General features: G+C 38.2%; 1 protein-coding gene and 1 pseudogene across 1 annotated transcript; both read left to right on the top strand.

The window, feature by feature from the left end:
- Positions 1–26,117: 26,117 nt before the first annotated feature.
- On the top strand, positions 26,118–34,857 carry LOC141424266 (vomeronasal type-2 receptor 116-like). Its single transcript, XM_074077823.1, has 6 exons — positions 26,118–26,143; positions 27,652–27,943; positions 28,303–29,109; positions 29,838–30,065; positions 30,949–31,072; positions 33,929–34,857. The coding sequence occupies exons 2-6, from the start codon at positions 27,686–27,688 to the stop codon at positions 34,855–34,857; spliced, it is 2,346 nt and encodes a 781-aa protein (XP_073933924.1). The 5' UTR covers positions 26,118–26,143; positions 27,652–27,685.
- Positions 34,858–39,072: 4,215 nt separating this feature from the next.
- On the top strand, positions 39,073–70,408 carry LOC109680574 (vomeronasal type-2 receptor 116-like; annotated as a pseudogene).
- The last annotated feature ends 1,681 nt before the right edge of the window (positions 70,409–72,089 follow it).

The following is a 72,089-nucleotide window of genomic DNA, read 5'->3' as shown; positions in this document are numbered from 1 at the left end:
GCACTGGAGAAGGGGGAAGGATCAAGGAGCTGCTCTCTTCATGAACTTTTAGTAAACAAAGTCTGCCCCTCCACCAGAGAAAGGAGGAGAAGGCAAGGAGATACTTTCCATGAGAACTGTCAGTTAATAAAGCCTGCAAAAGTAGATGGCTGACAGTAGGCAGTAGGTGAGCCACTGCCTGAAATAGGGCAGATAGTGGTTCACAAAGCTGTCTCCTGACCCAAACACCTGGTGAGACAACAGAGTTACTGCTTAAATACCAACACCAGGACTGAATGCTGAAGGAGTAACACCAGAAATACCAAGACTGAAATTTCATTGTTCCTGAACCTGGGATTTTCTTTTTCTTTTTCTTTTTTTCTCTTTCTCTGTAAGTGCTTGCTTAGTTCACTGTTGCTGAGTACAGCATCTCTCCCTGTTGATGTCTTTGGTTCTCTATTTTTTCCTTTTCTTTCTTTTTCTTCTTTCTCTTTCTGTCTTGATCTCATTACTTTTAATATTGTAAGCTAGATAACACTAAATCACACACAGACAGGGACAGAAAGAAAACCAAGGGGAATGACGGGAAGATGAAAAAGGGATGGATACCCAGTTCCAGACTGCAAAAAAACAAAGACAGACTACCTCAAATAATGCAATGAAGCCCACAAGAACACCATGAAAGAAGAAATCACTGAGAATTTCATGGAGATGTTACTAGAAAATGTCAACCAAAATGTACAGGAGGCACTCAAGAAATTCCAAGACAATACAAATAAAGACTATGAGAAGACAGAAAAACAAATAAGTGAACTCATAGGAGCCCTAAATGAATACCAAAGTGAAACAGAGAACACCATAAGTAGAGAGATAAGTGAATTAAGGATGAAAATAGACAATATTAAAGAGGAAATGACCCATGATATGGAAAACCTCAGAAAAGAAATGAAACAGAAATACAAAACACAATGGAAGTCCACTCCAGCAGACTAGAACAAGGAGAAGACAGAATCTCAGAAGTTGAAGATGAAATGGAAATTAAAGGAAAAACTGAAGAACTATTACAAAAACAGCACAAAACCTGTGAAAGAAATATGCAAGACTCACTCACTCCATCAAAAGATCAAACCTGAGAATCATGGGCATTGAAGAAGGAGAAGAGGTGCAAGCAAAAGGAATTTGTAAAATATTCAATAAAATAATAACAGAAAAATTCCCAAATCTAGAGAAAAGTATGCCCATTCAGGTACAAGAAGCCTCCAGGACACCAAAGAGACTTGACAAAAAAATAACTACCCCATGACATATTATCATTAAAACAGCAAGCACAGAGAATAGAGAAAGAATATTGAAGGCTGTAAGAGAAAAAAAATATCATATAAAGGTAAACTCATCAAAATCACAGCAAATTTCTTATCAGAAATATTAAAAGCAGGAAGATCATACAGTGAGGCATTCTGGGCACTGAACGAATATACCTTTAACCTTAGGATAATCTACCCAGCAAAACTATCATTCAAAATAGTTGGAGCAATAAAAAGCTTCCATGACAAGCAGAAGCTAAAGTGATATATGACCACAAAGCCACCACTACAAAAGATTCTTAAAGAATACTGCACACAAAATATGAAGGAATACAAAACCGTAAAAGAACAGGCAGTACCAAATGACAGAAGAAGGAAAGACAAGAAAGTAGAGAGTAACATCAATTCAGCTGCACACAATCTAACCCTTAAACAACAAAAACAACTAAATGACAGGAATCACCACATACCTATCTATACTAACACTGAATGTTAATGGACTTAACTCCCCCATCATGACACCGTTTGACAAACTGGATTAAAAAGGAAGATCCATCAATCTGTTGCTTTCTGGAGACCCATGTTATCAACAGAAACAAGCACTGGCTTAGGGTGAAAGGCTGGAAGAAGCTTTACCAAGCCAATGCCCATCCCCCCCCAAAACAGGCAGGAGTAGCAATGCTTATCTCAGGCAAAGTAGACTTCAAAGATACATTGGTCAAAAGAGATAAAGAAGGACATCTTATACTAATAAAAGGGGACATACCAAAAGGAAATAATAACTATCAACCTATATGCACCCAATGTCAGTGCACTCAATTCATCATACACACTGTGAAGGACCCAACAAAATATATAAACTCCAATACAGTGGTAGTGGAGACTTTAATACCCCTGGTCACCAATAGATAGGTCATTCAAACAAAAAATCAATAAAGAAATTCTAGAACAAAATTACACCTTAGATAAAATGGACCTAGCCGATGTCTACAGAATATTTCATTCATTTTCTGCACAATATACATTCTTCTCAGCAGCCTTTGGAACTTTCTCCAAAATTGATCCTATCTAGGGCACAAAGCAAACCTCAGCAAATAAAAGGAAAATGAAATAATCCCATGCATTCTATCTCATCACAATGCATTAATACTAGAACTCAACAACAAAAACAATAGTAAAAACTTGCAAACAGTTGGAAGCCGAACAACACATTGCTCTATGATCAATAGGTTATTGATGAAATAAAGGAGGAAATTAAAAGTTTCCTGGAAGTTAATGAAAATGAAAACATGGCCTTCCAGAACCGATGGGACACAGCAAAGGCAGTCCTAAGAGGAAAGTTTATAGTCACAAGTACATATATTAAAAGGATAGAAAGACCTCATATCAATGACCTAATGCTACATGTCAAACTCCTAGAAAAGCAAGAACATGCAAAACCCCAAAAAACAGGAGAGAAATAAAGAAAACAGGAGCTGAAATAAATGAAATAGAAACAAACAAACAAGTACAGAGAATCAATGAAACAAAAAGTTCATTCTCTGATTAAATAAACAAGATTGACAGACCCCTGGCAAACCTGACTAAAATGAGGAGAGAAAAACCCAAATCAGTAAAAGCAGGAATGCAAAAGAGGCGATAACAGCAAACACCATGGAAATCCAGGAAATCATCAGAAAACACTTTGAGAACCTATATTCTAATAAATTAGAAAAATCTTAAAGAAATGGACAGATTTCCAGATACTTATGATCATCCAAAATTGAACCAAGAGGACATTAATCACCTGAATAGAGCTATAACACAAAATGAAATTGAAGCAGCAATAGTCTCCCAAAAAAGAAAAGTTCAGGATTTGATGGAGTGTCTGCTGAATTCTATCAGTCCTTTAAAGAGGAACTAATACCAACCCTCTTTAAACTGTTCCCCAAAATAGAATGGGAAAGAAAACTGCCTAACTCATTCTATGAAACCAGTATGACACTCATCCCAAAACCAGACAAAGACATGTCCAAAAAGGAGAAGTATAAGCCAATCTCCTTAATGAACATCGACACAAAAATCATCAATAAAATAATGGCAAACCAAATTCAACAACACATCAGAAAGGTCATTCACCTCGACCAAGTCGGCTTTATGCCAGGAATGCAGGGGTGGTTCAACATATTCAAATCTGTAACTGTAATAGAGCACATTAATAAAAGCAAAGACAGAAACCACTTGCTCATCTCAATACATGCAGAAAAATCCTTCGACAAGATCCAACACCACTTCATGATAAATGCTCTAAGAAAACTTGGAACAGAAGGAAAATACCTCAACATTGTAAAGGCTATATATGACAAACCTATAGTCAACATTATACTTGATGGTGAAAAACTGAAACCATTTCCCATAAAATCAGGAATGAGACAAGGGTGCCCACTATCCCCACTCCTATTCAACATAGTTCTGTAATCTCTAGCCAGATCAATGAGGCAAGAAGAAGAAATAAATGGAATATAAATAGGTAAAGGAACTGTCAAAATATCCCTCTTTGCAGATGATATGATCTTATTCCTTAAAGACTTAAAAAACTCTACCCCAAAATTTCTAGACACCATAAACAGCTACAGCAAGGTGGCAGGATACAAAATCAACTTACAGAAATCATTAGCTGTCCTATACACCAGTAGTGAACAAACTGAGAGAGAATACATGGAAACAATTCCACTTACAACAGCCTCAAAAAAATCAAACACTTAGGAGTAAACTTAACAAAGGATGTGAATAGCCTCTACAAGGAGAACTACAACTCCCTGAAGAAAGAGATCAAGGAAGACTACAGAAAGTGGAGAGATCTCCCATGCTCGTGGATTGTTAGAATCAACATAGTAAAAATGGCTATACTCCCCAAAGTAATCTACATGTTTAATTCAATTCCCATGAAAATCCCAATGACATTCCTCACTGAGATTGAGAAATCTACCCTAAAATTCATTTGGAAACACAAGAGACCACAAATAGCCAAGGCAATACTCAGTAAAAAGAGCAATGCTGGAGGTATCACAATACCAGACTTCATAGTATATTACAAAGCAATAGCAATAAAAACAGCTTGGTATTGGCACAAAAACAGACATGAAGACCAGTGGAACAGAATAGTTGACCTGGATATGAGTCCACACACCTATGCCCATCTTTATTTTGAGAAAGGCGCTAAAATGACTCAATGGAGAAATGACTGCCTCTTCAACAAATGTAGTTGGGAAAGAGGTTATCTGTCTGCAAAATACTGAAGCTCGATCTGTGTTTATCACTCTGTACTTGTATCAACTCAAAATGGATCAAGGACTCAACATCAGACTCAAAATTCTAAAGTTGGTACAGGAAAAGCAGGAAACACTCTGGAACTTATAGGTATAGGCAAGGACTTCCTCAATAGGACCCCAGCAGCTCAGCAACTAAGAGAAAGAATGGACAAATGGGACTTCATAAAATTAAAAAGCTTCTGCACAACAGAAGACATGGTCTCTAAACTGAAGAGATCACCCACAGAGTGGGAGAAAATATTTTCCAGCTATACATCAGACAAAGGACTGATAACCAGAATATACAGGGAGCTCAAGAAACTAAACTCTCTCAAAATTAATGAACCAATAAAGAAATGAGCAAGTGAACTAAACAGAAATTTCTCAAAAGAAGAAAGTCAAATGGCCAAAAAACACATGAAAAAATGCTCACCATCTCTAGGTATAAAAGAAACGCAAATCAAAACCACACTAACATTCCACCTACCCCTGTTAGAATAGTCATCATTAAAAACAGCACTAATAACAGGTGTTAGTGAGGATGTGGGGTAAAATGGACCCTCGTCCACTGCTGCTGGGAATGCAAACCAGTGTAACCACTCTCAAAAAAACATTTGGAGGCTTCTTAAAAATCTAAACATAGATCTGCCGTATGATCCATCAATCCGACTCCGGGGATATACCCAAAGGAATGTGACACAGGTTACTCCAGAGGCACCTGCACACCCATGTTTATTGCAGTGCTATTCACAATAGCCAAGTTATGGAAACAACCAAGATGCCCCACTAGAGACAAATGAATTAAGAAAATGTGGTATTTATACACAATGGAATTTTACTCAGTCACGAAGAATAATGAAATCTTATCATTTGCAGTATAAATGGATGGAACTGGAGAACATCATTCTGAGCGAGGCTAGTCAGGCTCAGAAGACCAAAAATTGTATATTCTTCTTCACATGCTGACTTCAGATCTAGGGCAAATACAGCAATGTGGTTGGACTTGGGTCACATGGTAAGGGGAGAGCACCTACGGGAAGTATTGGGATAGCTAAGAAACCCAAAACATGATAGTATTTGATGTCCGCACTGAAGAGGTACTAATACAGAAACCTTAAAGTGACAGAGGTCAATATGAGAAGGGGATCAGGAACCAATGTAAAGAACTGTTAGAGATTAATCAATTTGGGATTTAACACATTTGTACATGGAATCAACACTCGTAATCTCTCTGTATAGCTATCCTTCTCTCAACTGGCAAAAACATTTTGCCTTTCTTATTATTGCTTACACTTTCTCTTCAACAAAATTAGAGATCAGGGCAGAACAGATTCTGCCTGGAAGCAAGTGCGGGGGAGAGTAAGGAGGTGGGAGTAGTGGGGAGAGATGGCCCAAACAATGTATGCACATATGAATAAATGAATGAGAAAAAAGAAAAAAGTTTAGAATTTTCCACAATTTCCCACTCTGAGAAACAACTTTTTGATTGATAGAAGTTAAATATAAGATTCTAGAATTTTCCTTTTAGAAGAACAAATCCTTTATTGTTCAGTATAGGTTTCTATGCTGTTATTCAAAGAACTATGCAACTATTGTTCTTGAGCCACCCAATAACAATATTTGAATGTGGCAGAACATTCCATGTTATGTAAGAACTCTGTGGTTGATATTTCTTGATTGCAACTTGAATCATTTTCTTTTTAGAGGCAGAGCGTGCCTGTCTTTCCAGATATTCAAAGAAGCCCAGATGGGTAGACTGAGGTTCAGGCAGCTCAGGGATAAAGCCAATGTAAAATTCAAAGGGTATGTCACCAGAGGGGCAAACACCAGGCCTGGTGTTCAACTGCCAACGCTGCAAAAAAAAAATCAATAAACCAATGAAATCTACGCAGGGAGTGCAAAGCAGAGTGATCTACATATGGAACATCATACATTTAAGATATTAGGCATAGTAAATACAAACAGTATGTACTCCCTTTTTCACAAACATTACAGCAACAGAGTATTTGTGACAAACTTGATTTCACGTTACTGTATTACTGAAACAGCAAAAGCATACAGCAATGAACTCCCTGCAAATCTTTCCAGGGCTCCATCTAGTGATTAAATAGTGGAAGTAAGTATAGGCTCAGACAAAATATACAAAATGCTTAGAGTTTCTGGAAACACAGGCACAAAGAAAGCCAGCGATGGAAGACTGGAGTAAATACCTAAAACATGAAAGTATTATGAACTTTCAGGAACCTAGGACTTCACCTGAACTCCAAACAAGGTGCCTATAACTGACCAGGAAGTATTTGGAAGGGTAGAAAACTCAGAGTTAAAACAATTGTTTTAAGGAAAAACAATGAACTGGAAGAAAGCCCAGTAATTTCTCAGTACCATACAGAGAAATACAAAGAATAAATTTAAAAGATCAACAATAACTGTGAACTGAAAAATCATGCAGAAAAATTATATGAGCTCAGTGATCAGTTCTTGTCATCTCTTTATAGTTCAAAATTGAATTCTTTGGTCAGCACACCAAATACTTTGATGCTAAACTACAGTCATTGGACAGTCATTCTTGACATGTCTCTGAAAAGGTCATTGCAGACTTTAATTGTTTACACCAGATTCTTATGAATTCATCATGACTGCATCTCTGTACTTAGCTCAAACCACCATCATGTCTCTCCAGCATGTGTCCATCAACATCTTTTGTGAGATCTGTAAAAATACTGTTGTATTTCTCCCATCCATTCTAAATATTTATGGTAAACTACTCTTTCTGAAATATGATTGGAATAGATCAATTTCTTGATAAAGCTTTCTGTCATTCCCTATTACTCTGTGCATAAAAGTAACTGTTCCTATAGGAATTCAAAGAACTAAGTCTCATCCTTCTTTCAAGTCTCATTTCACTTCCACTGTACTTCAGACTGACTTATCTTATTTTCATTTTCGATGCACACCAAGCTCTTTATCACCATGTTCATTACACAAAGTTCAATCAATTGCTTTACTCTTCTCAACATGTTAGCTCACTGTCAGATTTTCTATTCCAGGGAAACTCCCACTGTCCTACAGATCTTGATCAGAATAGGATCAATATGTTATTATATTTTAGGGCCAAACTACTTTCTCTTTCCATGATATTTTGCAAATTGAAATAATAGTTTATGTATAATTTCTTACTGAAAGTGTCGGTCTCATTTCAATTGATAGTCATGACATGAGACTATATTCACAAACATACACTCAGGGACTGTAAGTGTAATTGAGAAAAAAGTCACTCTTTGGCTTGTTGTTTGTTGAGCAAATACATGACTAAGTGCATTTTGATTGCAAGCAAAAGTCAAAATAGCAAGCATAAAATTATTGTATAAGATGCTATGTCTGGGAGATGATCACAATAATCCAAAAGATTGTTTATAATTTTATCATACTAGCATCAATTGGTTGGCTCCATTTCCTCTATGCTTGATCCTGGGTAGGATTGTCACTTTCTTCAGAACAACAGAAGATGATTAACTCAGCATAGATAAAAGAAGACGTCAAGAGTGAAGAAAGTCATAGCTCAGAATGCAAATATACAACTTGATATCTGCATCTACCTTTCACTATTGATTTGGAATTTCCTACGTCAACCTGATTATTGGTGGATTATTGGGAAACACCTGTGTCTGTGGATGTCTCTGCACATGCAATAGGTATGTGGAGACCTGCTTATGTAATACAAGGAATATTAGGGGAATGCATGAACCTTGGGTGTATGAATTTGTCTCTCCTGTGTACTTGAATTGGTGGATGTGATGCCCCATTGACTTTGGTTAAGCCCTGACTGTGCAGAGCCATTTATTACTGATTCACCTTGCGCCTTCCATGGCATCCAATGATGTAATTCATTTTCCACATCCCAAATATCTTTTCTGCACATCTTTTTTAGATGCATACTTCAGAAGAACTCTAAGAAAGGTTAATTCATCCCTGGGGCCTTACCATCTGTGGGCTTGGATGAAATTGTAGCACCTGGGTTGGAAAGGAGGATCCTCAGACTTATTTTCCAACTCATGTTTATCTCATGGATGCAGGACCTCAGATGCAGAACCCCAGGCACAAATATTTCCAGATTCCTCCATGGGAATGGAAGACACTGGGCTGAAAGAAATTGGGGAATTAGAATGGACTTTCCAGTTGACATAAACACATATATACAGAGGCACATAGGAAACAAATATACCTGCCTGACACTGTAGGCTAAGCCTCTACTCAGAATTGTACATTTCTAGACATGTTCCCTTTGATTTTTCTTTTCCTTCTCCTCCAGCTTCCCCTCCATCTCAGTTCATTTTCTAATCGAGACTGCTTTCCTGACCTTAAACACAGTATATACAAAGATGGAGATGTAGTGATTGCAGGGTTTTTCCCTCTTTATTCTTTTGTCAAAGATGACAGACACAATGATCCTGCCATGAAAGGAGTTTCTGCAAAGTAAGTAATGACTTTATATTACATGTTTGTATTTGATTTCTGGATAAATACTGCCAAAGTGATCTGTGAATGCATAGAGCAATGTTGATAATAACCCCTACATGGCCCTTCCTCTTCTACCTTCCAGAAACATCCCTAATTTATTTTGTGGTTTATGGTGTACTTTTCTTTCAACAGGAACAAATATATTCCATTTTTTTCTTTTTCTTTTTTCCCTAATAAGACTGAAATCTATGCATTTGCTCCACCATCTCTGGGACTCCTTCAACCTGGGCTGAAAGCTACCTCAAGAGATCATCGTTAGAAAAGGAATCCAAGTCAATTGCATGTGTTCTGTAGTGAGAGACTAGAACAAGTTCCCTTTCTTGTAGCTCATGGTGTGATAAGATTTCTTTACTCACAAATGTATCTAGTAATGTCCCTACAGAGAAGTTCTGTACTTGTGCCCATGGTCATGAAAACTCTTATGACTGTAGACATCCAGTTACTGTTTCAAATATGATGTGTGTCATGCTGGTATTCTTTGTCAAATCTGGAAATGCAAGCATAGCCAGAAATAAATGATAAACCCTGTGAGATTTTTCCCCTCCAATTTATTACTGCTTCACGTAGACACATATCTGTGCTCAGGTTTTGGCTATGAACAAATGCCAGGTCTGCAGCAGAGGGTCCAATTAATAAATAGTTAAGGCAGAATTCCATGGAATTCTAGCAATGCATTTACAGCCGTATTAGCAGTGAAAACTTGATTGCAAGCAGTGATTCCTTGCATCAGTTTTCAAGTGCTGTTGTAGCGAGTGTTTGGTATCAGCACACATTTGGGAGCAGGGATGATGGGGTAGGAATTTGAGTTTCTTCCCTGCTGTGGAAGGTATCAGAACATCACTCTTATTGTGTGCCTAGATGTTTGTCTGCTTACCTTTGTTTGTATTCAAATTTTTCCCAGGGATACTTTTTTTCTCCCACTATTTTATAAATCATATTTGAGTATAGCTACTTATGCATTTGTCACACATTTAATGTTTTGCTTATAGTAGTCCTTTGCTACTTTAAAATTAGAAAAATTTGAAATCTGTATTCTAGGAATCTGGTCTGACTCTCCTAGACTTAGAGAAGAGAAATGTTAAGTGTGTTACTAGTTGAGTAGAGTAAGGAATATCTTATTCCATGAAGGTGTTGCATTGATACATGGACTATCGCAATTGTATTTTTGCTGTGGGGGTGGGAGGTTGTAGTCAAGTTATATTGGGTATTATAACTTTATGACTTTTTGTATGGTAGCTTGTAGCTCTTCTAACTGAGGAGAATTTGTATTTCATCGTGGTAATGATTTTAAATTCCCTGAGAGCAAGCTAAATTAGTCCGCACTAAATTCCTGCACAAATATATGTCTTCTTTACAGATAATTCGAACTGATCATTGCCTCTAAATTGAACTACTTGGGGGATTCTAACCGAGTTCGTGACATACTCTTGATATGAGTTTCCTTTTAAATGAAAGATTGTGGAAAACGATTCCTCATTCTGTAGGTGTCTCTTCTCTCTGTGATTTTTTCCTTTGCTCTGAAGTAACTTCTCCACTTAATATGATCCTTTTTAATTTTCATTGGATTTCTGTGTTTTAAATGTTTTCCTGAAATTTGTTGTCTAATCCCTTGTTTTGAAATGTTTCCTTATTTTTTTCTAATGGTTTCTTACTTTATGGTGTTGAACTAGAGGGATTCAATTTTGTGTTTATTTTTGTATTAGGTGAGGAATGGGGTCCAGTTTCAAGTATTTAGTTTTCCCCCAGCACTGATTAAATATACTGTCATTTCTTCAAGTATGTGTCATTTTGCCACATACTTGTGAATCAGTTGATTGTAAATGCATGGGATAGTTGAGGCATTTCAATCTTCCATTGGTGTGTGTGTTTGCAATTATGCAAATAACCTGTTTTTTTTCCATACTATTACTTGAACATAGGGCCTACAGTTTCAGTGACTCCACAGCTCTTTCTTTTGTTTATGTGTTTTTTCAAGAAAGAGTCTCATGAACTGCTTTCCAGAGCTGAGTCAAACTGAGTACTAGTGATTTCTACCTCCTGAGTAGCTAGGATCACAGGCCTGAGCCTGTTATTGCTTATACTCTCTCTACAACAAAATTAGAAATAAGGGCAAAATAGTTTCTGCTGGGTATTGGGGGGAAGAGGGAGGGGGCGGAGTGGGTGGTAAGGGAGGGGGTGGGGGCAGTGGGGAGAAATGAACCAACCCTTGTATGCACATATGAATAATAAAAGAAAAATGAAAAAAAAAACTAAAAAAAAAAAAGAAGAAATTCAAGTGGCCAAAAAACACATGAAAAAATGTTCACCTTCTCTAGCAATAAAGGAAATGCAAATTAAAACCACACTAAGATTCCACCTCACCCCTGTTAGAATAGCCATCATTAGCAACACCACCAACAACTGGTGGGAATGTACACTAGTACGACCACTCTGGAAAAAAATTTGGAGGCTACTTAAAAAGCTAAACATTGAGCTACCATTTGATCCAGCAATACCACTCTTGGGGATATACCCAAAAGACTGTGACACAGGTTACTCCAGAGGCACCTGCACACCCATGTTTACTGTGGCACTATTCACAACAGCCAAGTTATGGAAACAGCCAAGATGCCCCACTACTGACGAATGGATCAAGAAAATGTGGTGTTTATACACAATGGAATTTTATGCAGCCATGAAGAAGAATGAAATGTTATCATTCGCTGGTAAATGGATGGAATTGGAGAACATCATTCTGAGTGAGGTTAGCCTGGCCCAAAAGACCAAAAATCGTATGTTCTCCCTCATATGTGGACATAAGATTAAGGACAAACACAACAAGGGGATTGAACTTTGATCACAAGATAAAAGCGAGAGCACACGAGGGAGAGGTGAGTATAGGTAAGACACCTAAAAAATTAGCTAGCATTTGTTGCCCTCAACGCAGAGAAACTAAAGCAGATACCTTAAAAGCAACTGAGGCCAATAGGAGAAGGGGACCAGGAACTAGAGAAAAGGTTAGATCAAGAAGAATTAACCTAGAACGTAACACACATGCACAGGAAATTAATGTGAGTCAACTCCCTGTATAGCTATCCTTATCTCAACCAGCAAAAACCCTTGTTCCTTCCTATTATTGCTTATACTCTCTCTACAACAAAATTAGAGATAAGGGCAAAATAGTTTCTGCCAGGTATCAAGGGGTTTGGGGGGAGAGGGAGGGGCGGAGTGGGTGGTAAGGGAGGTGGTGGGGGCATGAGGGAGAAATGACCCAAGCATTGTATGTACATATGAATAAAAAAAATGATTATGGTATAGCAAAAAAAAAAAAACAAACAAACAAAAAAAAGAAAGAGTCTCATGAACTGCTTTCCAGAGCTGAGTCAAACTGAGTACTAGTGATTTCTGCCTCCTGAGTAGCTAGGATCACAGGCCTGAGCCTCTGCTGCCTGGCTGTCATGCAGTTTCATCCCCAAAATTTTACATTAATTCATGGAATCTGGTAGTGCATTCTCAGTGTTCATCTTTTGTTCAAAAAATGGGCAGAATTCACTGAATTCTTGGGCTTCCAGGAATTCAGTGAAGTTTGTGAACTTTTTGCGATTGTTTTGCTACTACTTTGAATAATGTCAGATTTTTCATCTTTTACATATTTTCTTGATGTTATTGTGTAACTGATGCATAAAAAGTAAATTATACTTATTTAACGGGTACCATGTTATGTTTCAGTACATATAAATATTTCATACAATTTATGTTAGAGTAAAGATTATTTATCTTCAAAAACTTCCAACACTTCTTTAAGATGAAACTTACAAAAGCATTTGTGGTAAGTTTGTGGAATATCATTAATTTTGAAGACATTACCACGAATCTATAAATCACTTATGTAGATGGATATTTTCACATCTTTGAGCAACTTTTCCTTTGAACAAGTTCTATTAATAAAACTTGTTCATAAACATTGAAATCTATAATTTTTAAAAAATAATTTGTTGTTCCTGGGTAAGGTTTTCTGGTTGGTAAGGAGCCAGTTATATTGTACTTATGTCTATTGCTACCGTATTCCTATTTCCCCCTCAGGCTTTATGTGATTGTTTCTTCTTTGAGTAATTGGCAATTGAATATTTTCTCTTTGTTTGGCTATGGTACCTCAGTATTGATTGTGCAACCTCTCTGTCTATATATATTCTATATATATTCATTTGAATTTCCAGGTGAACACACTCATTTTCTGCAAAATAATGTGACCTACTTCTTACTTTTCATTCTTTCTTTACTACTAGTTTATTGTATATATAATAGACTAAGAAATTCTAGAAGGATATTAAATTCTGGTGTTATGTTAATGATAGTCTTTATTCTACTGCATGCTGTCTTTTGGCACTATGACTGTGTACTATATTTTTGAGTCAGTTTGAATGTAGCATTGCTAGTTTTGCTTCTCAAATGTTTTGTTGATTACTATTTGTAATTTTTAGACAATTTTTGTGTCTATGTTTCAAGGATATTTTTGTATTATTTCCTTTTTTGTTTTGTCCTTTTCTGGTTTTGTTATCAGGTTAACACTGTATTGGTAGGATGTATTCAGGTCATTCTTTCCTTTTCAATTTACAAGATAGTTTGAGAACCCTTGGTGTTCTTTCTTTTGTTTAAGTTCTGGGAGAATTTAGCAGTGAATCAATCTAGTCCAGGGTGTTACTTTGTTGGGAAGTTCTGTTAACACATCATATCATTGCACAGTGTAAATCTGTTTGGGTTTTTTAGATTCTATTCTATCAATTAGTTTGGTCTCACATGCCTAGAAATTTATCCATTTTGTCAATTTTCAAATTCATTTTAATACACCTTTCAAAATATCCCTTATTGGTCCTCTGGATTTCAGTGGTATCCAAAATTCGAATATCCACTTTTTCACATTTCATTTTATTTACTAGATTCTTCTCTCTCTTTTATGGGGGTGATAAGAATGAGTAAGGGATTGTCAATCTTGTTTATCTTGTAAAGTTCCAACTTTTTTCATTGATTATTTATATTGTTATTTTATATTCCACTTCATTACTTTCACATCTCTTTATTTCCCACTTATTCAACTTGGAGTTTTGTACTTTATGAAATTCACCATCTGTGATTCTTCCTTCATTCTCATTTGATTGTATATTCTTCTCATGGGATTTAGTCTTTCCCTGACTCTATTGATTTTGACCATATTTCTTCTTCATCTGTGAGTGGGATTCCTGTGAGTGTCTTCTGCAATATTGGCTTAGTGAACATGACAGATTTCTTTATTTATGGCTATGTGAATATGATAAAATCATAATGCTATTTGAAATTCAAGATATTTCTTTTCTACATTTTATCATTATTTTTAATAGGTTTATATGGAGTTTCAATGTGACATTTCCATATAAGTGGAAGAGGGGTGCTTGCCTTGGTATTCCGTCTCCAAGCATATCATAATTTAATCAGACTAGCCTCCTTATTACTTTTCCTTGTCCTTTATCCATTACCCTTTATTGTTCAGCAGTTTTCAGGGTGTGTTTCATTGTGTCTTTTTCCTACACAGATGCAAAATATTTTAATATTATTCATGCTCTATCATTCTCTTCTCCTTTCCCTCCTCCCTAGTGCCTTCTAACACTCCCACATTTGAATGATGCTATATGTATATTGAATATACATAGTGCTTGCTAGTATTTGTATTTGGACCTATGTTCCATGTGTTAGAGAAAACATGTGACCTGTATCTTTCTGAATGTGGCTTACTTTGCATAACATTATGCTCTCCAGTTCCATCCATTTACCTGCACAAAAATGTCTTATTCTTTTGTATGACTGAAAAATATCCATGCTGTGTAAATACCACATTTTCTTAATCCTTTCCTCAGATGTAGAGAACTGGAGTTGTTTCCATAGCTTGGCCATTGTGAATAACACTGCATTAAACATGGGTGCGCAAGTGTGTTTATTGTATCCTGATATACAATCATTTGAATATATGCCCACGAGTGGTATTGCTGGATCTTATGATAGTTCTCTTATTAGTTTATTGAGTTACCTCCACACTGCTTTCTGCATGGTTGCACTAATTTAGTACAACCAAGGAACAGTTTACATTTTCTTTTCACATTCCCATTCTCACCAACATTTGTTGTTTTGTGTTCTTGATGATAGCCATTCTAAGAGGAGTGAGGCAAATTCTTTTTTTTTTATTCATGTGTGCATACAATGTTTGGGTCATGTCTCCCCCCTTCCCCTACCCCCCTCTTACCCACCCGATCCACTCCCTCTACCCCCACATACCCACAGAAACTATTTTGCCCTTATCTCTAATTTTGTTGAAGAGAGTGTATAAGGAATAATAGGGAGGACCAAGGGTTTTTGCTGGTTGAGATAAGGATAGCTATACAGGGCATTGACTCACATTGATTTCCTGTGCGTGGGTGTTACCTTCTAGGTTAATTCTTTTTGATCTAACCTTTTCTCTAGTACTTGTTCCCCTTTTCCTATTGGCCTCAGTTGCTTTAAGGTATCTGCTTTAGTTTCTCTGCGTTAAGGGCAACAAATGCTAGCTAGTTTTTTAGGTGTCTTACCTATCCTCACCCCTTCCTTGTGTGCTCTCGCTTATATCATGTGCTCATAGTCCAATCCCCTTGTTGTGTTTGCCCTTGATCTAATGTCCGCATATGAGGGAGAACATACGATTTTTGGTCTTTTGAGCCAGGCTAACCTCACTCAGAATGATGTTCTCCAATTCCATCCATTTACCAGCGAATGATAACATTTCGTTCTTCTTCATGGCTGCATAAAAATCCATTGTGTATAAATACCACATTTTCTTAATCCATTCTTCAGTACTGGGACATCTTGGCTGTTTCCATAACTTGGCTATTGTGAATAGTACTGCAATAAACATGGGTGTGCAGGTGCCTCTGGAGTAACCTGTGTCACAGTCTTTTGGGTATATCCCCAAAAGTGGTATTGCCGGATCATATGGTAGATTAATGTTTAGCTTTTTAAGTGGCCTCCAAATTTTTTTCCAGAGTGGTTGTACTAGTTTACATTCCCACCAGCAGTGTAAGAGGGTTCCTTTTTTGCCAGCGCTTGGTGTTAATGGTGTTGCTAATGATGGCTATTCTAACAGGGGTGAGGTGGAATCTTAGTGTGGTTTTAATTTGCATTTCCTTTATTGCTAGAGATGCTGAGCATTTTTTCATGTGTTTTTTAGCCATTTGAATTTCTTCTTTTGAGAAAGTTCTGTTTAGTTCACGTGCCCATTTCTTTATTGGTTCAGTAATTTTGGGAGAATTTAGCTTTTTAAGTTCCCTATATATTCTGGTTATCAGTCCTTTGTCTGATGTGTAGGTGGCAAATATTTTCTCCCACTCTGTGGGTGTTCTCTTCAGTTTAGAGACCATTTCTTTTGTTGAGCTGAAGCTTTTTGGTTTTATGAAGTCCCTATTATCTCTGCTATCTCTTAATTGCTGTGCTGCTGGGGTTCCATTGAGAAAGTTCTTACCTATACCTACTAATTCCAGACTATTTCCTACCCTTTCCTGTATCAGCTTTAGAGTTTGAGGTCTGATATTAAGATCCTTGATCTATTTTGAGTTAATATTGGTATATGGTGATATATATGGATCTAGTTTCAGTTTTTTGCAGATTGCTAACCAGTTTTCCCAGCAGTTTTGTTGAAGAGGCTGTCTGTTTTCCATCATATATTTTTAGCACCTTTGTAAAAGACAAGTTGGTTATAGTTGTGTGACTTCATATCCAGGTCCTCTATTCTGTTCCACTGGTCTTCATGTCTGTTTTTGTGCCAGTACCATGCTGTTTTTATTGCTATTGCTTTGTAATATAGTTTGAAGTTGGGTATTGTGATACCTCAAGTATTGTTCTTTTGACTGAGTATTGCCTTGGCTATTTGTGGCCTCTTGTGTTTTATTTTTTTATTTTTCTTTAATTATTCATATGTGCATACAAGGCTTGGTTCATTTCTCCCCCCTGCCCCTACCCCATCCCTTACCACCCACTCCGCCTCCTCCCTATCCCCCCCCCAATACCCAGCAGAAACTATTTTGCCCTTATTTCTAATTTTGTTGTAGAGAGAGTATAAGCAATAACAGGAAGGGACAAGGGTTTTTGCTGGTTGAGATAAGGATAGCTATACAGGGCACTGACTCACATTGATTTCCTGTGAATGTGTGTTACCTTCTAGGTTAATTCTTTTTGATCTAACCTTTTCTTTAGTTCCTGATTCCCTTTTCCTATTGGCCTCAGTTGCTTTTAATGTATCTGCTTTAGATTCTCTGGTTAAGGGCAACAAATGCTAGCTAGTTTTTTAGGTGTCTTACCTATCCTCACCCCTCCCTATTGTGCTCTCGCTTATATCATGTGCTCATAGTCCAATCCCCTTGTTGTGTTTGCCCTTGATCTAATGTCCACGTATGAGGGAGAACATACGATTTTTGGTCTTTTGGGCCAGGCTAACCTCACTAAGAATGATGTTCTCCAATTCCATCCATTTACCAGCGAATGATAACATTTCGTTCTTCTTCATGGCTGCATAAAATTCCATTGTGTATAGATACCACATTTTCTTAATCCATTCATCAGTGGTGGGGCATCTTGGCTGTTTCCATAACTTGGCTATTGTGAATAGTGCCGCAATAAACATGGATGTGCAGGTGCCTCTGGAGTAACAGTCTTTTGGGTATATCCCCAAGAGTGGTATTGCTGGATCAAATGGTAGATCGATGTCCAGCTTTTTAAGTAGCCTCCAAATTTTTTTCCAGAGTGGTTGTACTAGTCTACATTCCCACCAACAGTGTAAGAGGGTTCCTTTTTTCCCGCATCCTCGCCAACACCTGTTGTTGATGGTGTTGCTGATGATGGCTATTCTAACAGGGGTGAGGTGGAATCTTAGTGTGGTTTTAATTTGCATTTCCTTTATTGCTAGAGATGGTGAGCATTTTTTCATGTGTTTTCTGGCCATTTGAATTTCTTCTTTTGAGAAAGTTCTGTTTAGTTCACGTGCCCATTTCTTTATTGGTTCATTAGTTTTGGGAGAATTTAGTTTTTTAAGTTCCCTGTATATTCTGGTTGTCAGTCCTTTGTCTGATGTATAGTTGGCAAATATTTTCTCCCACTCTGTGGGTGTTCTCTTCAGTTTAGAGACCATTTCTTTTGATGAACGGAAGCTTTTTAGTTTTATGAGGTCCCATTTATCTATGCTATCTCTTAGTTGCTGTGCTGCTGGGGTTTCATTGAGAAAGTTCTTACCTATACCTACTAACTCCAGAGTATTTCCCACTCTTTCTTGTATCAACTTAAAAGTTTGGGGTCTGATATTAAGATCCTTGATCCATTTTGAGTTAATCTTGGTATAGGGTGATATACATGGATCTAGTTTCAGTTTTTTGCAGACTGCTAACCAGTTTTCCCAGCAGTTTTTGTTGAAGAGGCTGCTATTTCTCCATCGTAAATTTTTAGCTCCTTTGTCATAGATAAGTTGCTTATAGTTTTATGGCTTCATATCTGGGTCCTCTATTCTGTTCCACTGGTCTTCATGTCTGTTTTTGTGCCAGTACCATGCTGTTTTTATTGTTATTGCTTTGTAATATAGTTTGAAGTCAGGTATTGTGATACCTCCTGCATTGTTCTTTTGACTGAGTATTGCCTTGGCTATTCATGGCCTCTTGTGTTTCCATATAAATTTTACAGTAGATTTTTCAATCTCTTTAATGAATGTCATTGGAATTTTGATAGGAATTGCATTAAACATGTAGATTACTTTTGGGAGTATCAACATTTTTACTATGTTGATTCTACCAATCCATGAGCATGGGAGATTTCTCCACTTTCTATAGTCTTCCTCAATCTCTTTCTTCAGAAGTGTATAGTTTTCCTTGTAGAGGTCTTTCACATCTTTTGTTAGGTTTACACCTAGGTATTTGATTTTATTTGGGGCTACTGTAAATGGAATTGTTTTCATACATTCTTTTTCAGTTTGCTCATTGTTAGTGTATAGAAATGCTAATGATTTTTCTATGTTGCCTCTTGTGTTTACATATAAATTTAGCAGTAGATTTTCAGTCTCTTTAATAAATGTCATTGGAATTTTGATGGGAATTACACTAAACATGTAGATTACTTTTGGGAGTATAGACATTTTTACTATGTTGATTCTACCAATCCATGAGCATGGGTGATCTCTCCACTTTCTATAGCTTTCCTCAATCTCTTTCTTCAGAAGTTTACAGTTTTCCTTGTAGAGGCTGACCACATCCTTTGTTAGGTTTAAACTTAGGTATTTGAATTTTTTTGAGGCTATTGTAAATGGAATTGTTTTCATACATTCTTTCTCAGTTTGTTCATTATTAGTGTATAGAAAAGCTAATGATTTTTCTAAGTGATTTTATTTCCTGCTACCTTGCTATAGCTATTGATGGTGTCTAGGAGCTTTTGAGTAGAGTTTTTTGGGTCTTTAAGGTATAGGATCATGTCATCTGCAAATAGGTATATTTTGACAGTTTCTTTCCTATTTGTATTCCTTTTATTCCTTCTTGCCTAATTGCTCTGGCTAGGAATTCCAGTACTATGTTGAATAGGAGTGGAGATAGTGGGCATGCTTGTCTTGTTCCTGGTTTTAGAGGGAATGGTTTCAGTTTTTCTGCATTAAGTATAATGCTTACTGTAAGTTTGTCATATGTAGCTTTTATAGTGTTGAGGTACTTCCCTTCTAGTTCTAGTTTTCTTAGAGCTTTTATCATGAAATGGTGTTGGATCTTATCAAATGATTTTTCTGCATCTATTGAGATGATGAAGTGGTTTTTGTCTTTGCTTCTGTTAATTTGGTTTATTATGTTTATTGGTTCTTGTATGTTGAACCACCCCTGCATTCCTGAGATGAAGCCTACTAGTTCATGGTGAAAGATCTTTTTGATGTATTGTTGAATTTGGTTTGCCATTATTTTATTGAGGATTTTTGCATCAATGCTCATTAAGGAGTTTGGCTTATAGTTCTCCATTGTGGAGGTGTCTTTGCCTGGTTTTGGGATAAATGTCATATTGGCTTCATAAAATGTGTTAGGCAGTTTTCCTTCCCTTTCTATTTCATGGAACAGGTTAAGGAGGGTTGGTTGGTATCAGTTCTTATTTAAAGCTCTGATAGAATTCAGCAGAGAATCCATCAGGCCGTGGAATTTTCTTTTTGGGGAGCCTCTTAATTGCTGCTTCAGTTTCATTTTGCGTTATACATCTCTTTAGGTGATTAATACCCTCTTGGTTCAGTTTTGTGCAATCATCTGTATCCAGAAATCTGCCCATTTCTTTAAGATTTTCAAATTTATTTGTATATAGGTTCTCAAAGTAGTGTCTGATGATTTCCTGGACTTCCATGGTGTTTGTTGTTGTCTCCCCTTTTGCATTCCTGATTGTACTAATTTGGGATTTTTTCTGTCCTCATTTGAGTCAGGTTTGCCAGGGGTCTGTCGATGTTGTTTATTTTTTCAAAGAACCAAGTTTTTGTTTTATTAATTCTTTGTATTGTCGTTTTGGTTTCTATTTCATTGATTTCAGCTCTTCTTTTTATTACTTCTGTCATTCTATTTGTTTTGGGATTTGCTTGAATCTGTTTTGCCCTTTTGTCCAATTTTGTTGAAGAGAAGAGGTAAGCAATAATAAGAAAGACACTGCATTTTTGCTAGTTGAGATAAGGATAGCTATACAGACAGATTCCTAGCATTGCTTCCATGCACAAGTGTGTTACCACTTGAACTGATTCACCTCTACCTGACCTCTTCACTACTTCCTGGTCACCTTCCCATATTGGCTTCTGTTGCTTTCAGGTTATGTGTTAGTTCTTCTGCAGTGGGGGCATCAAACACTTTCAAGTTTTGGGTTTTTCTACCTATCCCCATTCCTCCTGTATGTGCTCTCCCTTTAGCATGTGATACAAATTCAACATTACTGCCTTTTCCTAGATCTAAGTCCACATAGAGGGAGAACATGCATTTGGTCTTCTGGACCTGGGGTAACCTCGCTAAGAATGATGTTCTTCAGTTCCATCCATTTACTTGTGAATGATAAGATTTCAGTTTTCTTCATGGCTGAGTAAAATTCCATTGTGAAAAAATATCACATTTTCTTAATGCATTTATCAGTAGTGGGGTATCTTGGCTGTTGCCATAACTTGGCTACAGTGAATAGTGCAGCAATAAACATGGATGTGCAGCTGCCTCTGGAATAACTTGAGTCACATTCCTGTGGGTATATCCCTAGGAGTGAGGTTGCTGGATCATATGGCAGATCCATATTTGTTTTTTTAACTAGCCTCCATGTCATTTTCCAGAGTGGTTGTATTAGCTTGTATTCCCATCTTTAGTGTACGAGTGTTACTTTTTACCCACATCCTCACTAACACCTCTTTTGCATTCTCTCCTCTTTTGCATTTCTGATTTTACTGATTAGGGTTTTTTCTCTCCTCATTTTAGTCAGGTTTGCCAGGGGTCTGCCAATCTTGTTTACTTTTTCAAAGAACCAGCCTTTTGTCTCATTTCTTTGTATTTTTTTGTTTGTTTCTATTTCATTAATTTCCGCCATTATTTTTATTATCTCTCTCCTTCTGCTTGTTTTGGATTTTGCATGTTCTTGTTGTTCTAGGAGTTTGAGATGTAGCATTAGGTCATTGATTTTAGAACTTTCTGTCCTTTTAATATATGCCCTCATGGCTATAAACTTTCCTCTTAACACTGCCTTTTCTGTGTCCCATAGGTTCTGGCAGGTCATGTTTTCATTTTCATTAACTTCCAGGAACCTTTCAATTTCCTCAATGACCCATTGATCATAGAGTAATGTGTTGTTCAGCTTCCAATTGTTTGTATCCTTTCTACTGTTGTTTTTGCTGTTGAGTTCTAGTTTTAATGCATTGTGGCCAGATAGAATGCATGGGATTATTTCTATTTTCTTATATTTGCTGAGGCTTGCTTTGTGCCCTAAGATATGATCAGTTTTGGAAAAAGTTCCATGGGCTGCTGAGAAGAACATATAGTGTGTGGAAGTTGGATGAAATATCCTATAGACATCAGCTAAGTCCATTTGAACTGTAGTATGATTTATTTCTAGAATTTCTTTATTGATTTTTTGTTTGGATGACCTATCTATTGGTGATAGGGGGTATTAAAGTCTCCCATTACCACTGTGTTTGAGTCTGTATATGCTTTTAGGTCCTTCAGAGTATGTTTGATGAAATTGGGTACACTGATGTTGGTGCATATAGGTTGATAATTGTTGTTTCCTTTTGGTTTATTTCCCCTTTTATTAGTATGGAGTGTCCTTCTTTATTTTGTTTGATCAATGTAAGTTTGAAGTCTACTTTTTCTGAGATATGTAATGCAACCCCTGCCTGTGATCGGGGACCATAGTCTTGGTAAATCTTCTTCCAGCCTTTCACTCTGAGCCAGTGCTTATTTCTGTGGATGAGGTGGGTCTCCTGAAGGCAGCAGATTGTTGGATCTTCCTTTTTAATCCAGTTTGCCAAACAGTGTCTTTTGATGGGGGAATTAAGTCCATTAACATTCAATGCTAGCATTGATAGGTATGCAGTGATTTCTGTCATTTATTTGTTTTTTTTTTTGTTTAAGGGTTTGATTGTGTGCAGCTGAATCAATGTTACTCTCTGATTCCTTGTCATTTCTTCTCCTGTGGTCTGGTATGGCCTGTCCTCGCATGGCTCTGTTTGCTTTCGTTTTCTGTGTGCCAAATTCCTTGAAGAATCTTTTGTAGTGATGGCTTGGTGGTCATATATTGTTTTAGTTTCTGCTTATCATGGAAGACTTTCATTGCTCCATCTATTTTGAATGATAGTTTTGCTGGGTAGAGTATCCTAGGGTTGGAATCATTTTCATTCAGTGACCGGAATGCCTCATTCCATGCTCTTCTTGTTTTTCAAGTTTCCATTAAGAAATCTGGTGTGATTTTGATGGGTTTACCTTTGTATGTTACCTGTTTTTTCTCTCTTACAGCATTCAATACTCTTTCTCTATTCTCTGTGCTTGTTGTTTTAACAATAATATGTCATGGAGTAGTTCTATTTTGGTCATGTCTGTTTGGTGTCCCGGAGGCTTCCTGTGCCTGAATGAGTATAGTTTGCTCTAAATTTGGGAAATTTTCTGTTATGATTTCATTGAAAATATTACAAATTCCTTTTGCTTACACCTTTTCTCCTTCTTCAATGCCCATGATTCTCAGGTTTGGTCTTTTGATGGAATCAGTGAGTTCTTGCATAATCCTTTCAGAGGCTTTAAGTTGTCTGAGTAATAGTTCTTCCGTTTTTACTTTAATTTCCATTTCATCTTCAAGTTCTGAGCGTCTGTCTTCTGCTTGTTCCAGTCTGCTGGAGCTGCTTTCCATTTTGTTTTGTATTTCTGTTTCTTTTTTTTTTGAGTTTTTCATTATCATGGGTCACTTCCTCTTTAATATGTTAATTATTGTTCTTAATTCATTTATCTCTCTATTTATGGTGTTGTCTGTTTCACTTTGGTATTTATTTAGGGCTCCTATGACTTTATTTATTCATTTTTGTGTCTGCTCATATTCTTTATTTTTGTTGTCTTGGAATTTCTTGAGTGTCTCCTGTATGTTTTGTTTGACCTTGTCTAGTAACATTTCCATGAAATTCTAGTGATTACTTCCAGGATTTCTTCTTTCAGAATATTCTTGTGGGCTTTCTTGTGTTCCTTGGGTTTGTTTGTCTTTGTTTTGTTGGAGTCTGGAACGGGGTATCCGTTTTCTTCAATTCCCTCTGAATCCTGTATTGATTTATTTACGGGGGAAAAAGATTTCCATGTCTTTTTTGTCTTCCCACCACTGCACTTTGTGATGTTTCTGTTCCTGGTCTGTGTGTAATTTAGTATTAGCTAACTTACAACAGTAGACCTAACAAAACAAAGAAAGAAAGAAAAAAAAAAAAAAGAAAAGGAAAGAAAAAGAGAGTACCTAAGAAATCAACTGGGAGAGGTGGTGGACACACAAACAGGGAACAAAATAAACATACAAACACATAAATAAAATTCCAGGTTCAAGAACAATAGAATTTCAGTCTTAGTAATTGTGGCATTACTCTTTCTGCATCCAGTCCTGGTTTTGGTATGTAAGCAGAAGCTCTGTCTAAGTTTTGCCAGGTGGTTAGGGAGACTCACCAGTTTTTTTTCCCCTGTCTTTCAGTGGCAGCTGCTTAGTTAGCTCTACCCACAATGAAGTGTGGCTTGTCCTCAGCTTCAGAGATCAGCTCTGTGGCCCACTAGCCATCCTGCTTTGGAGTTGGGTTTTCACTGTGTTTGTTTACTGGGGGCTTGTTTGTTTGCTTCACACCTTTTCTTTGGGGCAAGGTCAGAGATCCATCCGTGGGCTCTCTGCTGTCAGCTTGTTATGCTGCTTTGCTGACTGTTTTTCAATTTTGAAACGTTGCTTGACTTTGGATGTTACTCACTGGCTCAGGAGATGAGCTTTGTGGATAGCTATCTGCCCTATTTCAGGCAGCGGCTTATCACCTGCCCACTGTTGGCCCTTCTGCCTTTCCAGTCTTTGTTTACTGAATGTTCACATGGAGATAAGCTCCTTGCCCCTCCTCCCTTCTCCGATGTGCTCAGAGAACCCTATCCCCTCTGCTGTGTGTTCCTTTTCAGTTCCTTGTTTCTTCTTCTTCTTTTTTTATTTTGGGGAAGAGTTCAGTCTGTCCAGGGGGCTATGCTGGTTTATCCCAAGGGTAGCTGTGGGCATACCGCGTACCACTCATTTTCTCACCAGTTGTTTTGTGTCTCCAAAGCAGGTTTGGAGCTGCCATCTGAGGTGCAGGAGCCCTCCTGTTTTCTCATTGTAATGTGTTGTAAAGACGCTTTGTACAGGCTGGTGGTCCAGGGTGTCAGAATTTAGATTCTTCTTGGTCAAATACCTTTAAATAATAGCAAATTAACCTAAAAATTATACAAATATAGAAATAAACAAAAATGAGAGACTGGATAGTCATAAGAAATATAGGGGTAAAATACAATAAATATACATACAAATGTATCAGAATGTCATAATTAAACCCCTTCTTTATATATATATATATATATATATATATATGAATATACATACGTATATTTATATGTGTGGATACACAATACACAATAAATACAGTGTGTATTTGTATATATATATTTCCAAGTGAAAATTTCACTATGGTATTTCTTATATAATGTCAGTGTTGATACATTCTGTCATATTTGTTTCCCTAGGGAAATCCTTATTCTTCCTTCATTGCAACGGAGAGCTCTTTGTCTTACAGGTTTTGTTTTTGCTGCTGTTCTTGTTGTTGTTGTTGTTGTCCTTCTTCTTCTTCACTATTGTGAAATTCAACAGCACTGCTGCTTCTATGTTTGTGCTGAAAACCCATCTCAGGGCAGCAGTGTTAAACTTACTTTTATTTGTTACTATGCTTTTGAAGGCTTGAGAATCTTCTCTTTATCTTTCACCTGTGAGAGCTTCATTATACTGTGGCTTCAGGCAGACTTGGTTTTGCTTACTTGTGAATGGTTAATTTTGATACCCTGTACCTTGATATTTGTGTCTTTCTCTATGTTGGGGAGTTTTAACATTATAATTTATTTGAAATAGCTTCCTACATTTTTGTCCTTCTCAACTGGTTCTTGAATTGCAATAGTGCAAATATTTGCTCTTCTATACTTTTTCAAAGAAGCAATAAGCCTTTGTCAACTTCTTCATTATTGTTCTCCTTCAATTGTGTATTTTAAATAGCCTGTCTCTAAGAACATTCATCTTTCTTTTGTTGATCTACCTTGCTATTGTTCTCTTCTATCACATTTTTTGATTTTGCTGAATGTATTTATCAGCTTAAGAAATTCTGTTTAATATTTTTTTATTCTCTCTTTGTTTTTATTAAGTTTTTCAGTAGACTAATGAAATATTTCTCTTGTTTCCTTAAAATGGCTTGTTTAATTCTCTGACTTTTCTCCCCTAACAAATAGTTCCTGATTATACACTGTTGTCTCATCTGGAGAATGAGGTGAGGTCATAATTTCCTAAAAGGTTCGTGATGCTTTCTGACATGGGATACCATTTGGGCTTTCAACTATCACGTATTTACTTACTTCAGTCTTCCTTCCTTTTCTGGCTTCATTTGGGCCTGTGTTTCCAGAAATTCTAAGAGTTTGGTATTTTTTGTCTGAGCCTGTTGTCAATTACACTATTTCTCTGGAAAGGTTTGTAGGGAATGATTTGGTGATATATTATTATTGTATCATTAATGAACAGAAAGAAAAATCCAGTTTGTCACACATAATCTGTTGCTGTATTGAAAATGAAATCCTCAACAATGGAATGCATAGAGAAGTACTATAAACTTATGAACCTCTCCCTGGGGATAGGGTAGGCCCAGATACCTCATCCACAGTTACTAGTCTGAGGTTGTAAACTGTGTGATGCTGTCTGTTTCTGAAACTAATCACTGTGGTTTGACCACTTCCAAGTTTCGCTGTCATTCCTATGGCCACCAAAGCGATCAGGCTGTTACACATAAAAATCCTTTACTCACCAAGACTAACACATCCTGAATTAAAACAAGGCCCACTCTTCTCTTCACTTCCTATTCATGAAGTTGACTTAGACACAAAACTGCTGCCACCAGCCACAGATGATGTGAAATGGAGTAGTAAATGTGCAAGATATGGGCACTACATTTCTTCCAGATGCAGTACATGTATTCTAGAAGCTCTACACTGTAGGGCTGTGTGATTTATATCAGCCCAGTGTTTGAAATCAACACACTAAGAATGAGTTCAAGAATCAAAATTATAATCTTACTATCTGGCTTACCCACTATAAACATTGTCTCACGCCGCATTATGAAGACTGAGTTTGGAGTAGTGGTTGTAAAGAAGACCACTATCCACCTGGGCTGATGTTTATGGATATGTTCAAATCTCAAGGTCACAAGGATCTCAGATAGTGGTTAGGCAAGCAAAAACAAAATTTGTATTCCCAGGGAGTAGGTGAATGTTAAGAAGTTGTGATTTCTTATAATCATATAACAGACTGGGTCAATTTAACAACAAATATACACTTTCACACTTGTGGCACAGATAAAACAAAGCATAAAGCACCACAAATTTGCACTGAGATAACAAAGCATCTCCCCTTCCTTCTCCCTCACTCTCCCTTCCCTCTCCCTCTCCATCTTCCCTCTCCCTGTCCCTCTACAGCCCTTTCACTCTTGCTTTCCCCTTCCTACTCTCCCTACACTTCTCTGTCTCAACCCACTTTCTTTCTCTCTCCCTCTCCCTCTCCCTTCCTTTCCTTGTTCATACAAGGACTTGAATCTCATTTATGGAAGATTGTTTTTTATCACCTCACCTAAACTTATATAAGAGCCTATATTCTTAATGAATACAAATAGACACAGATTATGTGACATCTTATTTTAGAGACACATGTATTGAATGCACAGAAGTCATTGCTTTTGATTTGAACATCTCACATATTTATTGTTCCTAATGGAGAATACAATGGTCTCTATTTAGGCTTTCCTTAAGGAACTACCAGTTTGTACTTGCCATGGATTTTGCCATTGAGGAGATCAACAAGAACCCCCTTCTTCTACAGAACATGTCTCTGGGATTTGATATTTATAATGTCCTACACACTGAATGGAATACCTTAGAGCCACCCTTCATTTGGCTTTTTCTGTCTGACAAAGTTATTCCTAATTACAACTGTAGAAGAGAGAGCAAATCTGTAGCAGCACTTACAGGACCTTCATGGGTAATATCTGCCAATACTGGGACACTGCTGCAGCTCTACAAAATTCCTCAGGTAAGGGTGTGGGTGGGATGGGAATAGATGAAACCATGGCTTCTTTCGTGCAATTGACAGGTGTCAGGAAGAACAAAAGGAGGAGACTCTTTTGATGAAGTTCTCCATTCTTAATGTGAAAGAGTTTGTGGAAGACCCATGTTCCCTTTGGAACACAGAAGAGGGAGAAATTGAAACAGACACTGGGCTTTCTTAGATTTCTGAGACTGACGTATGGTTTTCCAGAGAGTTCTCATAAAGTGTAATGAGCAAGCCTTACTTACTACCTCTTTTCCTCAGGCTTAGTATGTACCAGACCTCAGCTTGTACTTCTTGACTGTTCTCTTTTTCATGTAGCTTCGATTTCCTTCTCCCTTTAGCTTACCTTTGGGTCTTTTGATCCTATCCTGAGTGACCATGACAAGTTCACATCTCTCTATCAGATGGCTCCCAAAGAAACATCTCTGGTCCTTGGCATGATCTCCTTGATGCTTCATTTCAGATGGACCTGGGTGGGGCTCTTCATTTCAGAAGACCACAGAGGTTTTCAGATGCTCTCAGACCTGAGAGAAGAGATGGACAAGCACAGAATCTGTGTAGCCTTTGTGGAAATGATCTCAGTCTCTACAGTGTCCTTTTTCCCAAAAACCTGGTCAAAACATCATCAGATTATAAAATCATCAGCAAATGTTATTATCCTTTATGGTGACAGTGATTTCCTGGAAGTTTTAATGAATACTTTGAGGGAGATTTTAATGACAGGCAAAGTCTGGGTCATGAATTCTCAATGGGATTTTTTAAGAAGTCATAGACATCTCATTTTAGACTCATTCCATGGACAACTCATTTTTTCACACCACCATGGAGACATTTCTGGTTTCAGAAATTTCATCCAGTCAGCTAACCCTTCCAAATATCCAGATGACTTTTACCTGGTTAGTCTATTTTTAGTGTTTTTAAATTGCTCGTTTTCTGAGTCTCAGTGTGGAACTTATAAGAAATGTCCACACAATGCCTCCTTGGACTGGTTGCCTGGGAATCATTTTGAAACAGCCATGAGTGAAGAGAGTTACAATATTTACAATGCTGTGTATGCTGTGGCCCACACCCTTCATGAGATGCTACTTCATCAAATCCAAATGCAAACAGTTGGAAATGGAAAGTGGATGGTGTTTTCCCCTTCTCAGGTAAAGACTTTTTCATTGGAAGGTACATGACATCAGGAACATCTCTTTGTGAACCGATTTCACAGATAAGCTAAGTAGTTTGTGATACATTTCAGAAAGCACAATAGAAAGTATACATTTTTCACTTCCTAGGAGATAACTAGACCTGGGCAGATGTGTACTTGAATACCAGGGTACCATGTGTCAAAAAGAAATGTGTTTTAGTTCCACATCAATGTTTTCTGTTTTAAATGGCTTCAACAACCTACATGGAAAATGTTTTCAATAGGATAAAGCCAGCATTTCACAAACAGTTTCTTAAATAACAAGAAAGAGAATGAGGTCTTCAAGTATCTAAGACCTGCTGGAGGCTGTAGTGGGTATTTTATATCGATGATTTGATTTAATTCCAGTTTAGGTGTTATTGAACCCATTTGATAGTTGACTCTCTAGATTCATTCATAAAATACATACAACTAGGTTTTTCCAGGAAGTTAAAAATGATCAAATTCCCCAGATTCACTCATTATAGTTAAGTGTGACATTGGTGTTTTGTGTTGAAACTGTAATTTTGATCCTCTGATGTGTGTCCAGCATTTGATATCATGATATTTTAGTTCTCTAGCTTTTTCTTTGTACTACATCATTGCTGTAATGCATTACAAACACAATCAGGAGCTTTGCTCAGTTCAGTTTTTCTGTCTCAACCATGGAATCCACTTCACATTAGGATGATGCATTTCTTTTAGCTGCACCTCTTTATGAAGAGCATTCAGTTTAACAACCCTGCAGGAGACCAAGTGATTTTGGATGAGAAAAGGAAATTGGAGGCAGAGTACGACATTCTCAACTTTTGGAATTTTCCAGAAGGTCTTAGACATAAGGTGAAAGTAGGAAAGTTTTCCCCATATGGTCTACATGGTCAACAATTATCTCTACATGAGGATCTGATAGAGTGGAACTCGCGAACTTTAGAGGTGGGTTGGATCAAATCATAAAGTTTTGAATTTCACACATCAGTAAGCAATACTTGTTCAGATTTAATATTCCTTGCTGGGTATTGAGGGGGGGAGAGGAAGGGGGCGGAGTGGGTGGTAAGGGAGGGGGTGGGGGCAGGGGGGAGAAATGAACCAAGCCTTGTATGCACATATGAATAATAAAAGAAAAATGAAAAAAAAAATTTAATATTCCTGATGTTGATTCATGATCCAGCAATGTTCATTTAATAACTTCCATTTTAGAGATTTTTCTTATTAATTCAATCATGGGTGAGAAAGGAACACATTTGTTTACCAACATGTTTCTGTGTTCATATTTTGCAATCCTAAAATACACACAATATCTGTTTTATTTGGCTGTCGCTCACCGTGACAAAATGAATGAGAAAATCATCTTCTAGGGATAAAGCGTTTATTCAGCTAACAGTTGTGAAAGTCTCCATCTTGAACTTGGCCTGGTCCTTTAAGGTCTATGGCAAAGCAGAGCATTATGGTTGTAGCAGGTAGCATAGCTTGTACGCACCTCATGGCAACAGAGGAACGAAGAGAGAGAGAGGATTGGCCCTGGGGTACCAATATCACCTTTAACTGTATACTTGTAATGACCAAATTTCCTCCCACTAGAATCAATGCTTAAAGGATTGATACTTTCTAAAAAAGCAGCAGTCCTGGCTACCAAGACTTTTACACATAAGCCATTGTGTCATATCATGGCCAGAATCTAATAATGTACAAGGAATTTGTAGGATTTTTGTAGAGAAAATTACTATTTCTTACTGATCCAATTCAATAAAACACTGTAATTACTGAAATACTATGGAAATGTCTGAGCAACCACCAATACCTATCTGATTTTCCTCAGAATCCTCACTCTGTTTGCAGTGAGAGTTGTGGTCCTGGATTCAGGAATTCCCCTCAGCAGGGAAAGTCTCCCTGTTGCTTTGATTGCATCCCTTGCCCTGACAATGAGATTTCTAATGGGACAGGTAAGTCTGTGACTTATGAAGGAACTCCCACCCGTCCTAAATAGTTTCCCATATTCCTTGAAGAGGGAAAAGCCCTACAAGTGGAATGCATAGGCAAGATCTTCCTACATCCATTGGCAAGTGAAATGACACAAAGGATCACATTGACCTTTGAAACAGCACAGCCCATATACCATGATTTTCATATTTGATTCATTGCTATATCAATTGTATGCATTACCTTCTCAAGAAAACACCTTCCACCACTTCTCTCTATGCAATTTTCATCTCTGTCATGGAATTTGGGAGAAATATTATGGAAAAATACCTTCCTATTTGTACCTCACAGTGAATACATGGTTCTTGCACATGTCTATTTTCTGAGTGCTTGTCAAAATGCTTGACAAAGACCAAGTGTTCAGAAAATTTTTGTTTGGTTTAAGGGGTAGGATTATGTATATTGTAAGAAACTTTTTAAAACTTCAGTTAGCAGACCTGGGTGCTGGTGGATTACACCTATAATCCTAGCTTCTTGAGAGCTGAGATCAGAGGATTACAGTTCAAGACCAGCCCAAGCAAACAGTGTGTGAGATCCTATAGCAAAAACAACCAGATGAAAATGGATTGGAGCTGTGACCACGTGGTGGAGTGCTTGCTTTATAAGTACAAAACCCTCAGTTTCAACCCCAGCCCCTCCAAAGAAAACAAACCAACACTCCATATGTAAAAAGACATGCAACTAATAATGACATGAACACAAACCAACGTAATAGGTCTACAATGAATACACAGAGACCTACTGGAAAAGTGTCATAAATTTGTACAGAGATACATGAACACTAATATTATGTTAGATGAGTGGGGGAAATGTCAACTAGATTTTTATGCTATGAATTCTTGTAATAATCACAAAACCTGAAAATGTTACCATCTGGCAGAAACCCACAGAAAGTTGGATGGAATGATGTAGAATAGAGATACAAATAGATATTGAACCTTTCAGGATGCCACAGTTAGCATATTACATTTACAATGTCCAGATTTATGTTAAATAATACATGCTAGAAACACTTCTACATCACAGTTTTTCATTTCCTTTATGATTCATATACCTTATTTAAGCAGCATAGTTGCATGATTTCAATTTCACTTTTAAATATATTGAGATTGACAACACAGTGCAGATGCAATTAATTTTCATTTTTAATTCTTTATGACCACAGGATTTAATGTAGGTTCACTCTGTTCAGACAAAGAACTCTCTAAACAATGTCACTATCTTCAAGTTTACATATTAACAAATACTTGTTTACACATATCACAGTTTAAAGAACACTTTAAATAAAGATTATAAATGATGAAAACATGAAAATATTATGAATGGACTTGAGGGGTTGGAATAAATACTCAGGCATAAAATCAGGAATGCCAGACATTGTTTATAACAAGTACTTATCATAATACAAAAAAGGAAAAGCAACCTAAAACAAAGAAACAAGAGAATCAATACAACAAGAAAATATATTTAGTAAATTAACACAACAAAGGAAAATCAAAGTTAAGGGGTATTCTAATATAAATAAATATGATAAAAAATCTTAATAAGACTGTTCACCAAGAAAGAAAAACTTTGTAACAGGACATCATTTGTGAAATTCTGCAGCCCAAGACAATACTTTCAGTAACAGAAATGAACACATAGTTTACGAATTGACTTATTGATTAATTAATTGATTGATTAATGACTCCAGGCTCTAAACCCGAAAACTTGGTCTTGCTAGGCAAGTGCTCTATCACTTGAACTATAGTCCTAGTCTTTTTTTGCTTCAGTTAATTTGTAGACAGATACATGCTTTTTGCCTTGCAGTGTGATCAGCCTAAATTGGGAACACAGGTGCCAACATCACTCCAAGCTTATTTGTTGACATGGGATCTGAGTTTTTCCCCAGGCTGGTCTTGAAATGCAATCCCCCCTGTCTTTACCTCCTGAGTAGCTTGGATTTCAGCCTTGGTCCCGTGCAACAAGCATAAAGATATTTTTCTGAAACAGAACATACAACCTGAATATGTTCATACAGTAGTGTTTTCCACAAAATTGAGGTAAATTGTGAAATTAATCATTGAATTTCCTTTGATGGAATATGCATCTAGTATATATGAATGTATTATATTCTACATAGTAGTTGTAAGTCATAAGTGAATTTTTTAAACAATGACATTTACTATATCTTAATGTATATGCTCCCTAGGCCTAAAAATCATACTTGCTTTGAAAAACTCTTGACATTAACAAAACATGTGTAGAATAATGGCAAATAGACTGGAATTAGTGCAGGTCTAAATAGGATTATGAAAGGACAAACTCATACTAGAAAGACCTTAGTACCCTACAAATAAGTGTATTGATTCAGTGCAAGTGTACTCTAACCTAGAACATGCATATGGTGAAAATTACACTGAGTTGCAGGATGTTGAGACTTCTTCACCCAGTTAAAAAGTGTTATTGATCGCCTCTATTTTCTGGAAATTATTAATTATCTATCTAATAATAAAAGAAAACATAATTCTAAACAAACTTGGGATGGTTGTGAATAAAACATGATATAATTTATAAAGGTTTTATTTGGAGAGCTAGGAATAACTTTAGTGTTTTTTGAGAGTTAGAAAATTGTGCCATGAATATGCTGAATAAGTCAAGGAAGTTAAAGGGACAGGTTTGTGCTATCATAACAAAAATGGGAAGTGTTCAGTTGGAATTATTTGCTGTGTAGAATTCATTTTTATCTAAAGCAACAAAAGAGGAAAAGTTTACCATTGTGCTGGAGGGGAGGCATGAAAACTGAACCTTGACTAATGGTAACCTGTACTCCTCACCAGACATGGATCAGTGTGTGAAGTGTCCAGATCATCAATATGCCAACAGAGACAAAAACCACTGCCTCCAAAAATCTGTGACCTTTCTGGGTTATGAAGATCCCTTGGGTTTGGCTCTGGCCTGCATGGCTCTGATCTTCTCTGTACTCACAGCTGCTGTTCTTGGGGTCTTTATAAAACACCGAGACACTCCCATTGTCAAGGCCAATAACAGGGCTCTCACCTACATCCTGCTCATCTCCCTCACCTTCTGTTTTCTCTGTTCCTTGCTCTTCATTGGCCATCCTAGCATGGCCACCTGCATCCTCCAGCAGACTACATTTGGAATTGTGTTCACAGTGGTTACTTCCACTGTCATGGCCAAAACTCTCACTGTGATTCTGGCATTCAATGTCACATCTCCAGGGAAAAGGATGAGGTGGCTGTTGGTATCAAGGACACCTAACTACCTTATTCCCATCTGCACACTGATCCAACTGACTGCCTGTGGAATCTGGCTTGGAACCTCCCCACCCTTCATTGACACAGACACAAACTCGGAACACAGCCACATCATCATCGTGTGTAACAAGGGATCAGTTGTGGCCTTTTACTGCATCCTGGGATACCTAATTTTCCTGGCTTTTGGGAGCTTCACTGTGGCTTTCCTAGCAAGGAACCTTCCTGACACATTCAATGAAGCCAAGTTCCTGACGTTCAGCATGCTGGTGTTCTGTAGTGTCTGGGTCACCTTCCTCCCTGTCTACCACAGCACCAAGGGAAGGGTCATGGTGGCCGTGGAGGTCTTCTCCATCTTGGCCTCCAGTGCAGGGATCTTAGGCTTCTTCTTTGGTCCCAAGTGCTACATTATTTTGTTAAGGCCAGAGAGAAACACTCTATATGGCTTCAGGAATAAAACCCATTCTATGTACAATGAGGCTTCTGAAGGTTAAATTCATGTGTATATTAAACAAAAATCAAAAATAAAACTAAACCATTCTAGCCATTAGATATGAGATTAAAACTTGTGGTTTACTTCAGTCTACTGAAAACTCATGCTGCTTCTTCTATCAGGATTAGAATTTCTATACGTTGCATTTCTCATTTTCAACATTTGATTGCATTGTGATGTTGTTATTCACTTTGTGTCATTGATTGTGCAATCAACCCTGCAAATACTACTGGCTTATACTTCTAATCTCCACAATGATGTTTTCTGCCTGTTGGTATTTATAGTTACTTTCCTCCATTTTCAGATTATATGAAATTCAGTGTTGCACTGTTTTAGATTCCTTTGATATATTTCATTGATTTTTTTGGCAATAGTGGAAAATTCCAGAAAATTCCTCTACCATGTGAGCAAAACCACCATCCCTTTTTGCATTTCTTATTTTTGAGATAGAGTATTTCTTTTTGCTTGGTCCTCCCCCCTCCCATTTAGTGTGTCTCTGTATAGTGAGGAAACAAGTACCTTCTGCCTCTAAAGGAAAATGCTTCAGGTTCCAATGAAAGTGGAAAGCTCAGCATTCTTCTTTAATGAAATAGTGCCTCATTCAATAAATTGATGTTAGCTTGATTTAGCATATTAGCTCTAATTTAGCAATGCTGAATTAGTTCTGTGAAGTAAGCATTGAGGCATATACTGAGCAAACAGAAATATGATCTTCTACAGGGGAAATACAGTAAAGACCCCCTGGTTTAGAAGATTAGCTCAACTGGAAATTGCTCACTGAGAACCCCGAGTTCCTATATTCTTCTAGGGATACTGGAGCAGTGGCCATGATTCTTCTTTATTAGGGTTTTCTATTTTCCCATGGGTGGTGTTTGTCATGCTTCTGCAGCTAAGCTTTCTTTCCCAGTGTGGAGTTGGGGGCTGGACCCAGTGTCTTGAGCACTGCAGTTGTATATGATTCCTCAGCTACAACCCCCAGTACAGTGATGACAAAACACACCCCAATACATTCATGTCTAGTCTCCCTAAATTTGTGAATACTTCAACTGAAAGTACACAGTAGACTAGTTTCCTCCAGCTAAAAACGTGGCTTCAGGTGTCAAAGCCAGTACTCTTGATCACAATTGTCACTTGGGGCATATGTCTATCACATTCTCCAGACATGGAGCCAAAAGAGTGTGCATTCAAACACACACACACATGCACACACACACACACACACACACACACACACACACACACTGAATGAATAGTTATGGAGGTAAAGAAGTTCCAAATGTATCTACCATCAACAAATTAGAAACCCAGGTGAGCACATGGTACAAAATCCAGTCCAAAAATTCACTCAAGAGCCAAAAGCAAGAGTTGACAAGTCTCTTCAAGGCAATAGCAGGATAAAGACAATGCTGTAACTTATACAGACAGACAAGAACTACATGTTACTTAGTGGTTTAGTTCTACTCTAGCCTTAAACTGCTTAACAAAGCCCACTCCTATTAAAAGGGCCAAGTGCTTTTCTCATTTAGTACTTTGAAATATTCACATCACTCAGAAACAGCCACACTTTGAATAGTGCTTGATCAACTATCTGAGTACTCAGTGGCCCATGCGCATGTCACATAAAATTAACCATCCATCATGAAGCACTTTGTTGTGTTTGTCTATGAATAAAAACTCTTGCCAACCTCAGATTGCTGAAGAAGTGGAGGCAGGTGCTGTGATCATCTTTCACCAATGAGGACAAAGTTCAGTGTCACTGGCTCATTTCATGAAGTCATCAACTAGAGGGAGACATGTGCTCTTATTTCTCTTTTAGAACACACTGGCCCATTCATTAGATTCACTAACCCCTGCCTGAAAAAGTGTTTAATTTGCTCTCTAAACTGCACCAGTTTTAGTTAATTAATTGCAAAATGAATGTTGTAGATGTCATAAGACTTTATCAACAACATTAGATAAATAAATCCTGCTGGAGTAACATTAATTGAAAATGTCATGAAATTCTTTAATAATCCATAAAGAAGCTCTGAGAGAAAGGTGAATCAGAAACCTAAGGCATGCTTGGATTGCTGATGCAGGCTGGGCCAGTGAGGAGGGGTCACTGTTACAACCTACATCAGTCTAATGCCATTGTCCCTCCTCCCCCATATGCCACCTCAGTCACTGCCTGTCAGGGGTGGGAATTTGCTAGTCTCCTTGCCAAGGTCCTGTCCCACACATGTCACCACTTCACTGCAGTGTCTATTACTCTACATCTGGGCACACTAGGCACAGGATGTGGACATGAGTATACACAGGGACATTCACAGCTAAGCAGGGGAGACAGAGCTAGGAGAGTGCCTTTTGGGTCCAAGGCTCGGCTGGGGACACTGACAGTCCCTTCATAACACCTGGCTGGTGTACAGGGCTAGTCAGGTTGTACCATCTTCTCATGGATCTTTTGAACATGCCAAGGTAGGCTTGGAAGCATGGATATAGGTGAGAACCTCTCAATGCTGTCACAACTTATTCCCTCCATGCTGTTCCCACTATACTGTGCCCAACCATTCGAACACTTTTCCTTCTGACTAAACAGACTGCAGTGTCTGGTCACTGACTATGCTGGGACCTGCAGGAGTTGCTGAATGTGGGCCAAGAAGTTGTATTCAAGTCCAGAATCCAAGACTCCAGATGCTCTGCCTTCAGTGGACTCTATGGGATTCCCAGTATGTGGGCAGGGGGTGGAGAATCCTGCAGCAAGGTCTTGCCTGAGTCTACGTCTGCCCTTGTGCTTATCTGTGCATGTGGGTGATGAAAGTGTCCTCTGAGTTAGAGAGTTGGGTCACAGTCCTGTGTCTTGGGGACAAGAAAGACTATGGCTTGTTCAAGTCCAGGGCTTGGATAAGGGAACCAGAAGGGAAGTCATTGTGGAAGTGTTCTCATCCTGTCATATATACTCAACCTCACATGCATGAACACACATGTATGCACACAGACGCATGTATGTTCACCATAGTGGGCTTACTCACTCAAATACACTCATACACACACACTTAGGACAAATATACTCAATACACACACTCGTGCATGTGCGCACTTGTGCATACACACACAACACTCATATGCACATGTACACACACTCTTGCATGTGCTCACCTGTGTAATTGAGACAGGAGCCAAGTGGTATGTGTGAAGATAGGTCGAATGTGTTGCTTCTCTGGGGCACAGCAGTGACGTATACACAAAAGCAAAACTGCACAAAGAGGTGGAGGTGTGCTGAGGGTGACAGGATAATGCAGGCAAAGATAACCAAGGAAGAAGTGAGAATGTGTTTGGGGAGTGCACAATGAGTAGGTCAAGATGGGGTGAAGGTGAGGCTCATTCCCACAGATAAGCCATGCTAATTATGCACATTAATCTCCTGGACAACTCCAGCAAGCCCAGGAATGGGAGCTCAGTATGTCTAAGGTAGTGAGAGTTCTCGCTAGCCCAGAAAGAAACCTGTAGAGGACTATGGAAGTCCTTGTGGATTGGGGTGTCCCTCAGGACCCCTTTCATGAGGGTTTGTGTGGACATGAGTAGCTTCAAACAAAGGGGAGAAAAGCACAAGGGCCCAGCTCTGTGATATCCCAGGCAGACTCCAGGGAAATTTGCTCATGTCCACAGTCTCATCTTGTAGAAGCAGCTTAAAAGTGTGGGTCTGCTGTCTACACAGCACACACATCCAGAAAGTCTGTTTCTACTCTGTGGCCTTGAGAAAGTTGCTGTCACTGTGCCTTGTTTTCTCACCTCTAATATGTAAGTGATAATAATACCTATCTCACCATTATGAGGCGGGTCCAATAGAATAATTTTACCATGAGCTTAGGCTACAGACTGGCTCCCATGGTGCTGTCAAAATGTTTCCTATGGTTATTCATCACTGGCCAGTAGCAGGAGAGGCTGTGAAGCTTAAATGCATGATGGATGAAGGCCACCTGCATTATGTCAGCACATAAAGGTGCTAACAAAGCTCCAATCCTATGCACCCCTCTACTGAAGTAAGGCTTTAGCACAAAGGGAGTGTGGTCACCTCATTGTGGACACCGGAACCAAGGCTCATAACCCTTGCTTCTGAGAAAATCCATGGAAAACAACTGTCTAGGCTGTTGAGCTCTGGGTGTTTCAGTGAAGGGAAGGGGCTTTCTTGTGACACAGCAGGTTAATCTGTGACAGGAGGTATCACCTTACATTAACCATGGGCCCCAAGCCACATGAAAGTAATACAAATCCCTCTCCTCAAAGTGGAACCCGGCTTCCCCCACACACCCACCTTCCCCAGGTCAGCCAGCCATTGGGGTATTCTAAAGATGTAAATGGTTTTATGGAGTTGCCCAACATTCCCTCCATGTTACAAAAAGTAACTGCAGCCCCAAGATAAGGCCCAGTCCACATCACTCCATTTACACCTCACTCACCTGTGCTTGCTCCAGCTGTGCCCCTGCATCAGGTCCTTTGCACTGTCTATTAATTACTTATCTGAACTGATGAGAGAGAGAATAAATCCAGGACTTCCCAGTCAGGCTCAGGTTGCCCCCTCTCCACAGATGGTTCTTAGAGAAAGATCCAAGGCCGAGGGGAACATTAGGTGACCCATATATTGGTGGAACTGAAATTTCAAGTGTTCCATTCCTGCTTTAGTTTTTCCTTTACCTTCAGCTAATGCTTCTAATGCATTTAAATTTCTTTAATCCCTCACATTCTGTAATCAACATTATTCATTGATGGGGAGAAAACTTTAAACTGAGGTTCTTAGTTGATTTGTTGACTTTGTGTTCCCAGAATTTCAATTTGATTTCTGACAGGATGGGTATAACTATTGTATCTTTAAATTCAAGCCCTGCATTGACTTCCTTATTTCCATTGGGTCTTTATTTGTGTTCTCTTGTCATCCACTCATGCATTCATTCTTTCCTTCTTTAACTTTTCTTTTTTAAAAAAAATCACTCATAACCATTTTTAAAAAAAATGTTTGTCTAAGATACCTTCTTCTTCATTATTGTTAGTGTTTCTTTGGAGATACTGAGTTTATGGTGAGTCATGTGGCCTTATTTGTTTCATATTACTTGGGTTTCTGCATTAAGATTTGTACATATAAGCCAAGCTATTTCTGGGAAAACTTTAACACCTGTGGTCTTCATTGAAGTATTCTCAATGTTTACACAGGAGAACGTAGTGACAAGGTTGTGACTTGTTTTCTCCACATAGGTAGCCGTGAATTTGCCCATCTGATAAAAATATTGATCCTGACAGTACTCACATTGAGCTAAACCACTTAGAATGTCTGATAAAATGGTTATCTGACTTCTAGACTGCTTTCACTATAGAAGCTCTCTCTCTTTGGAGTCACTGTTAGCCAGAAGGAGCTTAACCACCTGTCAGTTGAGTAAGATTTTACTTGCTTCACAATGTCCCCAACTTGTGTCTAGGAATAGCTAGGGTTTAAGCTGATCAGTGTCCCAAAATACATTATAGACAGGGATAGTGCACAGAATTACCTACATGCAGAGATTACCTTAGGAACCAAGAAATCTACTTGCTGGTTTCAGTGCTTCCATCCATGTCCAGGAATTCACCTTCTTCTTGGGGTGAGGATATGTACATCATGTGATTTGGAAAAGTGCAAGGCTTTCAGCAGCAGCGACCAACAAACTGGATGGTGTGGATTTTCATAGAAAGCATATATATTTCATGCCCTGCTCAGAAATTCACTTCATTTGGAAGCCCAGGAAGTCATGTGGTTAGGGAAACTTGGGCTTGATGCATTCAGGACCACACGGAATCAACACACTGATCCAGGATGCCCATCCTAAAGGACAACATTAACACAGACATAGCAGAGTCAGTGATTTGTCTCCATATGACCATCATGTTATGGAACTCTCACCCTTCCACAGGTGGTAGAATGTCTGACGACCATACTTTCTGTTCACACAACTCTCTGCAGCTTCAACTTCAGTAAGGGTTCACACCAGACCCTCTCACTCTGCATGCTCCACTCTCATGACCATCTCCCAGTCAAACCTGATGGCATGGATGTTCCAGTGTATTTCCTACTAGTTTGTGGAGTTGCTTCAAAGTTTCCTGACATATTATGGTCTTTGATCCACTGGAGTTGTTTTTGGTACAGGTTGAGAGACAGGGATCTAGTTTCAGCCTTCTATATGTGAAATCCAGACTTACTTGCAGCATTTGTTGAAGAGGGTGTCTTTACCCCATTATGTGTTTTGGGCTATGTCGATTCAAGTGCACTGGCCTTGATGCACAACAGGTGGCCTCAATTTGCTACACATTGCCAGGAGCCTGCCACCACACACAGAAGTGCCCCACAGGCTCCAGGCTTTGCTATTTGCAGGCACCAGGAGGCTTCTCTCCCCACAGAGCATGGAGATCCACACCCCCCACAGTCCCTGATAGCAACAGAACCCTTATTCCCACAACAAAGATTGAAAATGCCAGATATCCTACTGAGGAGAGGTAAGCTAAAATCTTCTACTCTGCATGTGGTACGATAATCCCTGTTTCCCCAGGCACACAGAAACTGAGCACTTCACACTGCATCTCCCTGCAGGAGATTCCCATCTCTCCCTACCAAGAGCTAGAATCCCAGCTCCTCCACTGAGTGGCAATCTGCTACTCTGCTGGTGCTAGGAGGCCTGGCCCCCACAGTGCACTGAGACCTGGCGTTCCCCACTGCACTGCAGGAGAGCCCCTCTGTCCCCATCCAAGAGCAGGAACTCGAACCCCTCAATGATGTGAGAAAAGACGTAATTTGCGACACAACAAAAACCCTGCAATGGGTTACAAATCCAGCATACCCTGCTCTGAGGAACACTACTGAAGCTCCAAGAGACAAAAACTCAAAACCATACTACAGGGGCACATGGGATTAAAATCCTAACCAAAACCAACTCCAGATGTGTACGTCTCAATGCAGAATGAGATAGCAAGACAACCACTCTCCATAAAAAGGCCAGTTCCACCTGCATAGAAGAAGAGCTATCAAAAAATAATTAAAAAAAATAGCAAAACTGGTTAATGACACCAAAGGAACAATACAAAAGTAAACATTTGACCTCAAAGAGAACATGAGAAACCAATTAAATGAACACCAAGAGATTCCAAAAAACAGATGACTTTAATTTAGAAGATTATCCAGGATATGGAAGAGAAAACCAACAAAGATAAGGATACCCTTAAAATTAATCAATACTAAATAAAAAATTCAATAACCCAAACAAAAATCATAACTGGAAGCTTGGAGAACAGAGTGGAGAATGTTGTAAATAGAGTATCAAGAACAGAAGACAAAGTAGAGAATTTAGATCAAACAGTAAAAGATCATGAAAGAATGCTATGAAAATATGAATGGGAGATGCAAGATATCTGTGACACCATGAAAAGGCAAAACCTACAAATCATGGGTATTGAAGAAGGAGAAGAGGATAAAAACTGAAGGCCTTGACAATGTATTCAATAGATTAATAGTTAAAAACTTCCCTAACCTCAAGAAAGAGCGAGTCCCCCAAGTGCAGGATGTTTATAGAGTATCAACCCATCATGACCAAAAAAGAAAGACATGCAGACTGATTATAATCAAAACTGTCAGCACATAGAACAAAGAAAGAATTCTGAAAACTGCAAAAGAGAAAAGACAAGTCACATATGCAGGCAAACCCATTAGAATAACAGCAGATTTCTAAACTCAAACTCTAAATAGAAGAAGGTCATGAAAAGACTTAACTCAGATGTAGAAAGAAAGGAACTGTCAACCTAGACTAGTCTACCCAGCATAACTATCCGTCCTCATTGAAGGACAAACTGAAACCTTTGTCAACAAGGAAAAACTAAATGAATTTGCAACTACCAAGCCAGCCCTACTGAAGATACTTAAAGGACTTTTACATATAGAAGTTGAAAATAGAGTGAGGCAAGTAGACTCAAGAAAGAATAAACACTTTTGAGTAAGCAGACCAACACACAAGGAATAGGTAAAACGAAACAACAAGTAAACAAAATGACTGGAAACAACAGGCACTTCTCAATACTAACACTGAATGTAAATGGCATCAATGCCCCAATCAAAAGACACAGAACAGCAAATTGGATGAAGAAACAACACCTAAGCTTACAAGAGACTCTATCTTAAAAAAAATACTGGCTTAGAGTCAAAGGGTGAAAGAAATTTTTCCAAGCAAATGGACCCCAGAAACAAGCAGATATGAATAGCTCTACTCATATCTGACAAAGTCAACTTCAATCTAAAATCAGTCAGGAGATACAATGAAGGTCACTTCATATTAATGAAAGTAACAATTCATCAAGTGGAAATATTATATACAACAAACACTGGGGCACCCATCTACATTAAAAAAACTCCAATGGCCTTCTGAGCACAGATAGACACTAACACAGTGATAGATACAACAAAAGAAACTCCAGAAAAATTTCTGAACAGCACACTACTGCAAAGCCAATTGTTGACTGAAGAAATAAGGGAAGAAATAAAAATTTCCTAGATTCCAATGAAAGTGAAAATGCTTTCATAATCTGTTGGACACAGAAAAGTTCATGCTACAGAGAAAGCTTATAGCTATACATGCTTACATTTATAAAACACAGAGCTTGCAAATAAACAACTTAATGATGCACCTTAAGCTCCTAGAAAAGTAAGAAAAGACAAACCCAAAACCAGCAGACGGAGAGGAATAATGAACATCAGGGGTGAGAATCTATGAGATGGAAACCAAACAAACTGTACAAGGAACTAATGAACCAAAATCGGTTCTTTAGAAAGATAAACAAGATCGACAAACCCGTAGCCAAGAAGAAAAAATGGAGTGTGGAAGACACCCAAATTAATAAAATCAGAAGTGGAAAAGGGGACATATCCATAATGCTAATGAAATCAGCAGAATCAGCAGAATCATTGAAAACTTCTATTCAATAAACAGGAAAATCTAGATAAAATGGATAAGTTGCTAGATGCATGTAACCAATAAAAATTGAACCAAGAAGATATTAAACACCTAAATAGTCATATTACATGCAATGAAATTGAACAGTTATTGATTCTTCCTACAAAGAAGAGGCAAGTGCATGATGCAGGGAAGGTGAGAAAAAGACAAGGGACAGCTGTGTCTCCCCAGATGGCTCTGGCAGGAGGTGACATATCCAAGCTCATTGATCTCATGCATGGGAGATGTGATGCATATCCAATAGGTATAGTTATCTCTGCAGTGGTGGCTATGTCCCCCTCAACCACATTCATAGTGGGCTCACTCCACAACAAAAGCCACATGGTCAACACCATGGATGGACACTGGGCAACACTCCTTGCTCAGAGCTAAGGGCAGGCAGGACTGGGCACAGGTACCAAGACTGGGTGAGTTTTGCTGTGGATAAAAAGTTCATCCAAGGCCTGCATAGGGGTCTAGGGCTGGTGTTAGGGACTTAATTCTGCTTCTGGGCTATGGGAACTCAGTGAGTTCCTCTAGGAAATTCCTCAACCCAAATGGCTCCCAGGACTCTATTCTTCTGTCTTTATAATGGGACCACTAATGTCAGCTTCACAATGTAACATCCACTGGGCAGCTCCTACTGTGTGACCTTGAGCAGTTTACTCTACCTCTCTGCTGGTCTGTTTCCTCATCTCTAATATGTGAGTGATACTGGTATCTATCTCATCATTATTGGGAAGATTAAGTAAATGAATCCTATCATGATCTTAGACTAGATCCTGGATCCCAGAGGTGCTGTCAAAATGATTCTTGTTATTCATCACTAGACAGTGGCAGGAGAGGCTGTGAAGTGTAAATGCATGATGGATGACTGCCATCTGCACTGTGCAGCACATAGGAGGTGATCAGCAGAGCTCCACTCTCTCTGGTCCCTCTCCTGGATTCAAGCTTGGGCATGAAGTGGTTGTGGCCTCCTCATCCTGGGCACCAGAAATAAGAGTCATAACCTGTGTGTCTGAGAAGGATAATGAAGTCCTCTAGGCCTCTGAGCTCTGGGAGTTTCAGAGAAGGGGAAGGACTTTCTGGGTCACACAGCAGGTTAATCTGGAAGACCAGGTTGCACCCCACATTAACCTCGGTCCTCAGGCACATAGCACTATACAAATAACTCTCCTCAAGCAGAACCCTGGCTCCCACCTCCCACTTCCCACCCACAAAACATCCTGGGGCATTGTGATGATGCAAATTGCATCATGGAATTGCCATGACAACCAACTCCCTCCACATGACAAAATCATGCACTGGAGCTCCAGGTGATATCCACATCACCTCACTCACAACTCACTTTCCTGTGATCGCTGGTATGTCCCTGCCTCAGGTCCTTTGCACATTCTCTTCCCTCTACCTGACTGTGAGAGGAAGAAGAAGGCAGGGATTCCCAGCCATGTGCGGGATGTTGCTTTTCCAAAGGTGATTCTCAGAGAGGGATGGAGGGCTGAGGGGGATATTTGGTGACCTGGACACTGTGTACTCAATTTTTAAATGTACCAGTCATTTCAGGAGCTCTTTGTTTCAGATTTCAATTTGATTTCCATCAGTATTTCTATATAATTACTTTAAATTTATCTTTTGTGTTCTGCATTGACTTTTTTAGTATTGTTGGGTCTTTATTTGTGTTGTCTTGTTATTTATTTTTGCATTCATGCCCTCTTTCACTTCATCAATCATTCTTATAATCATTTGATGAATCCCTTGTCTGTGATTTCTTCCTCTTCGCTCTTCTTTGTGCATGTGAAGGGAGGATAAAGATGGAAGTTCAGAACGTGAATATGGTTGATGTACTGTCCATACAAAATGAGTATAGAATTTTTAAGCTTGCTGAAGCCACCATACAATGGTGACTAGAGAAAAAATCAGAAAAACAAAGGACATGAAACAATTCAGTTTATAATACATACATACGTGGAGAATCACAAGGAAAGTCCCTTTGCAAACATAAATTTCATTTTATCTCATTTACAAAATTGAAGGACAGGAGGGTGGAAAATGACCTTCTTGGGAGTTCGGTACCAGTCGGTGGGGGAGGGTTTAGGGAAAGGCATGAGAGAGTGAATATAGTGCAACCAGTATGTACACATGTATGGAAATTGACAAATGAGACTTGTCAATCTATTTCTAGAATGTGGGGGACAGGGCTTGGAAAACACAATGATGGAGGATGTGAATTCAGGTATGATAAATCTGACATGTTGTGAGAACAATTGTAAATCCACAATGTACACCGAACCCAGAACAGCAGAAAAATAAAAAATAAAATTAAAAACATTCTCTGTCTCAGATTTCCTCTTCTTACTATTGATAGTATTTGTTACTTTGTAGATATGGAGTTTAGGATGAGTCAAATGGTCTGTTTTTCTTTCTTTTTCATATTTCCTGAGTTTCTGCATTAGAATTTGCACCAGAAGCTAGCCCGTTGTTGGGAAGTTTTCATCACCTGTAGTCTTCAGTTGAACTATTCTCAGCGTTCCGGCAGGAGAGTGTAGTGGCAAGATTGAGGCTCTATTTCATAACAGTGGTCTATGGCCTGGCTCGGTACCCAAGAGTTTTCCCACATGCTCAGAACACTGGGACTGACAGGAGTCAGAGTGAGCTAAGCCACCAAGAGTCTCTAGCAAAAGGGTCACTTGTCTGCTATGGACTGCTTTGAGTAGAGAAGTTTCCCCTGTTTGTGTATTTGGAGTCACTGTTAGCCACATGGAGCTTTACAACCTGTCACGTGAGTAGGATCTTCCTTACTTCACAAGGTCCCCAGTTTGTGACCAGGGACAATGTGTGGCTAAACTTATGAGTGCCCACCAAATGAGTTACAGAAGTTGACAGAACACTGAGTTGTCTACATGCAGAGGTGTGCCTGAGGAGCCAAACCAACATACTTGCTGGTTTCAGTGCTTCCATCCATGTGCAGGAGTTCACTTCCTTGTTAGGATAAGGAAGACATAGAAATCATGTGATTGGGAAAATTTTGGGGCTTTCAGCACACCTAGGAACAAACATGGGATTGAATTGATTTCCATAAAGACTCTATGTACTTTCATTCCCTGCCCAGAAATTCACTTCCATTTTGAGCCCATGGATATCATGTGATTTCGGGGATCTGGGTTTGGGCTTTCTGTTCCACCAGAAGCAACATGCAGATCCAGGATGCCCATTCTGAAAGACACAGTTAAGTCAGTCAAAGCAGACTCAGCGAATTGTTTCCTCCTGACCCTCACATGATGGAATTCACACGTTTCCAGAGGTGGAAGAATGTCTAACCACCATGCTTTTTGTTCACAAAGCTCTCTTCTACTTGCCCTTCTCTAATGGTTCACACACACCCTCTCACTCTCAATACCTAACATTCATGACCCTCTCCCACCCAAACATGATGTCAGGGATTCCCAAAACTCACGGAGCGTTGATTCCTCCTTGTTTTCACACCCCCACAGTAGCTAAATCTCAATGGGTCCTCCCTCCAGATGGCATCTTTCCACAGCCCTCCAAGACAAGGGAAGTGAAAAATGTATATCTTTGCCAAGGCTGGCCTTCACCCTGGACAGTCTTAGTCTCACCAAATGCTATGCAAGGGTTCAGACGTAAAGGAAGTGCAGGTATAATTTCCAAATCTACCTTGGGGTTCAGACGAGTAGCAATCTGGCTTCCCTTGTGAATGCATCTTCACCTTCCATCCACACCTAAGGTTGTGGTTGCATCGCATGGCTCTGCATTGCTTTTTTCTTCTCCTTTCTGTTTCTTTGTGGTTTCCATCTCCCCAGTTTCTTCTTTTCTGATGTCCAGTGTTTGTTATTTCTTTCTCTATTCAGATTAAAGCCTGCCCTTACTTATCTGAGTCTTGTCATTCAGGCAGTGAAAACAAAACATGGTTCTAGTCTACCATCTTGCCCCACACCTAATGTCTGATTGTTTTGGACAGTTCTTCTAGGAAGTTATGTGATTATATATGCAATTTTCCTTTTTTGAATTTGTGTATGTCTCTGTATTGACTCTCAAGGATTGTGCATATTTACAAGGTACAAAAAAGTGATACATGCATACAATGCTTAATGACCAAATCAGAGTAATCAGTATTTGCATCTTTTCATCATTTCTTTCTTCTTCATAATTGGGTCCTTTGGTCAGCCTTTTATTAGTTACCCACACAACCTCATCATTTTATGTTGAACTACAGTCATTGGGAATCACTGTTTAAGCATGCCCTGTTAAATTCATGTGCTCTTTTCTTCATTGAGTTGTTGATTCTTTGGAGGTGGTGTTTTTGGGGTCCCTGGATATTCTAGGTATTAGGCCTTTATCAGATGAAGTTGGTAAAGATTTTCTCCCATTCTGTGTCCTGTCTCCTTAGCCTAGTGGTGGTTTCTTTTGCTGTGCAGAAGCTCTTTCGTTTGATGCAGTCCCATTTGTTGGTTGTTTCTCTTAGATACTGAGTCTTTTCAATTCTACTTAGAGTGCCATTCCCTATATCTGTATGTTCCAGTGTATTTCCTACCACTTGCTGGAGTTCTTCAAAGTTTTAGTCCTTATATTAAGGTCTTGGATCCACTTTAAGTTGATTTTGGTACAGGTTGAACGATAGGGATGTATTTTCAGTCTTTTATATGTGGATATCCAGTTTTTACAGCAACATTTGATGAAGAGGCTGTCTACTACCTAGAGTGTTTTGGTATCCATTGTCGAAGATCGGTAAGCTCTAGATGCATGGGTTTATCTCTGGATTATCTATTCTAGTCCATTGGTCTTCTGTGTGTTTTGTGAGAATACCATGCTCTTTTAATGTTAATGTTATGTGATGAGGTGTTTTGTGTTTCCATAAGTTTTTCAGGATTGATTTTTCTATTTCTTTGAAGAATGTCATTGAAATTTGTAGCTATTGCCTTGATGATGTAGATTGTTTTCAGTAGTATGTCATTCCAACAACTTTGATGCTAATCCATGAGCACGGAAGGTCTTTCCACCTTCTGATGTTGTCTTCAATTTTTCTCTCCAGTGGTTTACATTTTTCATTGAAAACTTTTTCTGTTTCTTTTGCTATATTTATTCCAAAGTACTTTATTGTTTTTGAGGCTTTTGTAAATGGGATGTTTGACCTGATTTTTTTCTTAATGTGTCCATTGTCGGTACATAGAAAGGCTACTGATATCTGTATGTTAATTTTGTATCCTCCTACCTTGTCAAAAGCGTTTATGATTTCTAACGGTTTTTGGTAGAATTTTGAGGGACTTTAGGGAGAGTATCATGCCATCGGCAAATAAGGATAGCTGGAATTAAACTTCCCTATTTGAATCCATTTTATATCTTGCTTTTGTCTTATTGCTCTGGCTAGGAATTCCAAATATATATTGAATAGGAGTGGAGAAAGTAGGCATCCTGTCTCATTCTTTACTTTAGCAGGAATGGTTTCAGTTTTTCTCCATTTAGTATAATGTCAGCTATAGGTTTGTCATATACAGCCCTTATAATGTTGAGAAACATTCCTTCCATTCCTAGTTTCTGCAGAGGTTTTGTCATGAAAAGGTCTTGAATTTTATGAAAGGATTTTTCTATATGTATTGATAGGGTCATGTGGAATTTGACTTGCTTCTGTTTATATGCTGTGTTACATCTATAGATTTACATATGTTGAACAATTCTTGTATCCCTGGAATGAAAGCAATTTTGTCATGGTCTGTGATCTTTGTGATGTGTTGCTGAATTCTCTCCACCAGTGTTTTGCTGAGAATCTTTGCATCTGTATTCATTAAAGATATTGGTGTGTAATTCCATTTTTTGTCATATGTTTACTGGGTACCTGAATGAGTGCGATACTGGCTTCCTAGAATGAGTGAGCTAGGGTGATACAGGCGTGCATTTTGTAATGACCAAATCAGAGTAATCAGTGTTTGCATCTTCTCATCATTTCTTTATTCTTCAAAATTGAGTTCTTCGGTCAGTCTTCTAGTAATTACCCCCACACCTAAATGCTGATGTTCAACTGCAGTCATTGGAGAATCATTCTTGACATATCTCTGAAAATGTCATCGCAGACTTTGATTGCTTACACCAGATTCTTATGAATTCATCATGACTGCATGTCTGTACTTAGCCCAGGTCACCATCATGTCTCTCCAGAATGTCTCCATCAACATCTTTTGTGAGTTCTGTGATAATACTTTTGCATATATCCCATCCATTCTAAATATGAATGATAATTGACACTTTCTGTAAAATAATTGGAATAGATCAATTTCTGGGTAAAAATTTCTGTCACTCCCTATTTCTCTGTACATAAAAGTAGCTGTTCCTATGGGCAATTAAGAGAACTTATGTCTCATCCTTCTTTGAAGTCTCATTTCACTTCCAATATACTTCATACTAATTTATCTCATTTTCATTTTCTATGCACATCAAGATCTTTATCACCACATACATTACACAGAGTTCAATCAATTGCTTTGCTCTTCTCAACTTGTTAGTTCACTGCTATATTTTCTATTCCAGGAAAATTCCCCCATTATATTGATCTTGATCAGAATAGGTACAATCTTCTATTCCAAGTTAGGGCAAATATTTTCTCTTTCCCTGATGTATTGCAATTTGAAATAATAGTGCATATGTATAATTTCTTACTAAATGTGTCTGTCTGACTTTAATTGAGAGCCATGACTTGGGACTATATTTGCAAACATATGCTCAGGGACTAAAAGTGTAATTGAGACAAAAAGTCACTCTTTGGCTTGTTGTTTGTTGAGCAAATACATGACTAAGTGCATTTTGATTGCAAGTAAAAGTCAAATGAGCAAGCATAAAATTCTTGTGATTTTATGCAGGATTGTGACTTTCTTCAGAACAACAGAAGATGATTAACTCAGCATAGATAAAAGAAGACATCAATAGTGAAGAAAGTCACAACTCAAAATGCAAATATACAAGTTGATTTCTGCATCTATCTTGCACTACTGATTTGAATTCAAACATCAACCTGATTATTGGTTAATCATTGTGAAACACGTGTCTCTGTTGATGTTTCTGCACGTGCAATACGTATGTGGAGACCTGCCTAAGGAATGCTAGGAATATTAGCATGTTGCCATGGACCTTGGGTGTGTGAAGCTGTCTCTCCTGTGAACTTGAATTGGAGGATGTGATGCTCCATTGGCTTTGGTTAAGCCCTGACAATGCTCGGACCTTAATTACCAATTCACCTTGGTCTTTACATGGCATCCAATGGTGTAATTCATTATCCACATCCCAAATAGCTTCCTTGCAAATTATTTTTTGACATATAGTTCAGAACAACTCTAAGAATGTTTAATTCATCCCTGGGCCTTAACATCTGTGGGCTTGGATGAAATCATAGAACCTGGGTTGGAAAGGAGGATCCTCAGACTTATTTTCCAACTCATGTTTATCTCATGGATGCAGGACCTCAGATGCAGAGTCCAGGGCAGAAATTGTTCCAGATTCCTCCAGGTGAGTGGGAGACACTGGGCTGAAAGAAATTGGGAATGAACATTCCAGTTGACATAAACACATACATACAGAGGCACATAGGAAGCATATATACCTGCCTGACACTGTAGGCTCAGCCTCCACCCAGAATTGTACATTTCTAGACATGTTCCCCTTGATTTTTATTTTCCTTCTCCTCCAGCTTCCCCTCCATCTCAGTTCATTTAGTAATCCAGACTGCTTTCCCAGCCCTAAACCCAGTATATACAAAGCGGGAGATATACTGATTGCAGGGGTTTTCCCGCTTTATTCTTTTGCTTTTGAGGACACAAGCAGTGACCCTGCCCAGCAAGGAATTTCTACAAAGTAAGTTATGGCTTTATGTTCCATTTTTGTATTTGATTTCTGGATGAATCCTGCCATAGACCAATGATGATAGTAAACCCTACGTGGCCCTTCCTCCCCTACCTTCCCAGAAACATCCCGAAGTTATTTTGTGGTTGTGTATTTTTCTTTCAACAGGAACAAGTATATTCTTTTTTTCTTTTTCTGTTTTCCATAACAAGGCTGAAACCTATGCATTTGCTCCACCATCAGTCGAACTCCTCCAGTGAGTCCGAGTCAAAGCTAACACTAAGAGATAATCATAAGAAACACAATCCAAGTGAATGGCATATAGTGTATATTGAGAGACTAGAACAAAATTTCGTTTCTTGTAGCTCAATGGAGTAATAACATGTCTTTACTCATGAATGTATCTAATAATGTCTCTACAGAGAAGTTCTGTACTTGTGCCCATCGTCATGAAAACACTTATGACTGTAGACATCCAGTTACTGTTTCAAATAAGATGTGTGCCATGCTGGGATGCTGTGTCAAATCTGGAAATGCAAGCATAGCCAGAAATAAATGATAAGCCCTGTGAGATTTTTTTCCTCTCCAATTTATTTCTTCTTCACTTGGACACATATCTGTGCTCAGGTTTTGGTATGAACAAACGCCATGTCTGCATCAGAAGGCCTAATTAATACATTGTTAAGGCAGAATTCCATGGAATTCTAGCAGTGTATTTATAGCTCTATTGGAAGTGAAAATATGATTGGAAGCAGTGATTCCTTGCATCTCTTTTCAAGTGCTGTTTGTTGAGTATTACATGTGGTATCTGCACTCATTTGGGAGCAGGGATGATCGGGTAGGAATTTGAGTTTCTCCCCTGCTGTGGAAGGTATTAGTACACAGCTCTTATTGCATGCCTAGATGTTTGTCTGCTTATCTTTGTTAGTCTCCAAATTTTTCCCAGGCATACTTATTTTTTCCCACAATTTTAGAAAACATTTGAATATTGTTACTGATGAATTTGCCACACATTTGACTCTGGTTCGGTTGCTTATAGTAGTCCTTTGCTACTTTAAATTGGAAAAATTTGAAATCTGTTTTCTAGGAGTCTGCTCTGAATCTTCTAAAACTTAGAGAAGAGAAATGTTATGTGTGTTATTAGTTGAATAGAGTAAGAATATCTTATTCTATGAAGGTGTTGCATTGATACATGGACTACTGCAATTGTGTTTTTGCTGTGGAGTAAGGAGGTTGTAGTCAAGTCTAAACTCAACATATTGTCAAATATAACTGTGTAACTTTTAGACTGTAGCTCTTAGCTATTCTAAATGAGGAGAATTTATATCACATTATGGTATGATTTTAAATTCCCTGAGAGCAAACTAAATTAATCTGTACTACATTCGTTGCACAAATATATGTCTTATTTACAGATAATAAAAAAGATTATTGCCTTCAAAATGAATTATTTGGGGGATTCTAAGCAAGTTCGTGATATATTCTGGATATGAATTTCCGTTCAGAAGAAAGTCTGCAGAACATGATCCCTCATTCTGTAGTTTGTCTCTTCTCTGTGCGATTGTTTCTTTTGCTCTGAGGAAACTTCTCCTTTCAATATGAGGCTTTTTGTTTAACTTGTTTTGAATTTCTTAGTTCTTAATTTTTTTCAGAAATTTGCTGTCTATTCCCTTGTCTTGAAAGCTTTCCTTATGTTTTTTTCCTATGGTTTCTTACTTTATGGTGTTAAGCTATAGGTTTTTAATTTTGTGTTTATTTTTGTATTTGGTGAGGGATGGGGGTCCACTTTCAAGCATTTAGTTTTCCTCACAGAACTTATTAAATAAATGTCGATTCTTCAAGGTATGCTTTTGCCACATACTTGTGAATCAGTTGATTGGAAATGCATGGGGTATTTCAGGGTGTTTCAATCTTCCATTGGTGTGTATGTCTGCAACTATGCAAATAACCTGTTGTTTTTTGGGGGGTTTTGCCCTACTATGGTTTGAATTCAGGGCTTACAGTTTCAGTGACTCCACCAGCCCTTTAGTTTTTGTGATGTGTTTTTTCAAGATAGGGTCTCATGAACTGTTTATCAGGACTGGATTCAAACTGAGTGCTAATGATTTCTGCCCCCTGAGTAGCTAGGATCACAGGCTTGAGCCACTGCTGCCTGGCTGTCAATTTGTTTTATTCCAGTAATTTTACATGACTTCATAGATTCAGGTAGTATATTCTCAGCATTCATTTTTTGTTCACAATCCTTGGGCTGCCAGGGAATTCAGTGAACTTTGTGAACTTTTTGTGATTGTTTTGCTACTACTTTGAATAATGTTATATTTTCCATTTTTATATATTTTCTTGACATCATTGTGTAACTCATGCATAAAAAGTAAATTATACATTTAATGGGTACCATGTTATATATTCATTTGAATTTCCAGGTGAACACGGTTATCTTCTGCAAAATAATGCTACCTACTTCTTACTTTTCATTCTTTCTTTACAACTATTTTATTGCATATATAATAGGCTAAAAAATTCCAGATGGATATTAAATTCTCGTGTTATTTAAATTATGGTCTTTATTGTGATGCATGCTGTTTTTGTCACCGTGAGTATGTACTATAGTTTAAGTCAGTTTTAATGTAGCATTGTCATTCTTGCTTCTTAAATGTTTTGTTGAATACAATTTGTAATTTCTGGACAATTTTTTGTGTCTATGTTTCATGGATATTTTTGTATTATTTCCTTTTTTGTTTTATCCTTTTCTGGTTTTGTTAACAGGTTAATACTGGATTGGTAGGATGTATTCAGGATCATTGTTTCCCTTTCAATTTACAGGATTGTTTGAGAACCATTGGTGTTATTTCTTTTTTTAAGTTCTGTGAGAATTTAGCAGTGTATCAATCCAGTCCTGGGTGTTACTTTATTGGGAAGTGTTTTAGTGCTTCATGTCATTAAGCAATATAAATCTGTTTGGGTGTTTTAGATTCTATTCTTTCTATTTGTTTGAACTTACATGCCTGGAAATTTATCCATTTTGTCAAATTGTCAAATTTATTTTAGTACACTTTTCAAAGTATCCTCTATTGATCCTCTGGATTTCAGTGATACCCAAAATTCTAATATCCACTTTTTCATCTTTCCTTTTATTTACAAGATTCTTCTCTCTCTTTTATGGGGAGAATAAGTATGAATATGGGATTGTCAATCTTGTTTTTCTTGGAAAGTTCCATGTTCTTTTGTTTATTTCTTTATTCATTCATTCGTATGTGCATACATTGTCTGGGGCATTTATCCCCTCTGCTCCCCATACCCTTGCTTTCCCTCCACAACCCTGTCACTTCCAGGCATAATCTGTTCTGCCCTCTTTTCTAATTTTTGTTGAAGAGAAGACATAAGAAGTAATAAGAAAGACATAGCACTTTTTTCTAGTTTGTGATAAGGATATCTGTATAGAGAGATTCCTATCATTGCTTCCACGCACAAGTGTATTACAACCCAAATTGATTCATCTCTTCCAGACTTATTCACTACTTTCCAGTCACCTCCCATAGTGACCTCTGTTATTTTAAGGTTACTATATTCACTCTTCTGCAGTGGGCATATCACACACTTTCAAGTTTTGGGTTTCCTACCTTTCTGTGTTCCTCCTCTATGTTTCATCCCCTTAGCATGTGACCGATGTCTAGTAATATTACTGCATTTGTTTTAGATCTAAAGTCCGCATATGAGGGAGAACTTATGATTTTGGTCTTCTGAGTCTGACTAAACTCACTCAGAATGATGTTCTCCAGTTCCATTCGTTTACTTGCAAGTGATAAGATTTCATTCCTTTCCATGGCTGAGTAAAATTCCATGGTGTATAAATATCACATTTTCTTAATGCATCAGTAGTGGGGCATCTTAGCTGTTTCCATAAGTTGGCTATTGTGAATAGTGCTGCAATAAACATGGGTGTGGAAATGCCTCTGGAATAACTTGAGTCGCATTTCTTTGGGTATATCCCAAGGAGTGTGATTGCTGGATCGTATGGCAGATCTGTGTTTAGTGTTTAAAGAAGCCTCCATATTGTTTTCCAGAGCAGTTGTACTGCCTTGCATTCCCACCCGTGGTGTATGAGGGTTCCAATTTCCCCACCTCCTCACCAACATTTGTTGGTGGTGTTTTTTATGATAGCTATTCTAACAGGAGTGAGGCGGAATTTTAGTGTGGTTTTGATTGGCATTTCCTTTATGGTCAGAGATGTTGAGCATTTTTTCATGTGTTTTTGGGCCATTTGAGTTTGCTCTTTTGAAAAAGTTCTGTTTAGTTCAGTTGCCCCTTTCTTTATTGGTTCATTTATTTGGGGGGAGTTTAATTTTTGGGGCTCCCTGTATATTCTGGTTATCAGTCCTTTGTCTGATTATAGCTAGCAAATATTTTCTCCCACTCTGTGGGTGATCTCTTCAGTTTAGAGTCCATTTCTTTTGTTGTGCAGAAGGTTTTAATTTTGTGAAGTCTGATTTGTCCCTTCTTTCTCTTAGTTGCTGAGCTGCTCGGGTTCTATTAAGGAAGTTGTTGCCTATACCTATTGCTTCCAGAGTATTCCATGCACTTTTCTGTACTAACTTCAGAGTTTTGGGTCTGATATTAAGGTCCCTTGGTCCATTTTGAGTTGATAATAGTACAGGGTGCTAAACATGTATCTAGTTTCAGTTTTCTGCAGACTGATACTACTCTTCCCAGGAACATTTGTTGAAGAGGCTGTCTTTTCTCCATCATATTTTTTTGCAACTTTGTCATAAATAACGTGGGCATAGCTGTGGGGGTTCATATCCTGGTCCTCTATTCTGTCTAGTGGTCTTCAAGTCTGTTTTTGTGCCAGTACTATGTTGTTTTCACTGCTATAGTTTTCTTTTTTTTTTTTTCAGTTTTCTTTTATTATTTATATGTGCATACAAGGCTTGGTTCATTTCTCCCCCCTGCCCCCACCCCCTCCCTTACCACCCACTCCACCCCCTCCCGCTCCCCCCCTCAATACCCAGCAGAAACTATTTTGCCCTTATCTCTAATTTTGTTGTAGAGAGAGTATAAGCAATAATAGGAAGGAACAAGGGGTTTTGTTGGTTGAGATAAGGATAGCTATACAGAGCATTGACTCACATTGATTTCCTGTGAGTGTGTGTTACCTTCTAGGTTAATTCTTTTTGATCTAACCTTTTCTCTAGTACCTGGTCCCCTTTTCCTATTGGCCTCAGTTGCTTTTAAGGTATCTGCTTTAGTTTCTCTGCATTAAGGGCAACAAATGCTAGCTAGTTTTTTAGGTGTCTTACCTATCCTCACCCCTCCCTTGTGTGCTCTCGCTTTTATCATGTGCTCATAGTCCAATCCCCTTGTTGTGTTTGCCCTTGATCTAATGTCCACATATGAGGGAGAACATACGATTTTTGGTCTTTTGAGCCAGGCTAACCTCACTCAGAATGATGTTCTCCAATTCCATCCATTTACCAGCGAATGATAACATTTCGTTCTTCTTCATGGCTGCATAAAATTCCATTGTGTATAGATACCACATTTTCTTAATCCATTTGTCAGTGGTGGGGCATCTTGGCTGTTTCCATAACTTGGCTATTGTGAATAGTGCCGCAATAAACATGGATGTGCAGGTGCCTCTGGAGTAACAGTCTTTTGGGTATATCCCCAAGAGTGGTATTGCTGGATCAAATGGTAGATCGATGTCCAGCTTTTTAAGTAGCCTCCAAATTTTTTTCCAGAGTGGTTGTACTAGTCTACATTCCCACCAACAGTGTAAGAGGGTTCCTTTTTCCCCGCATCCTCACCAACACCTGTTGTTGGTGGTGTTGCTGAAGATGGCTATTCTAACAGGGGTGAGGTGGAATCTTAGTGTGGTTTTAATTTGCATTTCCTTTATTGCTAGAGATGGTGAGCATTTTTTCATGTGTTTTCTGACCATTTGAATTTCTTCTTTTGAGAAAGTTCTGTTTAGTTCACGTGCCCATTTCTTTATTGGTTCATTAGTTTTGGGAGAATTTAGTTTTTTAAGTTGCCTGTATATTCTGGTTATCAGTCCTTTGTCTGATGTATAATTGGCAAATATTTTCTCCCACTCTGTGGGTGTTCTCTTCAGTTTAGAGACCATTTCTTTTGATGAACAGAAGCTTTTTAGTTTTATGAGGTCCCATTTATCTATGCTATCTCTTAGTTGCTGTGCTGCTGGGGTTTCATTGAGAAAGTTCTTACCTATACCTACTAACTCCAGAGTATTTCCTACTCTTTCTTGTATCAACTTAAGAGTTTGGGGTCTGATATTAAGATCCTTGATCCATTTTGAGTTAATCTTGGTATAGGGTGATATACATGGATCTAGTTTCAGTTTTTTGCAGACTGCTAACCAGTTTTCCCAGCAGTTTTTGTTGAAGAGGCTGCTATTTCTCCATCGTATATTTTTAGCTCCTTTGTCAAAGATAAGTTGCTCATAGTTGTGTGGCTTCATATCTGGATCCTCTATTCTGTTCCACTGGTCTTCATGTCTGTTTTTGTGCCAGTACCATGCTGTTTTTATTGTTATTGCTTTGTAATATAGTTTGAAGTCAGGTATTGTGATACCTCCTGCATTGTTCTTTTGACTGAGTATTGCCTTGGCTATTCGTGGCCTCTTGTGTTTCCATATAAATTTCACAGTAGATTTTTCAATCTCTTTAATGAATGTCATTGGAATTTTGATGGGAATTGCATTAAACATGTAGATTACTTTTGGGAGTATTGACATTTTTACTATGTTGATTCTATCAATCCATGAGCATGGGAGATTTCTCCACTTTCTATAGTCTTCCTCAATCTCTTTCTTCAGAAGTGTATAGTTTTCCTTGTAGAGGTCTTTCACATCTTTTGTTAGGTTTACACCTAGGTATTTGATTTTTTTTGAGGCTATTGTAAATTGAATTGTTTTCATACATTCTTTTTCCGTTTGCTCATTGTTAGTGTATAGAAATGCTAATGATTTTTCTATGTTGATTTTATATCCTGCTACCTTGCTATAGCTATTGATGATGTCTAGAAGCTTCTGAGTAGAGTTTTTTGGGTCTTTAATGTATAGGATCATGTCGTCTGCAAATAGGGATATTTTGACAGTTTCTTTACCTATTTGTATTCCTTTTATTCCTTCTTCTTGACTAATTGCTCTGGCTAGGAATTCCAGTACTATGTTGAATAGGAGTGGAGATAGTGGGCATCCTTGTCTGGTTCCTGATTGTAGAGGGAATGGTTTTAATTTTTCTCCGTTAAGTATAATGCTGGCTGTAGGTTTGTATTATTTCTATTTTCTTATATTTGCTGAGGCTTGCTTTGTGCCCTAGGATATGATCTATTTTGGAGAAGGTTCCATGGGCTGTTGAGAAGAATGTATATTGTGTAGAGGTTGGATGAAATGTTCTGTAGACATCTACTAGGTCCACTTGATCTATTGCATATTTTAGATCTTGGATCTCTTTATTGAGTTTTTGTTTGGATGACCTATCTATTGATGATAATGGAGTGTTAAAGTCTCCCACAACCACTGTGTTGGCGTTTATATATGCTTTTAGGTCTTTCAGGGTGTGTTTGATGAAATTGGGTGCGTTGACATTGGGTGCGTATAGATTGATGATTATTATTTCCTTTTGGTCTATTTCCCCTTTTATTAGTATGGAATGTCCTTCTTTATCTCGTTTGATCAATGTAGGTTTGAAGTCTACTTTGTCAGAGATAAGTATTGATACTCCTGCTTGTTTTCGGGGGCCATTGGCTTGGTAAATCTTCTTCCAGCCTTTCATCCTAAGCATATGCTTATTTCTGTCAGTGAGATGAGTCTCCTGTAAGCAACAAATTGTTGGATCTTCTTTTTTAATCCATTTTGTCAAACGGTGTCTTTTGATGGGTGAATTAAGTCCATTAACATTAAGTGTTAGTACTGATAGGTATGTGGTGATTCCTGCCATTTAGTTATCTTAGTTGTTTGAAGGTTTGATTGTGTGTACCTAACTTGATGTTACTCTCTACTGTCTTGCTTTTTCTTTTCCTGTGGTTTGGTGCTGCCTGCCTTTTCATGGTTAAGTTGGGTGTCACTTTCTGTGCGCAGGATCCCTTTCAGAATCTTTTGTAATGGTGGCTTTGTGGTCACATATTGTTTTAGTTTCTGCTTATCATGGAAGACTTTTATTGCTCCATCTATTTTAAATGATAGCTTTGCTGGGTAGAGTATCCTGGGGTTGAAGTTATTTTCATTCAGTGCCCGGAAGATCTCACCCCACGCTCTTCTTGCTTTTAATGTTTCAGTTGAGAAGTCTGCTGTTATTTTGATGGGTTTACCTTTGTATGTTACTTGTTTTTTCTCTCTTACAGCCTTCAATATTCTTTCCTTAGTTTCTGAATTTGTTGTTTTAATGATGATATGTCGTGGAGTAGTTCTATTTTGATCTGGTCTGTTTGGTGTCCTGGAGGCCTCTTGTATTTGTATGGGAATATCTTTCTCTAGATTTGGGAAATTTTCCGTTATTATTTTGTTGAATATATTATGCATTCCCTTCGCTTGCACCTCTTCTCCTTCTTTGATGCCCATGATTCTCAAGTTTGGTCTTTTGATGGAGTCAGTGAGTTCTTGCATTTTCTTTTCACAGGTCTTGAGTTGTTTAATTAATAGTTCTTCAGTTTTTCCTTTAATTACCATTTCATCTTCAAGTTCTGAGATTCTGTCTTCTGTTTGTTCTATTCTGCTGGATTGGCCTTCTGTTTTGTTTTGCAGTTCTGTTTCGTTCTTTTTTCTGAGGTTTTCCATATCCTGGCTGTTTTCTTCTTTATTGTTGTCTATTTTTTGTCCTGAGTTCATTTATCCATTTATTCATTGTGTTCTCTCTTTCACTTTGGTGTTTATACAGTGCTTCTATGGTTTCCTTTATTTCTTCTTTTGCTTTTTCAAATTCTCTATTTTTATTGTCTTGGAATTTCTTGAGTGTCTCCTGTACATTTTGGTTGACCCTATCCAGTATCATCTCTATAAAATTCTCATTGAGTACTTGTAGTATGTCTTCTTTTAAATTATTCTTGTGGGCTTCATTGGGTCCTTTGGCATAGTTTATCTTCATTTTGTTGGAGTCTGGATCTGAGTTTCTGTTCTCTTCATTCCCCTCTGGTTCCTGTACTAATTTTTTGCTGTGGGGAAACTGGTTTCCTTGTTTTTTCTGTCTTCCCGTCATTGTCCTTGGTGTTGTTACTGTCCCTGTACTGTGTGTAATTAAGTATTTTCTAGCTTGTAATAATAACAATGGTAATATTGAGAATGGAAGAGTGAGCTGAGATGGAAAGCAAGAAGTTAAAGAAAAGGGGAAAACAAATATACAGACAAGAGGGAGAAAGCAGAACAAGGTATCAGACAAGAGAGTTTCAAAGGTATAAACAGGGAGTGTTAGTGTACTAATCGACAGTAAGCTGAACAGACAATAGAGAGACAGAGAGAGGATTGAAAATCAAAGATAAAAAAATAAAAAATAAGTATATGAAAGTAATATCTATTTATAAAAATGAATTAAAATAAAATGGAAAATAGAAAATTAAAAAAAAAAAAAACCAAAAAACTTCCAAGTTTATATGCAATGCAATTTCAGTCTTAATAATTTGGATGTCCGTCTCAATCTCCAGTCCTGGAGTTGGTGCCTCAGATGTTGTTCTGTAGTTGTCTCATCAAAGGGGATGCATAAAGTAGAACAAAACTACACTCACACACACACAGAAGAAAAAAAAAAAAAGCCCCACCAAGTGTCCCCAGTTCAAATGCAATACAGTTTCAGTAAGTTTTTCGGCTTGCAGGTGTAATTCGGTTGTTCTCTCATCAAAGGTAGGGAGAAAAAGAAAAAAAAGCATCTGGAGGCAGTTCTGAGAGTGGTATCTGCAACTGTGGCTCGCCTGCCTGCTGCTCTCAACCTGTAGCTGGCGGCGTTATTTATGCAGATCTCTGGGGTGAGCTAACACTCACCTGGTCCCACAGGCTTTGTTTGCTCAGAGTTCTCCTGTGCGGGGGGCCTCTGCTACAGCCTTTCCCCTTTCCAAGCACTGGGAAAGGTGACACTGCCCCGCGTTGTCAGGCCTGCGTGTTTATTTACAGTTCACGTGGGAAGTGGGTCTTTCCTCCTCCACTCTCACAAGCTTCCCCGCTCCTGGTTGCTGGGCGCGCCCCGCTCCCGCCAGAGCCTCTCCGGCCCGCCCGGCTCGTTTATTTACAGTCCCGGGAAGGAGTCCCTTCCCCCAATCTTCAGCGCTCAGGGCGCCCCACCCTCTTTCCAGCGTGTCTTAACTGTTCTTATTGCTTAGTACTCAGTTTCTCTTTTTTTCCCGGGTGGAGGTCAGTCTGTCCAGGGGGCTATACTGCTCTGGCCCAGGCTTGTCTGTGGGGCTACCGCGGTACCGCAAAGCTCACATGGTCCGCGTCTTCCCAAGCCATATGGGCGCTGGCCACTGGCGGCCCCGGAGGCCCTCCTCGGTTCTCCGTTTAACGTGAATTGGAGATTCTCTGTGCTGGCTGTTGATGTGGAGGGGTCAAAGTTATGCCTTTTCTCAGTGATTATGCCTGCAAAGTGTGTCTCCAGCGTCTCTCCAAGATTTCACTATAGGAGGGTCACTTTCTGCTTCTTACCTCTAGCTGCCATCTTGGAATTCTCCGCTATAGTTTTCTAATATAGTTTGAAGTCGGGTATTCTGAAACCTCCAGCATTGCTCTTTTTTGCTGAGTATTGCCTTGGCTCTTTGCAGTCTGTTGTATTTCCAAATGAATTTTAAGGTAGATTTTTCAATCTCTGTGATGAATGTCATTGGGATTTTGATGGAATTGCATTGAACATATAGATTGGTAGTGTAGTCATTTTTACTAAGTTGATTCTACCAATCCATAAGCACTTGAGATCTTTCTATCTTCTGTAGTGTTCCTCAATCTTCTTCTTCAGAGGTTTGTAGTTCTCGTTGTAGAGGTCATTCACATCCTTTGTTAAGTTTACTCCTTGGTTTTGATTGTTTTGAGGCTATTGTAAATGGAATTCTTTCCACCAATTCATTCTGAATTTGTTCATTTTTGGTGTATAGAAAAGCTAATGATTTTTGTAAGTTGATTTTGTATCCTGCCAAATGCTGAAACTGTTTATGCTGTCTAGAAGTTGTTGGGTATAGTTTTTTGGGACTTTGAGTTATAGGATCATGTCCTCTACAAAGGGATATTTTGACAGTTTCTTTACCTATTTCTGTTACTTTTGTTTCTTCTTTTTGCCTAATTGTTCTGGCTAGGCATTCCAAGACTATGTTGAATAGGAGTGGGGATAGTGGTCACCCTTGTCTCATTCCTGATTTTAGGTGTAACGGTTTCAGTTTTCTCCATTAATAATGATGTTGGCTATAGGTTTGTCATATATAGCCTTTAGAATGTTGAGGTACATTCCTTCTCTTCCTAGCTTTCTTAGAGCTTTTATTATGAAGTGGTGTTGGATCTTTTCCAAAGCTTTTTCTGCATCTATTGAGATGATCAAGTGGTTTTTGTCTTTGCTTCTATTAATGTGCTGTATTACAATTATAGGTTTGGTTATGTTGAACCACCCCTGCATTTCTGGGATGAAGCCGACTTGGTTGTGGTGAACAACCTTTCTGATATGTTGTTGGATTCGGTTTGCCATTATTTTATTGAGGATTTTGCATTGATGTTCATTAAGGAGATTGACCTTAGGTTCTCCGTTTTGGATGTGTCTTTGTGTTAGTGATGAGTGTAATACTGGCTTCATAGAATGAGTTAGGCAGTATTCCTTCCCTTTCTATTTCATGGAAAAGTTTAAGGGGAGTTGTTATTCTTCTTTAAAGGTCTGGTAGAATTCAGCAGAGAATCCATCAGGTGCTGGACTTTTCTTTTTTGGGAAACTCTTTATTCCTTCTTCAATTTAATTTCATGTTATAGGTCTATTTTGATGGTTAATATTCTCTTGGTTCAAGTTTGGATAGTCATAAGTATCTAGATATTCGTCCATTTCTTCAAGATTTTCAAATTTATTGGAATGTAGGTTCTCAAAGTAGTCTCTGATGATTCTCTGATTTTCTGTGGTGTTTGTTGTTATCTCCCCTTTTGCACTTCTTATTTTACTGATTTGGGTTTTTTTCTCCTCATTTTAGTCAGTTTTGCCAGGGGTTTGTCAATCTTGTTTATTCTTTCAAAGAACCAGCTTTTTTTTTCATTGATTCTTTGTATGGTTTTTTTTTATTTCATTGATTTCAGCCCTTATTTTTATTATTTCTCTCCTCTGCTTGTTTAGGAATTGCTTGTTCTTGCTTTTCTAGGAGTTTGTTCATTATAAATGGCCTGAACAACCTACATGGAAAATGTTTTCACTACGATAAAGTAATCATTTCACAACTAGTTTTTTAAATAAGAAGAAAAAGAGAATGAACTCCTTGAGTAACTAAGTCCTGCTTGAGACTGAAGTGGGTATTTTATATCAATGATTTGATTTAATTCCAGTTTAGGTGTTAATGAACCCAGTTGATATTTGAATCTCTACATTCATTCATAAAATACATACCTACTAGGTTTTTCCAGGAGGTTAAAAATTATCTCATTACCAGATTCACTCATTATAGTTAAGTGTGACATTGGTGCTTTCTGTTGAAACTGTCATTTTGATCCTCTGATCTGTGACCAGCATTTGATATCATGATATTTTGGTTCTTTAGCTTTTCCTTTGTACTACATCATTGTTGTAGTGGTGTCAAGAAGCAGGATTAAGCCAATAAGGAGGTTTTCTCAGTTCAGATTTTCTGTCTTAACCATGGAATCCACTTCATCTTAGGATGATGCATCTCTTTTAGCTCCACTCCTTTCTGAAGAGCATTCAGTTTAACAACCCCACTGGAGACCAAGTGATTTTGGATGAGAAAAGGAAATTGGAGGCAGAGTATGACATTCTCAACTTTTGGAATTTTCTAGGTGTTAGACATAATGTGAAAGTAGGAAGGTTTTCCACCTTTGGTCCACATGGTCAGAAATTATCTCTACATGAGGATCTGAAAGAGTGGAACTCAGGAACTTTAGATGTGGGTTGCATCAAATTACAAAGCTTTGAATTTCACACATCAGTAAGCAATACTTTATCAGATTTAATATTCCTGATGTTGATTCATGATCCCACAATGTTCATTTAATAACTTCCAACTTAGAGATTTTTTTCTTATTAACTGAATCACGGGTGAGAAACGAACACATTTGTTTACCAACATGTTTCTAAGTGTTCATATTTCACAATCTTAAAATGTATATGTTGTCTGTGCTACTTGACTGTCCCTCACTGTGCCAAAATACATGGGAAAAATCAGCTTCCAGGGAAGAAGGGTTTATTCAGCTAACAGTTTTGAATGTTTCAGTATGTGGTCATTTGACCCATTCCTTAATGGTCTATGGCAAAGCAGAGCATCATGGTTGGAACAGGTAGCAAAGTAAGTACACACCTCATGGCAACAGAGCAACAAAGTCAGAGAAAGGATTGGCCCTGGGGTACCAATATCACCTTTAACTGTGTACTTCTAATGACCAAATTTCCTCCCACTAGAACCAATGCTTACAGGATCCATGCTTTCTAAAAAGCAGCAGGGCTGGGGACCAAGCCTTTAACACATAAGCCATTGTGTCATATCATGGCCAGAATCTAAAAATGTGCAATGAATTTACAGGATTCGAGTACAGAAAATTAATATCTCTTAATGATCCAATTCAGTAAAACACTGGACTTATTGAAATACAAGGGAAATTGCAGTCACCAATACCTATTTGATTTTCCTCAGAATCCTCACTCTGTTTGCAGTGAGAGTTGTGGTCCTGGATTCAGGAAATCCCCTCAGGAGGGAAAGGCTCCTTGTTGTTTTGATTGCATCCCTTGCCCTGAGAATGAGATTTCTAATGGGACAGGTAAGTCTATGACTTATGGAGAAACTCCCACCCATCCTGAAGAGTTTCCAATATTCCCTGAAGGGGGAAAATCCCTGCAAGTGGACTGCATAGGAAAGGTCTACCTACATCCATTTGCAAATGAAATGGTACAAAGGATTACATTGACCTTTGAAACAACACAGCTCATATACTGTGATTTCCATAGTTGATTCATCACTATATTAATTTTATGCATTACCTTCTCAAGAAAACACCTTGCACCTCTCTTCTCTACATAAGTTTGGTCTCTATTGTGGAATTTGGGAGTAATGTTATGGAAAAATGTCTTCCTATTTGTACAACACAGTGAATACATGGTTCTTGCCCATGTTTATTTTCTGAGTGCTTGTCAAAATGCTTGATAATGACCAAGTGCTCAGAAAATTTTAGTTTGGTTTAAGTAATAGGTTTATGTATATTGTAATAAATTCTTTTTAAGCTTCAGATGGCAGACCTGGGTGCTGGTGGATTACACCTATAATCCTAGCTTCTTGAGAGCTGAGATCAGGAGGATTACAGTTCAAGGCCAGTCCAAGAAAACAGTATGAGACCCCATATCAAAAACAACCAGATGAAAATGGACTGGAGCTGTGACCAAGTGGTAGAGTGCTTGCTTCACAAGTGCAAAACCCTCAGTTTCTACCCCAGCCCCTCCAAGAAAAACAAACCAACATTCCGCATGTAAAAAGACATACAACTCATAATGACATGAACTCAAACCAGTGCAATAGGTCTACAATGAATACACAAAGACCTACTGGAAAAGTGTCATAAATTTCTATACAGATGCATGCATGCTAATATTATATTAGATGAGTTGGGGAAATGTCAACTAGATTTTTATGCTATGAATTCTTGTAATAATCACAGAACCTGAAAATGGATCCATCTGGCAGAAACCCAGAGAAAGTTGGATGGAATGATGTACAATGGAGATCCAAATGAATAGGGAACATTTCAGGATGCCACAGTTACCATATTACATTCACAATGTCCAGATTTATGTTAAATAATACATGCTAGAAACACTTCTACATCACAGTTTTTTCATTTCCTTTATGATTCATATGTACCTTAGTTAAGCAGCATACTTGCATGATTTCAATTTCACTTTGAAATATATTGAGATTGACAACATGCCCTTAATTTGCATGTGTTATTCCTTATGACCACGAGGTTTAATGTAAGTTCACTCTGCTCAGATAAAGAACTCTCTATAGACAATGCCACTATCTTCAAGTTTATATATTCGCAAATACCTGTTTACACATCCCACAGTTAGAGAACAACTTAAATGAAGATCATAAATAATGAAAATATTATGAATGGACTTGAGGGGATGGAATAAATACTCAGGCATCCAACCAGGAATGCCAGATATTGTTTGTATACAAGTACTTTTCTCAATCTAGAAAAGGAAAAGCAACCTAAAGACAAAGAAACAAGAGAACCAATACAACAAAAAATATATTTAATGACAATACAACAAAGGAATATCAATGTTAAGGCGTGTTCTAATATAAATAAGCATGATAAAAACCCTAAAAAGAGTGTTCAGCAAGAAATTGAAAACATTGTAACAGGACATCATTTGTGAAATTCTGCAGAATTATGTCATATCATGGGTGGATGTGTTGTTGTGTGCCTGTAATCGCAGTTACTCAGATGGCAGATGTAAGATGATCACGGTCTGAGACCAGCCCATGCAAAGTTAGCATGGTACCCAGTCTGTAAAACAAACTATAAAAGAAACGGGCACAGGGGTATGGTTCAAGTTCACATTGATATTAAGCATAAAGCCCTTAATTCAATCCCCAGATTGAAAAAAAAGCCAGAAAAAATAGCATAAGAACCTAATTAACACATTTTAAAATATAAATAAAAATCACAAATCTCAGTCATTGGACTTAAAAACTTTCAGAAGGGGGAATTGAACATCTCAAGTGTTAGACTGTATCACAGGGATAGAGCCAAGGCATGGGGTACTTGAGGTCTTGTGTTCAATCTCCAGCACCACAAAGAAACCTGCATGGTTGAATATATGTAACAAGTAAAAGCCATAATTGAATCATCTATGACTATTTTTATGATCATCACGTACATCACTGGTGAAATTTATTAAAATTTCAAGAATTTTAAAATGCTCATTTAATTAAACTCCTTCAGAGAATAAGAAGAATGGGGCAATAAAATTCATCTTATGAGAAGATCTAATCTTGGTTCCCCATATATGAGAATATAGAAGAGAAGAAGTATATTGAACATTTTCCTTCTTGAACTAAAAGCATATTTCTTGTTCAAGGTATTTTAAGGGAACTTCAAATGACCAGACTTGGTATATGCAATGGAATTCAATTCTATCTCAACTAGTTTATTGATTTGAACTAGTTTCTTCAAACATATAATAATATCACCAACTCTAGAAAAATGTATAATTAAATACCATACCTATTTGTATCTTAAAATGAATAGTAATAGAACTGGTCTTACTAAGTAAGCAGGTGTCAATTGTCTTAATCCCATAAAAGGTATTTACAGAATCCCAAGAAAGAGCTTCACATTTTGGGGTCCAATGGTGAAACAAGAATGAGACAAAAATGCTCAATGTAACAATTTCCAATACACCTTATGCTGGGATTCAGGTCAAGACAATACTGTCAGTAAAAGAAATGAAAGCATTGTTTATGAATTAATTTATTGATTGATTCATGGTTCCAGAGTCAAAACTCAGAACCTTGGTCTTACTAGGCAAGTGCTCTACCACTTGAACTATAATCCCAGTCCTTTTTTGCTTCAGTTAATTTGTAAATAGATACATGCTTTTCCTTGCACTGTGATGGGCCTAAAGAGCAGCCCACAAAACTGGGAACACAGGTGCCAACAGCACTCCAAGCTTATTTGCTGACAGGGGATCTGAGTGTTTCCCTAGCTGGCCTTGAGATGCAATCCACCCTGTCTTTACCTCCTGAGTAGCTTGGATTTCAGCCTTGGTCCCGTGCACCAAGAATAAAGATAATTTTCAGAAACAGAACACATGACATGAATATGTTCATAAGGTAGTGTTCATATATAATTGTGAAATTCACCTTGAATTTACTTGTGATGGAATATGAGGTTAATGTGTATGAATGCATTATATTCTGCATAGCAGTTATAAGTCCTAACTGAATTTTTTAAACATTGACATTTACTATATCTTAATGTATATACTACCTAGTGATAAAAATCATGATTGTTTTGAAAGACTCTTGACATTAAAAAAATACATAGAATAATGACAAATAGACTGGAGTTAGTGCAGGTTGAAATATGATAGTGGGAGGACAAATTCACACAGGAAATATGCCAGAACCCTACAAATAAATGTACTGATTCAGTGCAAAGGTACTCCAAACTAGAACATGCATATGGTGAAAATGACAATGAGATGCAGGATGTTGCGACTTCTTCACCCACTTAAAAAGTGTTATTGATCGCCTCTACTTCAGGGAATTCATTAATTATCTATGTCATAATAAAAGGGAACATAATTCTAAATAAATTTGAGGGTTTTATGAATAAAACCAGGTCTAATTTACAGAGGTTTAATTTGGTGAGCTAGGCATAACTTTGGTGTTTTTGAAAATTAAAAAATGGTGTCATGAATATGTCAGATAAGTTAAGGAAGTTAAAGTAACTTTGTTGGTGCTACAATAACAAAAATGGGAAGTGTTCAGTTGGAATTATTTGCTGTGTAGAATTCATTTTTATCTAAAAGAACAGAAGAGGAAAAGTTTACCATTGTGCTGTAAGGGAGGCGTGAAAACTGAACCTTGATTATTGGTAACCTGCACTCCTCACCAGACATGGATCAGTGTGTGAAGTGTGCAGATCATCAGTATACCAACCAAGATCAAAACCACTGCCACCAAAAATCTGTGACTTTTCTGGGTTATGAAGATCCCTTAGGAATGGCTCTGGCAAGCAAGGCTGTGAATTCTGTACTCATAAGAGTTGCTCTTGTGACCTTTTGTGAAACACTGAGACACTACCATTGTGAAGGCCAATAACAGGGTTCTCAGCTACATCCTGCTCATCTCCCTCACCTTCTGTTTTCTCTGTTCCTTGCTCTTCATTGGCTGTCCTTGCATGGCCACCTGCATCCTCCAGCAGACCACATTTGGAATTGTGTTCACAGTGGTTACTTCACTGTCATGGCTGGAACTCTCACTGTGATTCTGGCTTTTAATATCACATCTCCTGGGAAAAGGATGAGGTGGCTGTTGGTATCAAGGACACCTAACTACCTTATTCCCATCTGCACACTGATCCAACTGACTGCCTGTGGAATCTGGCTTGGAACCTTTCCACCCTTCATTGACACAGACACAAACTCGGAACATGGCCACATCGTCATCGTGTGTAACAAGGGATCAGATGTGGCCTTTTACTGCATCCTGAGATACCTAATTTTGATGGCTTTTGGGAGTTTCACTGTGGCTTTCCTAGCAAGGAACCTTCCTGACACATTCAATAAAGCCAAGTTCCTGACGTTCAGCATGCTGGTGTTCTGTAGTGTCTGGATCACCTTCCTCCCTGTCTACCACAGCACCAAGGGAAGGGTCATGGTGGCCGTGGAGGTCTTCTCCATCTTGGCCTCCAGTACAGGGATCTTAGGCTTCTTGTTTGGTCCCAAGTGCTACATTATTTTGTTAAGGCCAGAGAGGAACACTCTATATGGCTTCAGGAATAAAACCCATTCTATGTACAATGAGGCTTCTGAAGGTTAAATTCATGTGTATATTAAACAAAAATCAAAAATAAAACTAAACCATTCTGATAGTTAGATATGAGATTAAATCGTGTGGTTTACTTCAGTCTACTGGAAACTCATGGTACTTCTTCTATCAGGATTAGAATTTCTATACGTTGCATTTCTCATTTTCAACATTTGATTGCATTGTGATGTTGTTATTCACTTTGTGTTATTGATTGTGCAATCAACCCTGCAAATATTACTGGCTTATACTTCTAATCTCCACAATGATGTTTTCTGCCTGTTGGTATTTATAGTTACTTTCCTCAATTTTCAGATTATATGAAATTCAGTGTCCCTGTGTTTTCGACTCCCTTGATATATTTCATTGAATTTTTTGGTAATTGTGGAAAATTACATTCCTGGTGTTTTCCAGTCATCACTACAGCTCATGACCCACACCACCATCCATTTTTGCATTTGTTATTTTTCAGATAGTATATCACTTTATTCCTTGTCCTCCACCCTCCTATCAGTGCCTGTCTGCATAGTGAGGAAATAGGCACAGTTTGCTTGTAAAGGAAAATGCTTCAAGTTCTAATCAAAGTGACAACCAGAGAGTTCTTTCTTAATGACACACTGCCTCATTTCTGTAAATTGATGTTACCTTGATGTAGCATATAAATTAGTTCTGTAAACACAGAATTGAGGCCTAAACTGAGCAACAAGAAATATGGTCTTCTAAAAGGGAAATGCAGTACGGAGCCCCTGGAAGGTCAGCTCAACTGGAAATTGGTCACTGAGAGTCCTGAATTCTTACATTCTTGTAGGGATACTGGAGCAGTGGCCATGATTCTTCTTTTTCAGTGTTTGGTATTTTCCCATGGGTGGTGTTTGTCATGCTTCTGCAGCTAAGCTTTCTTTCCCAGTGTGGAGCTGGGGGCTGGACCCAGTGTCTTGAGCACTGCAGTTGAATGTGTGACTCCTGAGCTACAACCCCCAGTACAGTGATGACAAAATACACCACAATAGTTATGTCCACCCTCCCTAAATTTTGTGAATACCTCAACTGAAAGTACAGAGACTAATTTCTTCCAACTAAAAACTTGACTTTAGGAATCAAAGCCAGGACACTTGTCCCTATTGTCACCTAGGGCATGGAGCCAACAGAGTGTTCATTCACACACACACACACACACACACACACACACACACTTTGAACAAATAGTTATGGAGGTTGAGAAGTACCAAATGTACCTACCACCAGCAAATTGGAAACTAGGTGAGCACATGGTGTAAATTCCAGTCCAAAAACTCGCTCAGATCCAACAGCAAGAGTCAAATTTGTACAGGACAATGGAAGGAAGGATAAATACAATTTGTAACCAATGTCTGTCAGGCAAGGACTACATGTTACTTAGCCCTTTTGATCTCCCCTGGTCTTGAACTGATTAGAAAAGGCCCACCCCCACTAAAAGGGCCAACTTCTTTTCTCATTCAGTACTTTCATATATTCATATCACTCAGAAACAGCCACACTTAGAATAGTGCTTGATCAACTATCTGGGTACTCAGTGGAGCATGCACATGTCACATAAACTAAACTTTCAAAAGGCCCTTAATTGTGTTTGACTATGAATAAAACCTCTTGCCAACCTCAGATTACTGAAGAACTGGAGGCAGGTGCTGTGACAGTCTTTCCCCAAGGAGGATAA

The sequence above is a fragment of the Castor canadensis genome, chromosome 6 (genome assembly GCF_047511655.1).
Source record: "Castor canadensis chromosome 6, mCasCan1.hap1v2, whole genome shotgun sequence".
In the NCBI taxonomy this organism is placed as follows: Eukaryota; Metazoa; Chordata; class Mammalia; order Rodentia; family Castoridae; genus Castor; species Castor canadensis.
Note: the sequence above shows the minus strand (reverse complement) of the source record. Positions and strands in the feature narration are given on the sequence as shown.

Bases quoted from the DNA above. Each gene is read 5' to 3' on its own strand.
- LOC141424266 (XM_074077823.1), top strand. From the start codon at position 27,686: ATGGATTTTGCCATTGAGGAGATCAACAAGAACCCCCTTCTTCTACAG. The intron at 27,944-28,302 runs GTAAGGGTGTGG...TTCTCCCTTTAG, and splicing joins AGCTCTACAAAATTCCTCAG to CTTACCTTTGGGTCTTTTGA. The intron at 31,073-33,928 runs GTAAGTCTGTGA...ACTCCTCACCAG, and splicing joins TGAGATTTCTAATGGGACAG to ACATGGATCAGTGTGTGAAG.